The sequence below is a fragment of the Malaclemys terrapin genome, chromosome 25 (genome assembly GCF_027887155.1).
Source record: "Malaclemys terrapin pileata isolate rMalTer1 chromosome 25, rMalTer1.hap1, whole genome shotgun sequence".
NCBI classification, from domain to species: Eukaryota; Metazoa; Chordata; order Testudines; family Emydidae; genus Malaclemys; species Malaclemys terrapin.
Genome location: NC_071529.1, coordinates 7,083,694 through 7,144,641, shown reverse-complemented (window position 1 = coordinate 7,144,641; position 60,948 = coordinate 7,083,694). Strand labels below are relative to the sequence as shown.

At 47.6% G+C, this 60,948-nt stretch overlaps 2 protein-coding genes and 2 long non-coding RNA genes across 4 annotated transcripts; 1 reads left to right on the top strand and 3 right to left on the bottom strand.

Annotated features, from left to right (window-relative positions):
- The first annotated feature begins 532 nt into the window (after positions 1–532).
- LOC128829244 (uncharacterized) lies at positions 533–2,223 on the top strand. The gene is made up of 2 exons (XR_008443306.1): positions 533–827; positions 1,652–2,223. It is a non-coding gene; the product is annotated as an uncharacterized LOC128829244 (long non-coding RNA).
- A 3,976-nt stretch (positions 2,224–6,199) lies between these two features.
- On the bottom strand, positions 6,200–27,506 carry METTL2A (methyltransferase 2A, methylcytidine). The gene is made up of 9 exons (XM_054014462.1): positions 27,378–27,506; positions 26,011–26,102; positions 20,186–20,565; positions 18,039–18,088; positions 16,326–16,386; positions 14,586–14,725; positions 11,272–11,378; positions 10,984–11,049; positions 6,200–8,706 (listed from the first exon to the last, which is right to left on the bottom strand). Exons 1-9 carry the CDS (start codon positions 27,485–27,487, stop codon positions 8,534–8,536), a joined length of 1,179 nt encoding a protein of 392 aa, XP_053870437.1. The 5' UTR covers positions 27,488–27,506; the 3' UTR covers positions 6,200–8,533.
- Positions 27,507–29,010: 1,504 nt separating this feature from the next.
- On the bottom strand, positions 29,011–49,908 carry EFCAB3 (EF-hand calcium binding domain 3). Its single transcript, XM_054014695.1, has 9 exons — positions 49,847–49,908; positions 43,288–43,361; positions 40,977–41,120; positions 39,015–39,086; positions 38,169–38,295; positions 36,229–36,440; positions 34,027–34,211; positions 31,450–31,572; positions 29,011–29,417 (listed from the first exon to the last, which is right to left on the bottom strand). Exons 1-9 carry the CDS (start codon positions 49,906–49,908, stop codon positions 29,124–29,126), a joined length of 1,293 nt encoding a protein of 430 aa, XP_053870670.1. The 3' UTR covers positions 29,011–29,123.
- Positions 49,909–54,115: 4,207 nt separating this feature from the next.
- On the bottom strand, positions 54,116–59,197 carry LOC128829064 (uncharacterized). The gene is made up of 4 exons (XR_008443281.1): positions 59,171–59,197; positions 56,615–56,719; positions 55,694–55,765; positions 54,116–54,194 (listed from the first exon to the last, which is right to left on the bottom strand). It is a non-coding gene; the product is annotated as an uncharacterized LOC128829064 (long non-coding RNA).
- Positions 59,198–60,948: the final 1,751 nt, after the last annotated feature.

Here is a 60,948-nt window from a genome sequence, read left to right as displayed (position 1 = left end):
CTGGAGTGACCATGGGCTGGGATATAGGGGTACTGGGGATTCTAGGGGTTTGGCCCCATGGGTTTATCAGCCTCCCAGGGCCGGGGATGCCCCTGGGGGAGAGCTGCGGGCAGCCCAGACTCTCGGTGTCTCCCAGGAGCCGGGGGGCCCTGCCTGACATCAGGGACCATGTTTTTACAAGGATGATTTTAGCCCCCCCCCATCAGGTCCCAGCTGCTGCCCCTCCCGGCCTCCCTCTCACCCGAGGCAGCCACCACCTCAACTGCCAGGCCGGGGATCCGCAGGCCGTGCCCGGCCCCGGCCCGCCCTTTGGCCTCGCGCTTACCCCCGCCACCCCCCGACAGCGCGGCCAGGGACCCCCGGGCCGGGCCCCGCTCCCCATCCCAGCAACCGCCGGGGCCCAGGCCGCTCCCCGCCCGCCCGCAGGCCACGCTGACCCCGGCCCCCCGGGGCAGGGGCCGCGCTCCGGGCCGGGCCCCTCCAGCCGCCCCGCTCCCCGGGGCTCAGCCCGCCGCGGCTCTCACCTGCGCTGCTCCCCCGCCGCTCCTCTCCCCTCCGGCCCGGCCCAGCAGCTCCCCGGGCCCCGCTCGGATCCCGCCGCCGCCGGGGGCAGGAGGAGGGCGGGGGGAACCTGCTGCGGCCACCCGGGCGGGAGGGGGAGGCCCGGGGCGGCTCCGCGGCCTCTCCTGAGCCAGGCGCCCCGCCGCTGTGGGCAGCGGGCTCCACGCGAGCTCGGCGGCTCCGGGCGTGGGGGGGAAGCGGGGAGAGCCCCTCGCCGGGGGAGGCCGCAGATCCCCGGCCTCGCGTAGGCTCCCTTCCCGGCCAAGGTGCGTGAGGACCGGGGAGGGGGGCGGCGACGGCCTCGGAGGACAAAGGCCCCGGGGAAGGGGGGGCGGCTCCGATGTGCCGCAGGTGGGGGCACGAGAATCCGGGGCACCCCCCTCCCTGCACGGTCAGCCCGACTAGTCGGCGATTAGTGGGGGTGGGGCGGGTGTCGGTGCGGCCGGGTCCGCCCCCTGGTCCGACTCGGCCCGGCCCGATAGGGATCGATTGGTGCAAAGACACACTAGTGAAAGCGCGTGTTCTCTCGCGAGATTTGCACGGCTGTGGGGGGGGAGGGGAGGTCAGTGCTGGGAGGGGGGAGGGGAGGTCAGCGCTGGGCGGGGCTAGTGCCTGGGGTGGGGGTGAATGCAGGAAGGGGGAGGAGCTAATGGGGGGCTGGGAGGGGCCAGTGCATGGGGTTGAGGGGGGGTAGGGGTTTGTGCAGGTGGAGAGGAGTGTGCAGGGGGGGGGGCAGGGCACCTGATGGGAGAAGTGGGGTCAAGTGTGGAGGGGAGGGGCTAGATCATGGAGGAGGGGTTCGGTGGGGTGAGAGGTTAGAGCCTGCCCCCAGTGAAGGAGCTAGTGTCTGGGATGGGGGTGTCTGTGCATGCAGGGAGGAAGGGGACCCGCGTGCATTGGGAGGGCTTGGCGCTGGGGGTCAGCAGAATTGGATTAGTGCAGAAGGGAGGGGATTGGTGGAGATTTATACCCACCCAGGTTGTTTCACCCTCCAATGAACTGCAAGGCTGCTGCTGGGGGGGGCAGACCGGGTGGCTGATGTGCTTAACACTCAGGGGTAAGGGTAACTTAGGCTGTCTTACTCCCTCAGCCAAGAGGGTGCTTTCAATGAGCACTGGCAGCAACAGACCAGGCGCAGAGGGAGGAGACGGAGCTGATGCATAAGGATGATCAACATGAATCCACTTTCCCTGCTTTCCTCTTAACTCCCTGTGGCGTGAAGGGAAAATTCCTCTCCATCTCCACCCAGAGGGAATTCCTCCCTCTGCCTGAGCAACAAGAGACCTTGTTTGCAAAGACAGTCTCCTCTTCCCCAGGGAATGACTCCCTCACCCTGAGGAGCAAAGGGGCCTGTAGGGAAGGGTTCATACACAGAACATCCCCAACCTCCCAATCATTGCGCCTCTGAGGAATTGAGAAAAAGACATCAGAAAACAAGAATGCCTCCACCCCGATTTGCCGTTTCTTAAATCTTTTTGACAAGCTTCTGATTAAATATGGATATTGCACATAAAAAGCAGGCTGCGCGGTCGAAGAAAACTAAAAGTGACTTTATGTTAACTGTAGTCTTTCCTTGCACTTTTAAAGCCAGGGGCTTGTTCTTGCAATTGCCTCTTGCTAAACTCCCACATTAAAAGGACTTAGTCTGGTTACTGTGGTGGATTACCTTGTCGTTTGTTCTTATTCCCTTTTCTTCCAAAGCCTGGGAGCATCATCAGAGAGAATGTAAAGTGCCACTGAAAGGCATAGCAACTCACTTTGCTTTAAGGCTGAATCAACTTTCTGAAAAGCAAACAAAAGGGGGGGGGGGGGGGAGAAGTTGTTCAGAAAGGAAGTGGCCATGCCTGTCCAAGTGGAGGCAGGCGAGGATTAAGGACAGGAAAGGAAGTTGCTGGTGCTTTGGATAAAAGCTTGGCCTTCCAAAACTATAGTGTAATGGAAAAGGTATTCTAGTCAGTATGTCTGCATGTCAGAGGAGACTCAGTCACTGAAGTCAGACTTTGTTTTACTGCAAACAGAGTAAAGAGAAATGTACAGTCGAACAGGAATCTCTGCCAGTTTGGCAAATCTGATGATATAGAGTAGGACTGAGGGAATGAGAGATCCCATTTGAGGGCACAAGAAAAGACAGAGACCTGCAGCACTGTAAAGAAATTTCTAACATTTTATTTTAAAATTGTTAATTTAAGTTGAGGAGGGGAGGGGAGGGGGGAACTTGCTCTGCAAATCACTTTGAAAATGTCTGCCTTTTCTCGTAAACTGCATTTCCTGTGCTTTAACCTATTTCGCAGCAGGAGATCCAATCTGAGGAAGTCGCAGCAAAATTTCACCTCCCACCAAGAGATGCAGCATGGGGACATAAACAGTGACAGGGATCTCTAAAAACTATTTTGAAAGTTCTTTTTTAAAAAGAGACTTCTATAGTATTTATGTTTCTCAAGCCATCCACATTATTACAACTAATCACCACAGTTTAGAGGAATATTAGGGACGTTTGGAGTTAACATTCAATTATAGAAGTAAACTTCATTTGTACAGTTAAAATCAGCGAGAGAGAATAGTATCAAATAAGCAGGCCAACTCCAGCAGGGTCCAATAACCTCTTTATAAAGCTATTTCGTTACACCAGCAGCCGTGAGTCATGTAGTGGGATGGATTGCAGTCACTTCAGTATGGTTTTGCTCGTTCCTTTGAAGAGGTTTAGGATATTGCTCCTCTTCCACACGCTGCTTTTCCTCAATTGTGGAGCTTCTCGGGGTTCAGTCTCTTCCTATCGCTTGTTCAACGTGTGGAGCCCCTGGGGGAAGAGTGAGGGATGCTACAAGCTGCACTTTCGTTCTATACTAAGGTTACTTAGCTCTATGGGTGTGATCCACAAAGGTACTTAGATTCCTAAGTCCTATTAGGCACCACTGGGAGCCACAAAACTCCTGCTTGGCTGTCGCCCTAAACCTGTAAGCGCCTAAACTCTCTCAGTACCTAAGTTTTTGCAGCAAAAGGGCCCTAGACGCTCATGTTTCTGGCTCTGGGCATGTGCACTCCTGCTTCGCACTAATTGCCCAGACGGCTATCTCCTGCGTAAGCCCCAGTGCGATTCACAAAGCGGGAAAGATAGGCATTTTGCCACCTAAATCATATGCAGGGACCCAGTCTGGTAGGTGTGCCCAGAAGCTACCTCAGGTGAGCTCACACAAAACAAGAAGGAGCTCCTTTCTAACCTTTAGCCTAGTGTACTCACCTCATAGGTGGGAGACCCCTGGTTCAAGTCCCCCCTCCTCCTGAGAGGGAGAAGGAATTTGAACAGGCTGTGGCCCCTCTCCGGTGAGTGCTCTAACTGCTAGACCATAGAGTCATTCGAACTCTTTCTCAGCCCCAATTAATATTTAATTATTCAAATTTTCATTAAAGGGGAACAATTTCCATAGAAGGGATTGAGGAAGCCTCACGTCAGAATATCCCATTGCCTGGCAGCTAGGACGCTCACCTGAGCGGTGGAAAAGCCCTGTTCGAATTCCTTCTCCCCCTCAGAAGGAAGGGGTTTCCCACACCCTGGATGAATACCCTAGTCATAGGCTAAGGACTGCCTTCTAGCTTCGTACCTATCTCTGAGAGGTGGCATGGCTTAGCACATCCCCTCCTGGTCAGCATCTCCTGTTGGCTAGCTTAGGCAAGCTCCCTGTATAACATGCTGGCTTGTGGCTCACAGTCTAAGGTGTCGCTCTCTCCCCTGTCACTGTATAGGAGTCTGGGCGGCTGACTCAGGCTCTGTGGATTGCAGGGCTGTTCCTGTTCCAGGGGGCGTGAGCAGGTTTCAGGTGGTCCGCCAAGCAGGGCCAGCGTTAGACTCGCTGGGGCTCAGGGCAGAGAGCTGAAGCCCCACCACATGGTCCCCGAGCCCTGCCACCCGGGGCTGAAGCCGAAGCCTGAGCAACTTAGCTGCACGGGGGCCCCTGCGGCATGGGGCCCCAGGCAATTGTCCTGTTTGCTACCCCTTAACACCAGCCCTGGCTTTTATATGCAGAAAACCAGTTGTTGTGGCACAGGTGGGCCATGGAGTTTTTATAGCGTCTTGGGGGGGGCCTCAGAAAGAAAAAGGTCGAGAGCCCTCTGCTCTAAGACATTAGTGACAATAAGTTTAATGATCTTATTTCTATACATCATAAAACCATCATGTAATTCAGTCTACGCAGCGTTGTCTGCTCCAGTAGGGCCAAGACTGGAATAGCCCAAGAACTACACACAATAACCTGGTGACCCTCCCACAACTCCTTTTTGGGTCAGGACCCCTACAATTACATCACTGTGAAATTTCAAATTTAAATAGCCAAAATCATGAAATTTACCACTTTAAAAATCCTATGACCATGAAATTGACCAAAATGGACTGTGAATTTGGTAGGGCCCTATCCATTGGTCTGTAGTAGATCTGGTTCAAATAAAGGCCACTAAGCCTGTTGCTTTCAAGAACATAAGAACGGCCAGACTGGGTCAGACCAAACATCCATCTAGCCCAATATCTGGTCTTCCGACAGTGGCCAATTGCCAAGTGCTCCAGAGGGAATGAACAGAACAGGTCATCATCAAGTGATCCATCCTGTCGCTCATTCCCAGCTTCTGGCAAACAGAGGCTAGGGACACCATCCCTGTCCATCCTGGTTAATAGCCATTGATGGACCAGTAACATCTCAAACAAAATCATGTTTAACCAGTACTTTGTTTATTCCAAGTGCCTGTTTAAATGCTAAATCAGAACAAACTAGGTTAAAAAAAATATTCATGGCTGCATGCCTAAATGGTTGCAGTTTTTGCATGAAGCTTAAGTTAAAACCAGACAGATGTGATGAGAGCCTTTTAGCTAGTAGAACAATCATAAGAAACTTCATTTTAACTCTTTTAAAAGCGTGTGAACTGCTTTTACGGGATCCATCAGCTTTAAATGAATAATTTATAATGAAAGAAATAGCCTTCCTTGTGTTACAACAAACCCTTGGGTGATTAATAAGGAATTTTTCTAATTACTTTAATTCCCCCCAATTATACTGCTTGTTTACTTCAGTAAATAACTCTCCTTCAAGGGAGATAAAACTATCCCCAAAAGGGACAGCTCCTTCTGGGGATTGGGGGGGGGAAGGGACTGCAGGAAACTCTCAGGTGCCAGCAGTCTCTGGAAAGGTGACATTTAAGCAAAGGCAGGGTTGGTTAGATGAGAGGCAGAGGGATGTCATGCTGGAGAATTACAGGATTATTCTTTCCTAAACCTGATTTGATCTCCTGGGCGGGATGAGGGGAAGAGACAAGCATCACCAGGACTCAGAGAAAAGGAGTTCCTGTGAGCAATGATGCAATCATTACCTTAAAAGCAGACATTTATTCTTCCAGTCTCAGTTTCACGCAAACACTTTTGTCTAGGTAGTGTCCATTCCCCTGTAAGCTCCTCAGGGCAGAGACCTGTCTTATTCAATGGCTGTAAAGCACTAACTCTCTATGAATATTAAAACCTCTTCCAAACCCAGTATCTAATTTTTTTAACCTCTAACTGAAATACTGAGGCGTTTTCTCAGGGTTCTCAGATTTTTATCAATAAACGTTGGCAAATGATTTCACTGCGCGCGCGCACACACACACACACACACACACAAATACTTCCATCAATAATAACTGAAATTTACAGGTAGACAAAGTAAGAAAAATGCTGCGTGAGAACTTAGGGTTTTTGACTTAAGGGTGTTTATTTGGTATATTTTGATATGCGAGGTTGATAATTTGTGTTTGAACAGTTATAAAGCTTTAATTTTTTGAATCTCAACACCTATGGTCATTAAATTGCTATGGTCTTCCCCCCCATAGTTTCCCAGAACTGTGAAAATTGATAAAAATGCATAAAATTCAATATCAATATCCACCTAAATCATAAAAAATAAAAATTGAATCCTGCCAAGCCTAAATATCTGTGAAGAAAAGATGCCTTCTCCAGATGTTTTTTGCCTTAGAAATAGTAGGCATTTTGAGTCTGGTCTTTTCCTCCTCCATCCATGTGGTTTGAAAGTTCTCTCAACCCTGAACTGAAGGAGCAGGATTGTAGCACCTTTAACAAGAACTTTTCTTCCAGCTGTTCTCTCAAGCATTAATCAGGTATTCGCAAAGAACTGTTTTGGAGTCTGACTTTAAACATGAAAATAGCATCAGCATGCACGGCACTCAAAGGGAGGCTCCAAGGGACTTGCTGGGTCACCTTTGCACCTGTACACAGCCTTGGAACGCATCACCCTACGGAGTTAGGAATGACAATTGCAGAGGGACAGGCTGGCTGTGTGGTGGCAGCGTCACGAATCAACAGGGCCGGCTCCTAAACATGACAACGGTGACAGGAGATGTCACCACAATGCCTGAGGGCTCTCCCAGCACCAGTCAAGCCAATGGGCCCAGTCCTGTCTCAATGACAAAGCTCCTATTGACTTCTACTCTCAATGACAAAGCTCCCATTGATTTCTAAGGGACAGGAGCAAATTCTTCTCTCTTTACTTCCCCTTTCACCCTTCCAGGCATAGGTTCTTGTTATGTCTTTGTCAGCGAGATGAAACAGCCCCTTAGGAGCTGACATCTCCTTCCTGTGTAGGTACTCTTAGCCCATGATCATCTCACCATCAAAATATATGTGCTGTGAATGGAATGGCATGTTAGGTGCACTAGATTGCATAGGCACAGCCCTGGCCCCTCTCCCCCCAGCAATGTCAGCCAAAACAAGTCATTAGGAAGGTGTCAGGCTGGGTTCTCTCCAACATAGAGATCCTGAGAGGGGTAGGCACTAGGGGAAAAGAAGGTTGTGGTGGAAGGTAGATGGAGAGAAGGAGAGTCACAAGTCAGCAGCTACTCGGAAGCATCCCAAATCCCCTCCAGTCTCTCCCCTCCCACACCTAGCCAATCCCATTTCCCCCCACAAACCTGGTCATTTTCTTCCTATCCTGATAATTAAACATAGGCTTGATGAAATTTCCCCCACCTTCTCCACTCTATACATGTGAAAATCCACAATCAGAAATGATTGTCTATTCTGGTCTGTACTTTGACACCAATCACAACATGCTTTTTGCTCCGTGCTTGACTGACTCGAACCTGGATCTCCTCAGCGCAGATGCAGTACAGCACACTAGCTTGCTTGGAAAGACGTAAGTAGTGGTGTAAACCATGGCTGGCAAAGTTGATCGCAAATCAGTTCTGCATCCTCGCACTCTATTTAAAACAGATTCCCCAGAGTAAAAAAAAACCTGGCTCCCAAAGGTGTGGAACACAAGGATAGCTTTTGAACCTTGTGGTAGGCTTCTAGTAAGATAACTACTAGACACCGTCCACCACACTGAGTCAGTTGATTACCTTACGGAGGATGGAAGGTGATTCTCTCTCTGTGAGCTTGCACAGGCCTGGAATGAATCTGCACTCACTAGCCAGCCTGACTTTTAAAACCTGTTAGGGCAACCCACCCCTCGCTGTAGCTGATTTGCAAGTCATGTGACTTTGGTTTTCAATACCCGGAGCAGCGAGTGACAAAAAGGTGATGGGGCAGGAGGAGCTGGTGTGGGTGGAGTGGATGGCTGCAATGAACCCCACTGTCCTGCAAACTGCAAAACCTGAAGATAAGATCCAAACTCCTGTTCCTTTTCCTGCAGACACTCGGAAGACAGAGGACTCGTTACTCATTTTGCTCAGGCTCAACAAGAGACAGTGAGTGCCCGTTTCTTAGCTAAATTGTTAGTCACCCTTAATTTTAAAAACAAAGACTAGTAACTAGGTATTGTCGTGGAGTTGTCCTCAGCATAGCTCCAGCTTGCACACAAAGCAGGTGAACTGACGACTAGTCCGGTCATTGCAGGAGGCGTCAGAATTCAGCATGGTATGACAAGTCTGCTCAGTGCCACACGCTGCACAGGAGAGTCCCAGCAAGTCCGAATACAGCACATGTGATAGACACGCCTTGCTAATGAATGTGCCCATTCTCCTTATGTCCTGCAGGGAAGGGCTTGCGGTATTTACACTGGATCCACACTCGATGCATCGTCACTTGTTTCCCTCGGTTCACCTGCAGGCGCCGATCGACCAGATTCTGGACTTTTTCCAACCCGGCCGTGGTGAAAAGAGCATCCAATTCATCTAGGAGGAGTGGGGAAGAGGCGGTTAAGATAGCAGAAGCATTAATTTGATCAATGCTTGCTTGTTGTAAGCTAAACTGCTCTAAGTGGGGGCCAAAAGATTCCTGTGAAGGTTCAAGGAAGTGCTTTTGATTCCACAGTCAAATGAAAGGACCACATGATACCTAGCTTTGGATGTGTCAAGCTCTCTATAGTCTGCCAACCCTTGTGATCATCTCGTGGCAAGAGTTAACACCGACCTTGGGGTACATGTTCTGCTCTGCTCTACTGAGGGGGAAGAGAAGTGCTTGGACGATCGGCATCATAGAGAGCAAGGGGGAGGAGGAAGGGAAGACAGCAGCAACCCTAGAATGAAGGGGTGGGCATTGTCCAGCCACGAATGCCTGAGGGGACGGAATTTCCAAGATTAGGGATAGTTGAGACGGGAATGTGTTTTTCAAGGGGCTTGATAAAGATGCTAAGTACCCTCAAATCCCAAACTCCCTGGGAGTGGAGGTCACACAGCACCCTACAGGATCATGCCCATGCTGTAATGCTCTAGGGTTAAGCTTACAGTCCTGTATGTCTGATATATAGGGCCCTTCCAAATTCACAGTCCATTTTGATCAATTTCATGGTCATAGGATTTTTAAAATAGTACATGTCATGATTTCGGCTATTTAAATCTGAAATTTCACGGTGTTGTAATTGTAGGGGTCCTGACCCAAAAAGGAGTTGTGGGAGGATCACCAGGTTATTGTGGGGGGAGGGGGGTTGGTACTTCTACTCTTACTCTGTGCTAATGCTGGCTGCAGCTGCCCTCAGAGCTGGGCAGCTGGAGAGCGGCAGCTGCTGGCCGGGAGCCCAGCTCTGAAGGCAGAGCTGCCGCCAGCAGCAGCGACAAGTAAGGATGGCCTGGTATGGTATTGCCACCTTTACTTCTGCGCTGCTGCCTGCAGGGCTGGGCCCTCAGTCAGCAGCCGCCACTCTCCGGCCGCCCCGCTCTGAAGGCAGCAGCACAGAAATAAGGTTGGCATGGGATGGTATTGCCACCCATTCTTCTATGCTGCTGCAGGCGGGGCACCGCCTTCAGAGCTGGGCACCTGGCCAATAGCCACCGCTCTCCAGCCACCCAGTTCTAAAGACAGTGCCGAAGTAAGGGTGGTAATACCACGACGCCCCCTAAAATAACCTTGTGACCCACCCTGTAACTCCCTTTTGGGTCAGGACCCCTTTCTGCCCTGTGAAATCTGGTCTGCCCTGTGAAATCAGCACAGTATAGGGTAAAAGCTCCCAAAAGACCAGACTTCACGGGGGGAGGCCAGATTTCATGGTCCGTGAAGCGTATTTCATGGCCGTGAATTTGGTAGGGCTCTACTGATATGGATTGTGGTCATTAATCCAAAAACATCCCAGAAAAGCCACATCAAGGTAGGGCTGATCAAGACACCGAGTGCCCTCCAAGCCTGAACAATGCTATAGCCAAGTAGTCCAAACACAAGCGATAGGCGGCATGGTGCACGTAAAGCCAGAGACCTAGTAGTGCCGGGGAGAGACCCAGCGTAACTGCAGCTCTGGGAGCATGTGATTTTACAGTGTTTCTGTAGCAAAGGGCTAACAAGTCCCAGCTTGTGCTCTTTTATCCCATACCTGCCATGCTGAAACCTTTGCCAGACAGCCATTTTCTTCCTTTCCAGACACCCATTTTAGAATGATTGAGCTGTAACCTATACGCCCGTGCGGTGACCCGATCAGCTCATTGCAGTTGTACCACTGCCCTACATACACTGATCATTTGAGACCTGACTAATGATTACCAGCAGTAGGATAGAGGTGCCTGATATCACTAACTTGGCTGGGGGTTTGGAGGGCAGGGGGTGACAGATGGAGAAGAGAACAAGCCCCAGGTTGCAGTAGCACAGTTGTTCTGCTGAGGCTACCCCAGCCCAGTAACCAGAATAGTCTTTAGTGCCCCCACATTGGGGGAGACAGAAGACACGATCCTCAGAGTGCTGGCCCCTCTGGCTCCATCCTCACGCAACAGCATCCAGGGAATGCCCCTCCCCACACCTCCTCAGATTCTGCTCCCCTCCCCTCTTTCCCTCCCACCCTCAGTGCAGCAAGCACACTAGTTCCATTGCGAGAGGGCCCTCTGCACGTGAGGCAGATGGGGGAAAATTCTCCGCTACACGAAGGTATGTCTGAGTCCGCTGCTCGCCTCTGGGGGATTTGCAGAATTTCCCCACACATAGGAATGAGGAAGGTGAGAAGGTCGGGAATACAAGATCTAATCTCCTACCTTGTGTAAAGAAGTAAACTCTGGTCCCATCGCCTCTCACGTAGAAGTTATCGGACAGACACCGACCTGGGGGCAAGAGTTGTTCAGACAGTATTACCCGCCTAACTTATTTTAAATCAGCCAATCAGCTGCACAAGAAGCCAAATGGCAATCTCCGCCCCCTACTGCACTCTGTGCTGAAGGGGAAGTTATCAGCCTGTCTCCTAGACACGGCAGCCTCCCCTGCAGACACGCTCACATCACCCATCCCTGATGTGGCAAGGGTTCCAGTGCGGAAGGAGGAAATACCTTTCTTAAACCGAAGCTGCGCCAGATCATAACGACCATAATCTCGTAACAGAATCATTCCTCCTGGTTTCAGAAGCCGGCTCAGTCTGTTCATGACGCGCTGCATCCTGGGAAAGGAGCAAATTAGGAAAATTCAACAGCCTTCAAAGTTACACTTGCTTCCTTCATCCCTCAGATCATTAGAATGAGTTGAGCTTACCAAAGAGACAGCGTTCCTTTATGTTTAGACTTTTATTTACAACTTATGACTCGAGTGAAAAATTCTCATTTTAAACAGCTCAGTTGATTTAAGGTTCTTAAAAGGGCGGGTTTATAGTGGAGAATATGAAGATTGCTGTGGATTTGTCAGCAGCTGTCCCAATAAACTGGATTGCATCTATACACGCGGACTTGTAGGCTATAATTTTGTTTATCTGACAGTCTTTGTAAGATGGCATCACATGAGAGGAAGTGGTCACGTGATTTTAACACAGGATCTTCAAGTGCTATCCATGGTTCTGCATAGATTTCCTGTGAACGTTTGGGCAGGAATCCTAGATGCTAGACAAAAATCAGACTAGAAATAAGGCAAACATTTCTAACAGTGACGGCAGTTAACCACTGGAACAATGGACATCCAGACGTGGTGGATCCTCCATCACTTGACGTCTTAAAGGTCAAGGCTGGAGGTCTTTCTGAAGGATATGCTATACAGCTCAACCACATGTCATGGGCTTGATACAGCAATTACTGGGCGAGGCACTCTGGCCTGTGTTTTATAGGAAGTCAGACCAGGTGATAATAACGGCCCCTTCTGGCCTTAGAATCTATAAATGTATCCATGAAATTTCCGTGACTGCCTAACCTGCAGCACCTTGGGCCTGATTTTCAGACGTGCTGAGCGCCTGCGGCCACCATGGACTTCAGCGGACGCTGTTGGTGCTTAGCAGCTCTGAAACGCGAGCCTAAGCTGTAAGGCACCCATGTGTACAGCATCTTTGTTATAACCCTGCTCTCAGGGGTTTCTAGCTAGTTCAGAAAACACAGGTTGGCATGGATACTTACAGCGCAAGGCAGGATTTCCCAGTCTTTTGGGAGCAGAGCCCTCCCACTTCGGAAGAGTGAATCACACCCCCACTGAAACTGCCAGATGCCATGAGAGGCCAACCCATCTCAGTGTATTCAGCCATCCCCAGGCTTGGCTAGTCATGTCTCCATATGCTCTGGCTCGATGAGACCTCGCCAAGAGAGCCTGAACCATTCAAAGAGGTGCCATGCTAGGGGTCAGCCACCAGCGGAGAAGGTTATCCCATGGGTGCACAATTACAGACCCACTCATTGTTTGTTTGTTGTACTATCATGGCGTCTCGGAGCCCCAGTCACAGACCAGGACTCTGTTGTAGAAACACAGAACTCAAAGACAGTCCATGAGTGCCACTGAGCAGTGCCCACCAATCAGAATGGGTTTATTAACCACAAGCAGCTTCTCTGTTACATACAGACAACGTAGCTACACAGTCAGCCTCGTCTTCTTCCGTATGGCGATAGTGGAACAGTGAAAGCAAAGGCATGACTACAGTTGGCTCTTCGGGTCTCTTATTCAGCCCAGAGCAGAGGGGGTGGCGGCCATGGGCATGGCTGCAACACCTCCAGGATAAGCTTGGATTGAGCAATCGTCCAGGATGTGGCCGACAGTTTGCACCATGCCAGTCACATTTCAGCAATTCCCTCGCTTTCCACCTACGGAGTAATTATGCACATCTTCCACGTCGGGTGTGGATATGGTTTAGAGCTGTCCATATGCACCGTGGGGAGAAGCTCAGCACTTGCACAGCTGGTTTGTCGATTAGATTTTTGTTTGGTACATCTGCAGCCGCCCAGGCTTCAGACCGTCGTCTGCAAGAAGGCCGAGGCACGAGACCAAAAGGATATTCTTGATTTTAGTTGGTGGCGAGGTGGCTGTTCTAGGTCAGGGTGGAGTGGTAGGGGGGTATTTGCCATGATCTTTATGTACTCCATAACTGTGGCAGCATCTCGTTGGATATTTGCTGGCTCAATGTGTTAGCCAGTCCTGATAGCCATGGATGTGGTGTTGATGTGAGGGTGCCACTAATTACGCGAAGAGCGGCATTAATTTCCGTGTCCACTAAAATGGTGTGGGGGATTCCGCTCCAAACCGCGGCACAGTATTCCACTGCAGAATTGACCAGAGCTAATGGCGATATTTGGAGCATGCGGGCATCGCTTCCCCCAGATGGTCCTGCAAGCTTCTGTATGATGTTGACCCTGGCCTTTGTTTTCCTTTTGGTTTGTTCAAGGTGGCGACGGAAGCTGAACGCACAGTCCAGGGTTATCCCCAGGTACCATGGATGATGACTGTGCATCAATGGTAACCCACAGAAATTGATGTTTAATGTCTTCTTGGCCTGGATATAGTTCAGATGGGAAGATAAGGCCATTGTTTTCTAGGCATTTGGCTTTAACTGCTGTGCCTTGAAATAAGTTTTCTAGCGTATGCGGATGACATCGCGCTGGCTACTCGGGCTTCCTGATTAGTCACCTCAGAAAAGGTTCTTGAACGCTAGCCACACAATGGACAGTGGGTAATTATTTAAGTACATACTGGTTTGTAAACTGCATTTACCTTCACACCATGTTGCTATCTGACACTCCTACTATCACCAAGTGTCTCTCTGTCCTGCCATGAGATGCACTACATACAACTGATGTATTTTGAACACAGGTAAGATATCTTGCTCTCCACCTCAACACTCCTGTGAGATAGGTAAAATATTATGCTGCGCCCATTTTTACAGATGAGCAAAGTGAGCACAGTGTTAATGGGGACACTGCCCGGGAGCTCTGTGCTCATCTGTAGAAATGACACTGCCTGGTGAATTTTGGACCAAAATCTAGGCATGTAAATAAAATGAAGTTTTATATAGCTTAATATTAATAGAAGCCATTTCAGGAGCAAAAAAAGTCCATGGGAATAGTTTACTTGGATTCAGACGTTCCCTGGTAGCAATTGCAGCCCAGACTTTAGAGCGCTGCTCTAAGGGGGCAAATCCAAAAAGTGAAATTGACCCTACTGCTTGTTCACTGTCCAAGTGGAATGAAATGCACAAAGTATACAAAGAGCACAGGGTGAGGAGTACACTAGGTTCAATTTAGAGTTCAGTAACCCAGGTAAGGATTATTTCACTATAGAATTTTTAACCTGACAATATCACTTTAATATCCCCCATGAAGGGGCTTTGACTGCGATAGTCATGTGCAGCCTTTTCTCCTTTCATTACAGTGAATTGCTGGTGCTCTAGTGGAGGCCGACTTACTTTTCTGGGAGAAGAGCTGATAGGACAAAGATGAGAATAACGATGTCAAGACTCTCCTCTGGCATTGGGTATGGGCTTTGGTCCTTGCACAGGTCATGAACGAAGGCAAAACAGCGAGAAGAGTCATACTCTGCATTGGTCTGCAATGAAAAGAGGATACAGACTCTGTCAGACACAAATACCCACACTACCTGGCTGCACGGTCTCCATTTCACTTTCACGTGGAAAAGCTGGAAGAGCCAGGGTATGTCCACACTGCGGTTGGGTTAGTGCCTCCTAGCCCAGGAGAGACTCGCACTAGCTCCACTCAAGCTAGTGTGCTAAAAATAGCAGTGTGGACACTGTGGCATGGGCGATGGCTCGGGGTAGCCATCCAAGTCCAAGCCTGCCTGACCAGCCAGCCTGAACCACCGCCCACACCGCAATGGCCACATGTTATTTGTAAGCGCACTAGTTCGAGCGGAGTTAGCGTGAGTCTGTATATCCGGGCTGGGAGACGTGCCCTTTGCTGCAGCGTAGACATACCCCCAGAGGCCTTGGGTCCACCTCAGAATAACCCCTGTGTGTACAGCTATTATCATTAGAATATTCGAGAAAGGGAAGTGGAGGGGAACTATGGAAAATTATTAAGTCGATACGGCAGAGTTATAAGAGAGTTCTGGACTCATTCTATTCAGTCCTTCACTACTGCCAAAAAAAGCAGTGCCAGACTGTGGGATCAGCGACAGCTTTAAGGTCAAACCTCTCACAAACGATCAAGGCTAGAAATGGGTGATTTATACCATGAAGCTGGAATTCTCCCCTTTATAGCAGCACAGAGAGTCAAGGCCTAAACCTGATCCTCTGAAATCAATGGTAAAACTCCTACTGATTTCAGTAGGGTAGCACTGGGCCCTTAGGTTAAACATTTCAAACCAGGGTATCTAATGCCAGGCTCTTAAAACCATATTTAGATTCCTAAACAGAAGGGGACTGTTTTACAGAGATGTGGAACAACCCCAGCTCCCAATGACATGCAGACTCTGGTCAGTTTCACTCGGTGGCTGCTTGGGAAGGTGGGGAGCACCAATAGTCATACTGGAGCGGCTGCCCCTTGCTGCTATCCTTCTCCCCCCTCACGATCTCTCATGTCAAACGGCTTGGTAAATTTAACACTCTAGCTAAGTTTTCCAAACTCCATTCTAAACAGATTTGTTCGTTTATACCTGCTATTCCATAGCCAAAGTCAACCCTTGCCCCAAACAACAAAGTCAGCATCCACAGTGACATCGCACCAGCTGCCTGGGCAGCAGTAATTAAATGCTACTTCCAGACCTGTGGTTACATCCATGATGCAAGTGACTCAAGAATAATATTAATTGACTGAGGCTGTAAGAAAGAGTTTTAAAGATTTCAAAACTTCAGCAGTTGCCCAATTAAACAGCATCTGGTCTGGAAAAAAATGAGGCTGATAACAGGAGACGGGAAAGCAGACTTACTTCTCCAGAACCATTGTCAAACTGCCTTTTTATTTAAAAAAAATTTAATCCTGTTCCCTTCCTTCTTGCAGCCTCCCATGGCCAGATCCCCCAATCTACTTACACTGAGCGGCCGTATCCAGTTCTAGCTAAAGATCAAGCTGCCAGCAGAACTGCACTAACGAAGGCAGTGCTAATTGTAGATCTTTGCCAATGCCGCACAGGTTCAGCTGCCTCCACCTAGCTGTGACTTCATCTAGAACTTACACAATATTTAGTTTACCTGGACAAGATCTACAGCTGTGCTGGAAAAATCACAGCAATAAACGAAGAGTCCCGGATCACTGAAATAAATGCAAAAGAAACAGGAAACAGTCACGTGCCCCAATTGGTCCTCAGGGTGGATACAAATTAAACATAAAAAAACCTGGATTTTTAATCTAAATATATTTTTCTTTTTAAAAATAAGCCTATTTAAAATTAAATTTGAAATTATGACAACCTACATTAATACCTACACTTACTATAATCTATTAAAATAATTTAAGTCAAAAATATTCAGGCACTACATGTTTGCTGCCAAAGTTTTAAAGAAAATCAAAGCACTGAACTGGTAGCAGTCACTGGCTAAGCACCTATAACAGATTTTGTCGAAGTGCCAAACTATCTTTTGACAACAGCAGTTTCTTATAGATTCATAGATTCTAGGACTGGAAGGGACCTCGAGAGGTCATCGAGTCGAGTCCCCTGCCCGCATGGCAGGAGCAGAGCCATTATTTTCTTCATTTCAATTTATTCAACTATTTCAGTTCAATGACGAGTTCATTCAAAGTTGAGAAACTGATTGGAAAAATAAAACAAAATTTTCCTGCTTTTTCAACTCTCGCTCTATGAATAAAAACGAGGCGTGGGAGGATGAAAACTACCAGTACTAAAATCTTGAAAGAAATGGTGACCAGAAACAATCAGTTCAATTCACTAACTACACACAATACTTCATTTGTTTAATAAATCAGTTAGTTTTAAATACTAAACATGTGTTGTTAATCTTTTTTCTTATGAATCCACCACATTTACGGTAGTTGTATTTAAGCAATAAACGCACATTTTAAAATGCTGGTTTTGTGCATTTTAATTGAATTCCAATTTCCATCTAAATTAATCTTCATCTAGTAAAAAAGAAATGCATCATTCACAATTTTTTTAACATAATAAAAAAAGTTAAAAATTAAGAATCTGAATAATGTAAATTAAGCTATATAATTACTTAAATAAATGTGTATTGAGATAGTGTATCCTCCTGGTTAGCAACAAGCAGTACCAAATTTAGCGTAAAGGCTATATTTAGTTTAGCAAATCAACGTTTTAATGGTTACCAGCCAATCAGAAGCAACCTTTCATTAGGAAAAGAACTAAGATACAAATGCAAAACAAGATCAAAATCGTTGACTTAAATCAAGGTGCTTGCTGATTTAAATCAGGATTAAAATTGTTGATTTAAAATCAATTCAACTTGCAAAGTAAATTTTAGGGAAGAAGTGGGTCTAATGGAGAGAGCACGCAGCTGGGAATTAGGAGCACTGGGCTTCATCCACATTTCTACCAATGACTTGCTGTGTGGTCTTGGATGAGTTACTTAGCGCCTCTGTGCTTCCGTCATCCCCATCTGTACAATGATGCTTACAATGCTGGGGGAAAGGAGGGAAAACAGAGATTGAGAAGCTTGTCTGTAGAGTACTTTGAAAGCCACAGATGAGTGGATGTGCAGAATTTCATGACCACCAAATGCATCCTGTGGACTCTCAGCAACCTTTTAACCACAATTCAATCATTCAAAGGTGTGTGGACAGAACTGACAAGTGGGTGTGTTTGTGTTTAGCCTCTTTTCTATGCAATGGGTCTATGCAGTTAAAAAAAAAAAAAAAGAGCGGAGCACAACATCTTTCCAGTGCTTAATTTTGTCCTCTACAAGTAGTCAATAATCAGAGCTGCTTACTTGTTGGTTTGCAAGATTGGGAAGACCGTATTTCCAGCACCACAGCCAACCTGCAGAAACAGAGCAGCCAGTTACACACCTGTCCTGCTTTCTAGTCTGCACTTAGCAGCTGTTACAAAGCCTCACCCTCCAGCCACAAAATGATCTTCCAGCAACCTACGGGGGACCAATCCCAAACAGCAAACACCTGCAATGCCCATTAATAAGAGATGAAGATGCTCAGCACCTTTCAGGATCAGGCCCTGCAGCCGAGCATCCACAGGAAACCACCAAACTAGCTACCTAATTCTACCAACAGACTGGCAGATTGTGTGGATCACGGATATTCTTGAAAGTTATTATTGCTGGAATTGCAAGCATAACAACCAGTATGAGTCACCCAGGCAGCCTCAAAGGCCAGGGGTTAGTCAGTTTCATTTCCATACAGAGACAATGAGGAAGGGTGGGGGAGGAGGGGAGATTTGCTTTGCTCTCTTTTTCTTTCTGTTCTAGCTGCACCCTATTATTTCAGTCTCCCTTTCTAGATGGCTCTCCTACCATCCCTAGTTATAACTGGGCCTGCAGTGCTACTGCCCCTTACCCCTCACCTTCATTTGAAGAGAAGAGAAGCCATACAATTTAGTTCCGCGGCTTTTGTTCCTGAATGTTTAGGGACTTCTGTGGAAGGACTGAAGTAAGCAGAATGGAATGTACTATTGGCTGTTTGAAATGCCGGCGGGTGCAGAAAGCATACGGGTGGGGTATGAAAGCAGAGATGGTTTAATAGTACGGAAAGTTACCTCTAACGGGGTTTTAGGTGCTAGGATCCTGCAGAGAGCTGCAAAGTTGTTTATGCTGACTCACCTCTGGGAGAACAGGGCTCCAACAGAACAGGTGGCCGGCCGCTGCTATTAACGCAACTCTTCAATGGAACCAGCCACAGATATATGATGATTGATCATCCACAGTGACATTTTGTGGGGGCAAACTTGGCACAAATATTTCAGCTTTAATAGTTTATTAGCCGATGAGTTCTATAATCTGTTCTAGGAATGCTATTGATACCCCTTACGCATCACCATTTTGAGACCTCACAACTATCTGAGAATTCCTTAGCTGTACTGCGTAGGGTTTTTTTGGTCTGCAATACAGTTTTCAGAGTTTTGTGTCACTCAAGTCAGACAGACTCAGGAGCAGAACCCAGGGACAGAGGGAAGCTTCCAGAACACGGTTAACAAACCAGCTCTTTACACAACGAGAATGCATGTTGAGACCTCAGCTGTTACTTTAACATCAGATAGTAATAACTTGCCTTTTGAATCTCAGAAGGCCTCAGTGCAGGACACAGTCAGATACTGATCCCTTTGGGAACTAGTTGGTCACAAAGACCAATCTGAACCAAAACCCAACAGGCTTAATTCAGTTCAAAGTTTTCCTCTATGTTTTTAACACCCTCTACTGAGCTGCTCCAGTCCATCTCACAGCTATGGTCCTCTCTCTATCCCCCCAACACCCCGCTTGCTGTGGGGGGGAGGGTTTCGCTTTCCTCTGCAGCATGTGCGTACAAGTCATTTGTCAGGATTATCTGGGCATATCTCACTTAATCACTTCTCTGCCATCGCAGAGGTCTTGGGCAAGCCTATTCTCTGCCTGTGGCACATAATAGTTTAGTCTCCCGTGGGCTGTAATACTTTGGTCTAATTTTGGTTGTTGGGTTTATTGTAAAGGTATTGGGTAATGCTAGTGGCCTGTGAAATATTGGGGGGGTGGGTTGTCAAATGAGATGATCTAGTGGTCCCTTCTGGCCTCAAATTCTGTCAATATATCTATTCTGTCTTTGCTCAGTCTCATTACTGCTGGTACAAGGGCCTTCTCCTCTGTAGCAACCTTCCTGAATCTTTCCCTCATATCAAATTTCAGCTGAAAATGAAGCTCTCTCCTTGCCTATATTACCGCTTCCCTCCTATTATTTATTTCTGTAAAGAGCTTTGGGATAGATTTGTAAGACGGTTCGTTCTGTATATAAAGTTGCGTTGCACTGTAGGACTTGGTGAGGTTGTACATGACGACCTGTTAGTTTGAAGCCTGTCACCTTCATGAACAAAGATTCTGATGGCAAGCTTGATTCACTTGGGAAAGATGCTGTTTCTCTCATTCACTGAAGTTACCTCTAGTATACGGTAGGTGGCAGAGGATCCTGGGAAGTCACCATCACTTAGTTTCAGGTCACCCAACTTCAGTATTGCTTCTCCATCTGCGTCGCGTCTGTTGATAATATTATTACGATCTTTCATCAAGTCCAATTGATGATGCTCTTGTGTTCTGGTTTCCAATGAACAAAGACCATTTTCACAGCTCCCCAGGCCGGTGTTTATGGGTTTTCTAGTGCTACCATCTTTGTATGCAGAAGCCTCAGGTTGACTTAGGTTCTGGTTTGGTGCCAGTTCAGGAAATTCAGTGAACAGCCAGTGTCTGTCCTTGAAGAAGCCATTTTCATGGATTTTATAGAAATCATTCCAGTATTCATTAGCATTGAGCTCATATTCATCTGTAAGCAAAGACACAGAAGAAAGGTCAACAGAAGACAAGTCAAAGTTCTTAGCTTGTAATCAGTTTAATCCAACAGGGGTCACAAGCTCCATGTTGTATTTAGCAACTTATTTAAGAATTAGGGTTATTCATTGAGGAGCATCCTGATTGGAGTCCGATTGCCTCGCACGCGGAGCTATCAGCCCTCTCCCCAGCTATGACACCACGGTACCTCATTAGGAATAAAAAAGGAAGGTGTTTGTGAAAGAAGTTGTCTGCCTTTCTAGCTCGATTTCACGGCACTGAGATAGGCCTTTTCTATTTGTAGAGAACTGATAAAGAACCTCTGGGTCCTATTCCCTATCTCTTCCATTGACTCTCTCTGGGACCTGAGGAAAGTCATTTAGGGCTTCACCCCTGAGACGTACAGAGCACCTCCTATTCCCAGTGAAGTCAATGAGAGATCAAGGTGCTTAGTATATTTTGGGATCAGGCCTTTTAGCTTTCCATCTGAAAAATGGGATAGGACTTATCTACCTCACCGAGGCTATGCAAGGCTTAGCTAGTATTTGTAGCGTGCTTTGAAATTGTGTGAAATTAGAAACATCATTATAACTTAGTCTGACTACCAGTACAAGAATGCTCCTAGTATTTTATTTTCCAGCGTTTTGTGCAATTTAGGGCATCAGACATTTCTGAGATTACATTTCTGAGGAAAAGAAGACCAAGGGAAATGTCTGCTCCCCCCATGCACCCAAGAAACCTTAGTGGGGAGTGTTATCCCTAGCAGATTCTAATCCCTCAGACCTCCTGGATTGATTTCATAAGATGAACAACACAATAGTGAGCAAGAGCAGGAAGAACTCCCCTCTGTTGCGGATGTGGAATGGAGGTGATTGAGTGAGTTTCTAATGGGATCAGAAATGGCCTGAAAATTTCCATGACATGACTGCACAGATTTCAGATACCTAATACCGTTCTTGGAGCTGCTTCCTCTCTTGGGAAATGGACTCAGCATGAGGAACTGATTAGCATCTTCCAAATGTGGTGAGCCTCTCTCTCAAGTGAGGTTTTGGCATGAGCAGTCCTGGCCTATTGTGCTGGGAAGAGATAACTAATTTCAGTGCCCTTATGCTACTAATCAACTTGGAAGTGTTATGGCCGAGGGCCACAGACTCCAGCTGCATTTCAACAACATGCAAGCCCTTAAACAAGTTTGGACAGTGACTTGTTATTTATTGAACTCAGAAAATTCACCTATGATTATGATTACTCACCCTCTTCTACAGCTCTCACTCTATTTCTCTACCACCCACCAAGGACAGAAGGCTTAAGCAGGGAAAAGGGGGCATCCATTAAAATTGGAGTTACTCTTGAGCCAGCCATCGACACAGAAAATTAAGCTGGAATCTCTCTAACTGTTTAAGAGAGGTCTGAAGGAGGATAAAGAAAAAAAGGCTGGAAATGTCTGGGGAGAAATGCAGTCTCAGTCTAAAAGAAGGCTCGGGCAAGGGAGAAAAAAATAGTTTTGCCAAAGAATTGAAAAGTCAGTTCTGGGTGTATTTTTAGCAGGATTTATCCTGAAAAACTACTAAATATAAAAATAATCCCTCTAACTTTATCTCGGTTATAAGGGCCTTGTAAAGAGCCATGACCTCAGGACCAAGTCAAGAGAGATTTTAATATCTGCAGCCATAGCACCTCATGCTGTGATCCGATCAGATCTCAAGCTAAGCAGGGTCAAGCCCATTCAGTGTTTACACGGGAGACATTCAAAGACCACTCAAGTTGCAGAGGAAGTAGTAATGTTGATTCAGTAGCTGGCGGGTTTTCCTGAGCTCCATGGAACCAATGCCTTAATGTGGCGGCAAGGAAGTACAGTGCTAGTGGTGCCATCTTTCAGATGAGAAAACATGAGGTGCTAATAAAATTCCACAACATTTTCATACATGTAGGGGATGCTAACCTTGGTGTCTTGGCAAGATTTCAACTCAGCGATCTACATTCTAATTACCTAAATCAGTGGCTCTCAACCTTTCCAGACTACTGTACCCCTTTCAGGAGTCTGATTTGTCCTGCATCCCCCAAGTTTCACCTCACTTAAAAACTACTTGCTTACAAAATCAGACATAAGAATACAAAAGTGTCACAGCACACTATTACTGAAAAATTGCTGACTTTCTCCTTTTTACCATATAATTATAAAATAAATCAATTGGAATATGAATATTGTATTTACATTTCAGTGTATAGTATATAGAGCCATAAAAACAAGTCATTGTCTGGATGAAATTTTAGTCTGTATTGACTTCGCTGGTGCTTTTTATGTAGCCTGTTGTAAAACTAGGCAAATATCTAGATGAGTTGGTGTAACCCCTGTAAGACCTCTGCGTACCCCAAGGGTACGTATACGTCTGGTTGAGAACCTCTGACCTAAATGCCTCCTGTGATATCCACTACATAAGATATTATGCACTTCCTGTCCTGAAGAATGATGCAGTAGTGCTGTGCATTACTGGACAGTGGCTATTTTCTATTCCAGAGGTGTGGTGGTCCTTCTAGTAGACCTGTATAAAGCCATACCTACCTCAGAGATGTTGTGGAACTTACTGTTTGTAAAACAACAAAGACCTCACATCAGTGCAGCATAAGAACAAGAAATCAAAGACCAGCTGATAAGTATCACTCAAAAAAATAGATTTTAAGGCCAGAAAGATCCATTATAATCCTCTAATTTGACGTTTTCCCAGCGTGGCCCAATGAACTTCACCCATAATTCCTGCTTCAAGGTCAAGAATATTAAAAATATTCCTTTTAGTCAGAACTCTAGTGTGCAAGGACGTCCATGTGTGAGCTGGATTTCTGCAGAGCTCTTTCCTTGGTTGGAAGTCCAGAGAGATCAGCTCTTCCTTGTGAGGACAACCCCCAAAGTCCAGCCCATCTCACCCCTTCACACTAGAGGACTCTCTTGGATGAAATATGTCCCCAAACAAAAATTACTGGCCACAGAAGATGGGGAGGGAATCAGAGACTCCATGGACCCAATGAATTATTGTCTCCAAAGAGAAAGGGTGGAAGCCACACTGCTTTTTCCATGCCTCCAGCTAGTTAATATTCTTTCCCAAACAGCATACATAAGAGACCCTCCCCTCTCCTTCAAAATAAATTCTGAAGGCCCATCTGTTCCACAAGTACTACAGCTGTAACGACCAAGATCGTACTTTGCATTGTACTGCTCTGTGGTGTAGCTACCCGTGCTTTAGATTACTAGAGCTTCAGCAGGGATTCCATTCTGTCTAGAATATCACTACAGAGTGCCATGCACTGAATTATAGCAGTATATTAAGTCCCACAGAGGTGGCAGAGTTCCCATCTCTCCTCTACTCTGGGAGTAAGCAAAGCTAGTGGATAGCAGTATTCTCTAGTGGCCTGGTTTTCAAATGAACTCAGCATGTTGGATATCACAATGGCAGCTGCTGGGTACTGAGCACTTTTGAGAATCTAGACACAAGAGTTTAGGAGGGTCAGTCTTCGCCATAGTGAAAAGCGTGCTATTGTGAACACAATGGAACGCTACATGGCAAGGACCTGAATAGCCCCATCACAGTTCGCATTTTTGCCTTACAGATGTAATAGACTCATGCCCCTTTACTTTTCATTAAAGAAGAAGGTCCAGCTTGATACCTAGGAGCAGTCTACGGTAGAAATCCCAACATAGACTATTCCTATTTAGCTACATCCAAGCGTGAGGTGGGATATAACAAGTAACATCAACCAAATCTAGTCTAGCTCTTGAGAGAAAGATCTAGCAGAGGACAGCAGGACACTTTCGCTATCTTTTGTAATGTAGAATGAGATCTCAGAGCAGGAGAGGAAAGGGGCTGGCTGAACGTTAGGGCAGCTTTAACCAAAACATCAGCTGCAGAGCTATGCTTCTCCAGCTTGATTCAGATTTATAACTACTGAGAGTTTAAGTGATGGATACGCCAATATTTCCTGCACCGAGGTGTGAGCAAGTGAAGGGAATTTGAAAGAAACAGCTTAGAACTTTAGTACCACAGTGATTAGGCCTCAACTAGACTATTGTGTCCAGTTCTGGGTGCCACATTTCAGGAAAGATGTGGAGAATTTGGAGGAAGTCCAGAGAAGAGCAACAAAAATGATTAAAGGTCTAGAAAACATGACCTATGAGGGAAGATTGAATAAACTGGGGTTGTTTAGGCTGGAGAAGAGAAGACTGAGGGGGGACATAACAGCCTTCAAGTATGTAAAAGATTGTTACAAGGAGGAGGGAGAAAAATTGTTCTGGTTAATCTTTGAGGATAGGACAAGAAGCAATGGGCTTAAACTGAAGCAAGGGCAGTTTAGATGGGACATTAGGAATAACTTGCTAACAAGGTAATTAAGCACTGGAATAAATTGCCTAGGGAGGCTGTGAAATGTCTGTCATTGGAGATGTTTAAGAGTAGGTTGGACAGACACCTGTCAGGGATGGTCTAGATAATGCTTGGTCCTGTCTTAAGTGCAAGGGACGGGACTAGATGACCTCATGAGCAGGGCCGGCTCTGGCTTTTTGGCCGCCCCAATCAAAAAAAAAAAAAAAAAAAAAAAAAAATGGGGCGGACAGAACGGCAAAGCAAAAAACAAAACAAAAAAACCTGCGGCGCAGCTGGAGCGCAGGTGCAGGGGGACCGGTTGCGGGGGAGGGGGAGGGGGGGTAGAGGGAGCGGGCGGGAGAGAGAGAGAAGGGGGAGGCCAGGGCTACAACAGGGGTACTGCCACGTGGCCCCTCCCACCGCGAGGACTCCGCTCCGGTCGGCGGGGAGGGAAGGAAGAGGACTGCCCTGCAGGGCGCTCTGGTTCTCTGTGTCGCCACCCCCTACAGGGCGGCCGGAGCAGAACAAAAACAAACAAACAAACAAAAAAAAAGGGCCGTGCCACTCTAGGATTGGGCGGAATGCCGCCTCCAACAATCTGCCGCCCCAAGCACCAGCTTGCTCAGCTGGTGCCGGCCCTGCTCATGAGATCCCTTCCAATCCTAAGATTCTATGATTTGCTGCCAAACATTCAATGCAGGATCTTGGATAAACTCACATTTTTCTTAGTCTGTTTCAACTATTACCATTAACTTAATGCAGATAAATATGGGCACCCCTAATACTGCCTATAGCTTAACAGGCGAAAGACTGAGCTTACTTCACAAGTAGCATAACGTCACACAAGGAACTTGAAGATAAAAATGTTAGAAGTCATTAAGCTGCTAGAGAGATAGACAGCCATGAAGGCAGAACAGAATCAGCCCCTTGCCTTATACTAAACAGACCCTGAGTCTGATTAAAATCAGCAGTTTTGGAAAAAACGTTGGGGGAATAAATGAAGGCGAATCTTTGGTTTTGGCTAGAATTGTCAGCTATTGTATTGACACGTCAAGATTTGTAAGAAATACAGCGGCATCTAGAAGTACCTTGTTTGTCTTGTGGAACAAGCTGCCTGCTGTTCTCTTGAACTTTGTTCCTTGCACTGGCTTCCTGCTCTTCAGACCATTCTACATTATCCCTGTTGGGAAAAATAAAATGAGCTACTTAGCTAGGAAGGTTAAGATGGGGAAAAAATGAGAAAGCTGCTGGGCAGTGTAACAGCATTTCAGTGTCTGAAGCAAACAAAGGGAGGGAATTAGACGGCTCACTGAATTGGTAATAATAGGGGTTTCATATGTAGGTCTCCAATTCAAATCTGGGCCAGTTAGGTAGTGATCTAAAGCTGATCAACATGTGATGGCTGTTCAGAGGTGTATGTGAATGGTTTTGGATGCCCATCCAGTTTTAATGGACACAAATCCACGCCACAAGATCACTATCACATTTCACACTAATAGGCACCCTTTGTTGACAAAGCAAACGACTCACCTGCCATGTACTAAAATAGCTTTAATTCATACACAGATTTAATATTGAACAATATGCATGAATATCCTAGAGATAGCACTGGATACAGGGAAACTTTCAGATGTTAAGAACATGTTGACAGTTTCAATGTACATACACAGCTACACAGGCATTAAAGCAAATGATAATTTAAAAAGAGCGAAGCAAGATGATGCGAAGGAGACAGGACAAAGAATATAGGGGCCTAGCAGAATTTTTCAGGCCCCAAAATGGGTTAGTGTTTCATCACTATTTGATAGAGACAAAAGACATAAAGAAACAGAACCGCAGACCCCTAAGAATGCCTCATTTCTGGAAAAAGGAAATTGACCATTTACATTTATGAAGCGACTTGGAGTCATATAATCCAAAACTGGATCACCAAGTGAGGAGGATGAAGGGCTGTGCAGATGCAGAGAAGGAACAGTTCCAATCAGGGAGGCTCGGTTCCACTGGCACGGGACGGTCTGCACGGAAGGGGGGAGGCGCTCGGTTCCCCCGGGGCCTAAGGGGGAGGGCTGTGCGCAGGCGGAAAGCGGGGAGGTTCCCCCAGTTTGGCAGGGTGCCCCTCGAGGCTGGGGGGTCGGGCTGCACGTGGGGAGGTGTCAGTGTCTGCCAGACTGGGGGAGTCTGCGCGACCGCACGGAGGAGGGGGGGGGGATTAGTGCCCCCGGGGCGGGGGGAGGCTGCACGTGGGGGGCGTCGGTGACCCCCCCCCCAGGACTGGGGGAGGCAGCGCGAGCGCGCAGAGGAGGGGATCGGTGCCCCTCGGGGCTGGGGGGCTTGGTGCCGCCGGGCGGGGGGAGGCTACACGCGGGGGGGTGTCGGTGACCCCCCAGGACTGGGGGAGGCAGCGCGAGCACGCAGAAGGGGGGGGTCGTTTCCCCCGGGGCGGGGGTCGCCTCACCAGGCGTTGTGCTGGAAGAGTCGGCTCGGGTCGGTCAGGAAGCGGCTCCCGAACGGCTGCCTCCTCCCAGGGGCCGCCGCCGCCTCCTCCGGCCCACTGGGCGCCGCCATGACAGGCTGCGCGACCCGGAACCGGAACCCGCCGTCCGACCGGAGAGAGAACTCCCTTGGCTGCCCCGCGGGAGGCGGCCTGGGGCCTGTGAGGGGCGGGTTGTTGGGGGGGGCGGGGCCCGGGTCGAGCCTTCGCACGCGCCTCGCGCTGGCTGCCGCCTCCGCCGAGCCAGAGCCAGAGCCAGAGCCAGAGCCAGAGGCTGCGCAGCGCCAGAGCGGGGCGGGGATCAGCCCCAGGAGCAGCGGGGTCACCGCCCACCCGTGGCACGTGTCTCGCGGGGGGGGGGCAAGGGGTGCTGGAGCGCCCGGCCCTAGGGGTCCATCCCACCCCGCGCTGCAGTTTGGTTTCAGGGGGCAAGGGCCCAGCTGCTCCTTTTCCACCACGTGACAGAGCAGGGGACATACAACTCTCCCCCAAGGCCTTCAGTCACACATTTCATTAACGCATTATTTTTTTAATGAGCCTCATCAGCATGGACGCGTGTCCCCTGAAAGGCTGGCAGAAGCACGAAGGGACATATGAAAATTTAGCACATCTAGCATGTAAATATCTTGTAACGCCGGCTACAACCCTGCCATGCAAATGCCTGTTCTCGCTTTCTGGTGACATTGTAAACACGAAGCGGGCAGCATTATCTTCTGCAAATGTAACCAAACTTGTTTGTCTGAGCAATTGGCTGAACCAGAAGTAGGACCGAGTGGACTTGTAGGCTCTAAAGTTTTACATTGTTTTGAGTGCAGTTATGCAACAAAAGTATCAAGGGGTAGCCATGTTAGTCTGTATCTACAAAAAGTAGATAGAAGTGAGGTTTTTACCCACAAAAGCTTATGCCCAAATAAATCTGTTAGTCTTTAAGGTGGCACCAGACTCCTTGTTGTTTATGTAACAAAAAAAAAAAAAAATCTCCATTTGTAAATTGCACTTTCATGACAAAGAGTTTGTACTTCAGTACTTGTAGGAGATGAATTGAAAAATACAACTTATTTTCCCAGTGCAAATATTTGTAATAAAAAATAGTCTAAAGTGAGCCCTGTACACGTTGTATTTGTGTTGCAATTGAAATCAATATATTTGAAAATGTAGGAAAACATCCAAAAATATTTAATAAATTTCAGTGGGTATTCTATTGTTTAGCAGTGCGATCATTTCAATTAATTTTTTTAATTGCAGTTAAGTTTTTTGAGTTAATCGCATGAGTTAACTGCAATTAATCAACAGCCCTAGTAATCAGTCATTAAACTCCCTGCAGCTTCCCTCCCTCTGAGGTAAGTATAAGCCCCATTTCAGAGATGGGAAAACCAAGGAACAGAAAGTCAGTGGCAGAGCTAGGAATAGAATAGAGGAATCTTGATACCTCTCCCCCAAATTTATCCTGCTGTGAAATCCCTATAGTGATATTCCTGAATCCAGTGATTGTTATAGAGAAAGAGCGGAGACCGGTAGAAGAAAAACATGTTTCTCTTTTAATTCTCATCGTATTAGCCAGTATGCAAAGGGGAAACAGTTCTTTCCTACCCTCAGACAGTGTGACCTGTGTAAGAGCCTGAGACTGTTCTAGGGAAAAATAATGGGATGTGAAGGAGGACAGTAGTCAACAGTGATGTTAAGAAAATGGAGCAATATGGCTCTTTCTTCTCATTTCCTTTCTTTTCCTTTCCTTATCCCACCCTTGACTTCGCTGTCATCGGAGCGGGCTGAGGAATGTTCTCTGCGGTACAGTTTGTTATCGTACTGCTGAAGTTCGTTGGGTGTCACCAGCTCTTGGCGAGCGTTCCATGACCAGGAGTAGGTGGAGAAAGTGTGGTAGAAGCTGTGGTTCCCTGACTCCAGCCCAATCTGCCCACCGTGCAACCTCCGCCACAGTCTCAGCATCCTGTTCCTCTCCTTGAGTGCCATCCCCTCCTTGTACATTTCAGTTACCCTTTTCACCTATGGAGAAGAGATGGAGGTTGAAAGAGGCCGCAGTGTAGCATGGAACCAGATCTGTACCCAAATGGAAACCAGCTACTGCAGAAGTCTGACAGATGGGAGGTGTGAGGTTGTCAAAAAAAAGATCCTGGATGCCCTTTATCATGCACTGACTGCAAGTAGATGCCAGTAAATACACCTCTACCTCGATAGAACGCTGTCCTCGGGAGCCAAAAAATCTTACTGCGTTATAGGTGAAACCGCATTATATTGAACTTGCTTTGATCCACCGAGTGTGCAGCCCTGCTCCCCCGGAGCGCTGCTTTACCGCGTTATATCCAAATTCACGTTATATCGGGTCGCGTTATATCAAGGTAGGGGTGTGTCACCAATTTATGTAACGGAAAGATTAACTGACTTATTTATTATTTTCCCTTTGGTTTCATACTTCATAGTCATTTCAAGGAACTGCATGAAGTAATACAGATGCTTAGTTAAAATCCTTTCACCAGAAAGTTAATTGTATGGGTTACACCTTGTAATTACACTGGAACTTCAGTGTAACTACAGTCACTGTGTTATAAAGGGTTGTGCATATACCCTAGTTCCTTCAATATTTCTAAGGTCCCCATCCTCGTGCTACTGTATCTAAGTGGTAATATCCAATGGTATTTGTACTCGCTGCTCCTAACCCTTGCATATGCCTCTGGGAGAGGAAGAATGGTTGCCAGGTGACAATCAGGGTGGAACAGGGGTATGGAGCACCAGCAACCCACTAATTTGTACTATTTGGGTTACTGATAATCATACATTTCTGTAACATCTTTTGTCTCAAAGGGCTTCAAAGCACCACTGAAATCCAGCCACCTCTGGGGGCAGAGGGCAGCAATCAGGCTGAAAACGTGCAAACAATTTGAGGGGAGGGAAGTCTTGACCAAGTAGACTGGGTCAGCTCCTCTAACTGTTACAGAAAATAGCAGATGGAATCTTTAATGTTCATGCAGAGCAGTGAGGACCTCAGGACAAGAGTTTCCAATCTGAGTACGTAAAATGAAGTCCCTATAAAAGGGGTCTGATTTTCAGAGACGCTGAGCACTTCACACGCCCAGCAGTTTCAGTTGCATTTGCTTACATCAGATCTGAATTTGTGCCATATACTAAGCAGCTTTATGTTTCAACAAGCAAAATGGAGCAACTCCAGAGAGACATTTTACTCTCCGTCTGGAAGGGGTCAGATTGACAACACTGGGAGCTGAAGTCCTTTCTCTACAGTAGGGGCAGTGTGGCAATGCAAACGTCCGTATGCTGCCCCTCACTCCTGCCCTGATCGGATGGCTGCTAGGTGAAAGGGTAGCATTAGGTGGCCATGGCCATCTCTTTTGACCTCCAAAAAGGGGAAACAACGAGGCCAGCTGGGATGGATGCTGGTTCGTGTGACGTGGCCCCTGTTCACCAGGACTGAACTCTTTTTATAAAGACCACAAAAGAGCCATCTTTTCATCGCTAGCAACCCAGTCGGCATCCAAAGTAGTGCCCTGGAGATGAAAGGGCCCCCATAGCCCAGTGTTTCCCAAACTTGAGACACCGGTTGTGTAGGGAAAGCCCTTGGCTGGCCGGGCCAGTTTGTTTACCTGCCGTGTCCACAGGTTCGGCTGATCGTAGTTCCCACTGGCCACGGTTCGCTGCTCCAGGCCAATGGGAGCTGCTGGAAGCGGCATGGGCTGAAGGACATACTGGCTGCCACTTCCAGCAGCTCCCATTGGCCTGGAGCAGCGAACCACGGCCAGTGGGAGCCACGATCGGCCGGACCTGTGGACGGGGCAGGTACACAAACCGGCCCAGCCCGCCAGAGGCTTTCCCTACACAAGCGGCATCCCAAGTTTGGGAAACACCGCCATACCCCATTCCTAATGCCGTGAGCCAGCCAGTCCTTGGAAGAAGAGTGTGTTTGATTGGCGAGGATCTGATGGAGTGTCAAACTGGTTATCTCCTAAACTACCAGAGACAAAGGAGGGAGGAATTCTTTGGAAGGGGTGGTAGATTTTGTACTCACATCTAGTCGTATCTCACGCAGGTCTTCTATAGTCAAACGGTGTCGCCTCTCCATCAAGTGAGGGCCGAGACTAAGGGAGGTTTTCCGGTCTCTGAAGTAATCAGGAGGTTTGAACGCAGTTGCCTGATTGAAAAAGACAGAAAGAGAGGCTTTACCAATGGTCCATCAAGACAGGCCTCTTGCCTCAGGCAGTGGCTGTGACCTACTGCTTTCAGTAGGGTTACCATATTTTGTGCCTCCAAATGGAGGACACTCCCCGGGGCCCCGGCCCCGCCCCAACTCCGCCCCCTCCCAAAGTCTCCGCCCCCTCCCCTGCTTCCCGCGAACATTTGATTCACGGGAAGCCTGAAGCAGGTAAGGGGAGCGGGGGGGAGGAGGCGCGGCCCAGGCTGGCCCCCCCGGCGGCTCCAGCCTGGGTCGGCTCGGGCCCTGGGGTGCCGGCCCCGACCGACCACCCCCCGCGGGCCCGGCTCCCGGCTCCCAGCCCCACGGGCCCGGCTCCCGGCCCGGCGCACCCCCCGGCTCCCCGACCCCGGCTCCCGGCCCGGCGCACCCCCCGACCCCGGCGCACCCCCCGACCCCGGCTCCCGGCCCGGCTCACCCCCCGACCCCGGCTCACTCCCCGACCCCGGCTCCCGGCCCGGCTCACGCCCCGACCCCGGCTCCCGGCCCGGCTCACTCCCCGACCCCGGCGCACCCCCCGACCCCGGCTCCCGGCCCGGCTCACTCCCCGACCCCGGCTCCCGGCCCGGCACACCCCCCGGCTCACTCCCCGACCCCGGCTCCCGGCCCGGCGCACCCCCCGGCTCACTCCCCGACCCCGGCTCCCGACCCCGGCTCCCGGCCCGGCGCACCCCCCGACCCCGGCTCCCGGCCCGGCTCACTCCCCGACCCCGGCGCACCCCCCGACCCCGGCTCACTCCCCGACCCCGGCTCCCGGCCCGGCTCACTCCCCGACCCCGGCTCCCGGCCCGGCACACCCCCCGGCTCACTCCCCGACCCCGGCTCCCGGCCCGGCGCACCCCCCGGCTCACTCCCCGACCCTGGCTCCTGACCCCGGCTCCCGGCCCGGCGCACCCCCCGGCTCACTCCCCGGCTCCCGGGCCCGGCCCCGCGCCCAGCCCGGCCCGGCACCATGCCCCCGGCCCCGGACAAAGAGGCCCCGGCCGAGCCTCCCGATTTTCCCGGACATGCCCGGCTTTTGGGGATTTCCCCCCGGACGGGGATTTGAGCCCCCAAAAGCCGGACATGTCCGGGAAAATCCGGACGTATGGTAACCCTAGCTTTCAGGGACAACAAACCCCTCTCTAATGCACCTGGCCAGTTGTTTAGTGTCGCACATTTGGGGAAATCCCTTCCTGCAGCAGTCAGGCTGAAGCGTGAGATCTGATTAGCCCTAGCTCAGCAATGGAAGGCTACCAGAGTATATGTACAAGGCAAAATTCTGCTCTCAGTTACACCGGTGTAAATCCAGACTCACTCCATTGAAGTCAATGAAGTTACTAGTCTAGATTTACACTGCAATATACAAGAGCAGGGTTTGGCCTATCTACTTTCAGTACTGTTCTGCTCCAGGACTGTCCCCAAGAGGAGGAAACACAGCCTGCTGCTCGGAAAAGATCTTTCAGCGTTGTCACGCACAGCCATGATTTCCCATCAGGTGTCCACACATCTCAGGGTGTGTGTTGTGGAGGACAACAGAGAAAGTAGACATCCTCATTAAGTGTCTTGTGTGGTCTGGGTCACTTGGTCATATCTTGAGATTGAAAAACCAAGGCTGTTTTGTGGGACAGACAGCTGGTCTCTTCTGCTGCATTCGTGGTAGGGTTCATTCCTTTAATCATCCCACCAAGACAATCCATCAGGCTATCATGTTATCATATATTCTTTACATCTGTGTCAGCTGGGAACATGGGGGAATTCAGCCAGAATCTCCTGCCTCAAAGCTTTTAGGACAGGAATCAAACCCACACCCTTTTCAACCAGCCTAACATGTTTAAGAGAAATCAAGGCTATTTGCTTCCCTGTAAAAGTGTATCCCTGTCTTACCTGGAATAGTCACCCAGAGGTATTGGGCTTTCTGGGCTGCAAAGGGGAGAGCTATTCTATCCATTTTACCTCTGGTGAATGCCAGGTATACAAACCACCAGCATTCCCCACTTTATGTAATCTCGAACATATATACAGCCACAGTTTGCCAGCTGCACCAACTGTAGGTTAAACGATGCAGCATTCATAGATTCATTTCAAGAACATTTCTGGGAACAATTTTCCGGTGGCCACATTCAGAGATGAGTCTAAAAAGATCTAAAAGGAAGTTAAGTTTGTGTAATTTACACTTCCTTCCGTCACCCTCAATGTGTATATTACATCACCTTAGATGACTCCAGGGTTACGCAGAGTCACACCCCGTTGACATCACTGAATTTGACCCATTGAGTCCAAGGGAATGTAAGCGTTGAAGGGATGTGTGCTAACCCCACACATTTCAATGGGGAAGAATCTACAGCACAACTACTCAGACCCGCCCTTGTGTGTCATCTGTTATTACATAGATTAACTGTTTCCTTATCTTGCCTCACGGAGCCAGTTTCTTTTATGGAAAAAATGGTTTTCAAACGACGATATAGGCTCTTTCCTTCTCTGCATCTCCAGCTTCTGCAAGTCTTTTTTTGGCTTCGGTATTGTCATTCCATTCCGGTTGGGAAGCAATGGGAAGATGGGTACCTGAGCATAAGGACTGTCAGAGGGGACACTGCTTGCTAGCAAAGGGGAAAGAAAAGAAAAGAATGGATATCACTAATTGGACACAGTACCCACCATCTGTTTTCTAGCCCTTGGCTCTCCCATTCTATGACCAATCCAACAAGACAGGACTACACATTCTGAGATCTCCCCTATTCACTTTTCCTCCTTTTTTGTACCTTACTTTCCGTAAAACACATGGAAAATATGGGCCAGTAGCCTCTGATTTTGGGTGCCCAGATCTAGTACCTAATTTTCAGAAGTGTTGAGCCCCCACTATTCCAGCTGTAGGCAAAGAGTTGTGGGTGCTCAGCACCTCAGAATAATCAACCCACAAGTGTCTAAAGTTGGGAAACCATAAACGGAGACATCCAAAATTAGAGGCCACCTTTGAAAGTCTTAGCCATAGGTCTTAAGAACTAGAGATGGACTCCTTGGTAGCCCATGAGCTGTTATACACCGAGCAGCCACCAAGAAGAACCAAACAGTTATTGAAGGTTCCCTTGTGTGTTGGAATTATTATTTACGCAGGATATTATCATGACACTAATTTAATCATAAATTGCTTTATTAAATCCAGAGGCCAAAAGGTACTTATACAATTGCTCTAAACACGTCTACAAAGCCTAAATAATAAGCAATTGACTACATCCGAATGTAACAAAACATTTATAAACATTTGATCAAGATACTTACAAATGGGCTAACACCCAAGGGTGCTTAGACCCATCTTGGTTTGCTCCAATGTGGTCAGGCAGGTATTAGCAATGAACCCTTGAAGAGTTTACCTTTTTTATACACTTTAAAAAACGAGTGATGTCATTGCCAATTACTGACTTCAGGTAAAAGCCAACTGGAGACAGTTCACCCTTATTTCCAGTCTTAATCCAGATAAGATTACAACCTCCTTTCTCCCCAAGGCCTTTCCTCCTTATCTTTTCCCATCCTTCTTGCTGACACAGTTTTTCCTTTGTACCTGGGTTAACATAGGCCCTATTTTTTGAGATAACACTGGTATGTGGGGTGGGAAGGGCCATGTTGGCTCTTTTAAAAACAGATTCTTTTTGTCTTATTTAAAACCAGTCACCCGTACTGGTCAGAAGCCTTTTCAGAAACTTCCCCTTATCTCATTAGTTATTCTTTGAACCAGACGCCCTCCCTACTTCATTCCATCGGGCCTTATAACTCTTTACTTTCAAGGCCTTTCTTTACAACCCATATTTCTTTAACCAACCTTAAGCTAACTTTAATTCTCCCATTTTATATTTATTCTACATGGTGACAGTGCTGATAATATATGTGTCAACTATTTCATTCCTCATGTAAGAAAGGAGATCTACACAATTTACTGTGAGTGACTTCCCATTTTGGTGCCATCAATGGGTGGCATCTGGGAGAGATGACTCCTTTTTTTTTTTTAACCAATCAAGAAAGAAGCAAATCTAAGGAGCCTATCAGAGCCCAGAGGTATATTCAAGTCCCACTGAGGGAAGAACTAAGTTCAAGGTGCCCAATGCAGCTCAGAGAACAGATGATCATATTTTGATCATTTGAAAGGTGTCAGTCTGGTGATTCATGGGGGTGGAGCTTATTTTGTGGGTGGAGCCTGGAAGAGTACCATCCTTCCCATTTGATTACTCAAATAAGTGATCTGGAACTGGCAAATCTGGGTTCTAGTCCTGGCTTGGAGGCATCCCAAATCAGTGGCTACTTCTATAAATCTGAAGTGATTTGCCCAAGATCACCCAATGAGTCTGTGGCACAGCTGGGAAGAGAACCCAGGCGTCTTGCACTTTCACTACATGTCTTTGAGGAGTCCAAGCAGTGGGTGGGTGCAGGTAGCAAAAAAGATTTGCTAACTTCGGCCCTGATCCAAAGCCCAAAAGTCTGGTAGGGAGAGAGGACTTCTCCTTACTGGCAACGGACACAGGATGCTGTAGTGAATAGCTGTGACCCCCAAATGGGCCTTCTGCCTCTTTGGCACCTCCACTGAAATTCCCACTCAGACACACAACAGCCACGTGCAGTTCTTACCCCTGAGGGTTTCCACGTAGGCTTCCAGCTCTTTGTCATTCATCACTGAGATGCGGGCAGCACCCGCAAAGGCAGACATAGGAGTGACTCTGCCTCTCTGAGGAGTTGGGGCTTTTCGGAGCGTGTGGAGCCCCTTCCCATGGTCCATTAAGCTGCCAGCATCTATCCAGGCCCTCCTGCCAGTGGACACCAGGAACTTCTGCCGGTAGTAACTAGAAGACGAAAGATGGCGCAGTGTCACCAAACACTCTACACCCAGGACAGCTATAACCAGCGAACAGCCTTTTTCACCTTCTTTAACGGGGGCTAGCAAAGCGGGGAGGGGAATTGTGTCCTTTTCCTGCTTTATGTTGCATAGAGGAGGCTGGGGAGGATTTGAAATTTTTAATTTTTTTTAAAACTTTAGCATAAATTCAGCCCTTATGTCTCCTTGGAGACTCTGTGGACAGCTAGAGAACTGGTTGGATTATGGTACCTGCAATATCCAGAAACTGAATCCTGATTCACTTTGAGAAGGAAGGGATTTCTACTCTTTGGATCCCATTGGGATACCCTGGTGCACACTGAATAGCACTGTACCCTGTTGATTTCAGTAAGACTGCTCATGGTAGAAGCAGGGGCGGCTCCAGGCACCAGCGAAGCAAGCGCGTGCCTGGGGCGGCAAGTCGCGGGGGGCGGCCTGCCGGTCGCTGTGATGGTGGCAGTGGGGCAGCCTTTGGCAGCATGCCTGCGGGAGGTCCACTGGTCCCGCGGCTTCGGCGGTGGGGACGCTGAAGGCGCGGGACCGGAGGACCTCTCGCAGGCATGCCGCCGAATCTGCGTGACAAGCGGACCGCCCGCAGGCGTGCTGCCAAAAGCCACCTGACTGCCGTGCTTGGGGCGGCAAAAAACATAGAGCCGCCCCTGGGTGGAAGATACGGTTCATTGAGAGGAAGAGTAACCGAGTCTAGCGCCCTTGTTTTTCAAAGCATCTTAAAACACTTGGGAGAAGGGCTCTCTGTCTTAAGGATTCAGCTCCCCGCCCTGCTGATAAAGGGCAGAGAAAGCTCTGAGATCATACCTCCGAGTTCTCCAACCAGACCTGGAAAGGCAAGACTTGACAACTGTACTCCTAAGGGTGATAAAATCTTTTCCAGGCCTTCTCTACTCACCATAAGGAAGCAAACCACAGCACTTCTTTTTCTTTGCAAGTCACCTTTAAAGATAGGTTGGCAATTCTGATTTAGCCCAGAGGTCGGCCCCCACTACAGGGAGGGAGGAGGTATGAAATATATCTACAGGGCCCTGTTTTGTCCTCATTTATATGGCTGGCCTTGTCTACACAGGTACACTGCTCACTTATGTGCCTAAAGAACTGGGGCCAGATTTACAAAGGTATTTAAGTACAGAAAGATGCAGATAACCACTACTGTAAATTCCACTAGGCGCCTAAGTGAGTTAGAGGCCCAATTCCAATTGACTTCCAATCAAAGTAGGGGCCTAACTCACCTAGATGCTTTTGTTAACCCCATTAGGTGCCTATCTGCATTTTTAGGTGCTTAAATACCTTTGTAAGTCTGGCCCTGAGCCTGCTGTTTGACTCCGCCGAGCCTATGGCTAGGTCTACACTACCCGCCTGAATCGGCGGGTAGAAATCGACCTCTCGGGGATCGATTTATCGCGTCCCGTTGGGACGCAACAATCGATCCCCGAATCGGCGCTCTTACTCCACCAGCGGAGGTGGTAGTAAGCGCCGCCGACGGAAAGCCGCAGAAGTCGATTTTGCCGCCGTCCTCACAACGGGGTAAGTCGGCTGCGATACGTCGAATTCAGCTACGCTATTCACGTAGCTGAATTTGCGTATCTTAAATCGACTCCCCCCTGTAGTGTAGATGTACCCATATGAAACGGAGATCTCCTTTCCCCTCTTTGGAGACCTTGCTAGAGCTTTTAGCACTCACCTGACTATTTCAAGCATGGACTTCCGGGGCAGAGCCGACATTTCCACCAGCTTTGACAGGACCTCAAAGAGCAGGATTCCCGTGGCGTCGATGGAATCAAAGTCCTCCAGGCTGCCTTTCTCGGGGGCTGGGGAGGAGATGCACGTCAATCAGAGCGCCCACCCCACCAACCCATCTGCTTCAGAGCCCGCAGTCAGCACCAGTGACCTCCAACAAGGTTTCCTCTGGGCACAGAATGGTGTACGCGTGTGTGGGGGCATGTCTCCTGCCTGGTGCACTGGGGCAAGGGGTACTTCTCACTGCCCTCTCCCATCGCCCAAGGAAGCATAGTATCTCCAGAGAATGCTGCTCCCCCTCCGCTTTGGAAGAGGCAGATTTGGTCCCGGTGTTCCAGGCAGAGTATCTCAGCCTGAGTATGTGGAGCACAGCGTTGACTGACTTCACCCTGGCTATCTGAACGCCGCTTATATGCCCTGTGGTTCCTGGGCTCCCCGTCATCAGTCCCCTTCCATGAGCCAGGCTACCTTGGGGAGCTGTGCCAGTGCCTGCACTCTTCTCTGTGCCCCCAGGTCTCAGCCTGGCACTCTGCAGCGGCCTCCTCCCCCTGAGCTGGACTGTCAAGGCTTTGTACAGCTGTTTCGAACGGGGGCCAGCTGCTGCGCGAGCTCATTCTTTGGGGGACCCCAGATGCTGATGTCGGAGTCCACGTCATGTGAACTCCAGATCGCCCCAAGGTTCAGGTAACACCGATGCCTCTAGGTAAGTGGGGTTCTCTGGCCACACACTGACATCGCTGGGGGACACCGTGGCCAATCCCATTGGCTGAGCTGGGTTCACCGCACTCACCTACAGCCTGGATGAAGCGCTTGTTGTCGGTGACAATGGTCAGAAAATCAGAGAAGTTCACTTTCCCATCTCCTGCAAGGTAAACAGCATTTCCCACTGATCAAGCGCCTTTCACCCCAGGGACAGGGTAGTAATGGGCCTACTCCAGGCCAGGTTGGCTACAGCCGCCTTCCCCTGAGTGCTGGTGGAGAAGGGGCTTTGTTGCTAAGATCCACGCTAGACAAGTGCATAATACCTCCCCACTCCACTGGTTGTCATCAGCATGGGTCTGTCTAAGTTCCGAGGCCATGCTGCTCACGGGAGCCTGTGTCAGAGAGTGAGAGCTAGGGCCCTACCAAAAAACGTGTCATGGACCGTGAAATCTGGTGTCCCCCCATGAAATCTGGTCTTGTGTGTGCTTCTACCCTATACTGTACAGATTTCACACGGAGACCAGTGTTTCTCAAATTGCGGGTCCTGACCCAAAAGGGAGTTGCGGGGGGTGGGGGGGGTCACAAGGTTATTTTAGGGGGTTCGTGGTATTGCCACCCTTACTTCTGCGCTGCTGCCTACAGAGCTGGGCGGCCGGAGAGTGGCGGCTGCCGACTGAGGGCCCAACTCTGCAGGCAGCAGCGCAGAAGTAAGGGTGGCAATACCATATAATGCCATCCTAACTTGTGCGCTGCTGCTGGCAGCAGATCTGCCTTCAGAGCTGGGTTCCTGCCAGCAGCCGCCGCTCTCCAGCTGCCCAGCTCTGAAGGCAGCGGCGCGGCCAGCAGCGCAGAAGTAAGGGTAGCAGTACTACAACCCCCCTTACAATAACTTTGCGACCCCCCCCCCCCACACACTTCCTTTTTGGGTCAGGAGCCCTACAATTACAACACTGTGAAATTTCAGATTTAAATAGCTGAAATTATGAAATTTACAATTTTTAAAATCCCATGAAATTGACCAAAATGGACCGTGAATTTGGTAGGGCCCTAGTGATGGCTGTATGGCTGGCCTGCTTCTGACCTGTGTGCATGGGAGGGCAGGGGGGAAGGACTACAAGAGGAGAAAACCTTAGTGAATCCCAGTTTGAAACCCGGATCAACCAAAGGGACCAATACATTTTGGGCCCAAATGTGGCTTTAAGCCACTGGCTGCATTAGAAAGAGCTGAGGAGGGGTCTTGTAAGTATGAGTCAGTGTTGTCACAGAGGGACTTGCTTTGGAGACTTGCAGAAGGGCGGTTGTGGGAGCAGAAAGACTCTGCTTCTAATCCGGGCTCCTCATGTGTGTGCGAGAGATGTGTGCTAATGGTGTCTGCTGTACACCAACTGGTTAGAGTGTCAGGGCAGCCCAAGGAAGAATTCTTGTGGACTCAGCCAGGATTCCTCTTGAGAGGGCTGGCACAGCTGCTGGGCAAACTCATAGAATATCAGGGTTGGAAGGGACCTCAGGAGGTCATCGAGTCCAACCCCCTGCTCAAAGCAGGACCAATCCCCAGACAGATTTTTGCTCCAGATCCCTAAATGGCCCCCTCAAGGATTGAACTCACAACCCTGGGTTTAGGAGGCCAATGCTCAAACCACTGAGCTATCCCTCCTCTCCCATCACCCATTCACATGGTGCCCTTCACGGTGCTGCCTGATGAGGAGGCGGGGCATAGTCCCATCCCCCCTTGGCCCCTACCCCTTTAGATCAGCATGTTGCCAGCCTAGTGCACTCCCCGCCCATCCTGGAGCTAGCCCTATGCACAGCTGCCCCCCCCCCCCGCCCACCACTTTGCCCATTTCCCCTGTAAGAGCCCTGCTTTCACACTGAGCTGGTCTCTCACTTCGTAACAGACCAGGCACTCCATTGCTCCGGCTGGAGTTACCACAAACCTCTGCCAGGCAGCAAGCAGCATGGCACCAAGGGAGCACAACGCCACACACTCACAAACACAGACCCTTGGAACGTACCACTGTGGACTAAACCTGGGATGATTGTTTACACTCACCGTCCACATCAGCATATGTCAGCTCGTCGTAGGCCTCTTGTTCGGTTAAACTAATCCCCAGCTTCTTTGCAGTCGTCTCCAAGCCTTGCAGGTCAATACTGCCATCTGCGTCCTTACTGAAGAAACTGTAGGCCTGGTGGAAAGCTGTGGGCATGTAGGGAAAGTACCACCAGTTACGTCAGGTGGGATGTACGAACTTCATGTACTACGCTCTTTGGAAACCAAGGGGCATAATGCCTAGGGCTTTTTTTTTTATGCCAAAGATTCTACCCAGGTCAATGAAACAATATGGTAAGAGAATCATGGAACCAGAGGAAAGGCAAGAGGATCTTGTGGTTATGGGACTCGTGTGACTCCTAGCTCTGCCACAGGTTTCCTGTGCGAATTCACTTATTCCCTCTGTGCCTTAGTCCCCTATCTGCAAAAGAGGGAGTGACACTTCCTTTTAGGGCTGTCGATTAATCGCAGTTAACTCACACGATTAACTCAAAAAAAGTAGCCGCAATTAAAAAAATTAATCACAATTAATTGCCCTGTTAAACAATAGACATACCAATTGAAATTTATTAAATATTTTTGGATGTTTTTCTATATTTTCAAATATCTTGATTTCAATTACAACACAGAATACAAAGTATATAGTGCTCACTTTATATTTTTTTTTATTACAAATATTTGCACTGGGAAAATGACAAACAAAAGAAATTGTATTTTTCAATTCACCTCATACAAGTACTGCAGTGCAATCTCTGCAATTTACAAATGTAGATTTTTTTTGTTACATAACTGCACTCAAAAACAAAACCATGTAAAACTTTAGCGCCTACAAGTCCACTCAGTCCTACTTCTTGTTCAGCCAACTGCTAAGACAAACGAGTTTGTTTACATTTACAGGAGATAATGCTGCCCACTTCTTATTTACAATGTCACCTGAAAGTGTGAACAGGCATTTGCATGGCACTTTTGTAGCCGGCATTGCAAGATATTTATGTGCCAGATATGCTAAACATTCGTATGCCCCTTCATGCTTCGGCCACCATTCCAGAGGACATGCATCCATGCTGATGACACTTGTTAAAAAAATAATGCATTCATTAAATTTGTGACTGAACTCCGTGGGGGAGAATTGTAGGTCTCCTGCTCTGTTTTACCCGCATTCTGCCATATATTTCATGTTATAGCAGTCTCGGATGATGACCCAGCACATGTTGTTCATTTTAAAAACACTTTCACTGCAGATTTGACAAAATGCAAAGAAGGCACCAATGTGAGATTTCTAAAGGTAGCTACAGCACTCGACCCAAGGTTTAAGAATCTGAAGTGCCTTCCAAAATCTGAGAGGGACGAGGTGTGGAGCATGCTTTCAAAAGTCTTAAAAGAGCAACACTCTGATGTGGAAACTACAGATCCCGAACCACCAAAAAAGAAAATCAACCTTCTGCTGGTGGCATCTGACTCAGATGATGAAAATGAACATGCGTCAGTCCGCACTGCTTTGGATCGTTATCGAGCAGAACCCGTCATCAGCATGGACGCATGTCCTCTGGAATGGTGGTCGAAGCATGAAGAGACATATGAATCTTTAGCGCATCTGGCAAGTAAATATCTTGCAACGCCGGCCACAACAGTGCCATGCGAATGCCTGTTCTCACTTTCAGTGGGCAGCATTATCTCCTGCAAATGTAAACAAACTTGTCTGTCTAAGCAATTGGCTGAACAAGAAGTAGGACTGAGTGGACTTGTAGGCGCTAAAGTTTTACATTGTTTTGTTTTTGAATGCAGTTTTTTTGTACATAATTCTACATTTCTAAGTTGTACTTTCACGATAAAGAGATTGCACTACAGCACTTGTATGAGGTGAATTGAAAAATACTGTTTCTTTTGTTTTTTTACAGTCCAAGTGAGCACTGTACATTTTTAATCTGTGTTGTAATTGAAATCAATATATTTGAAAATGTAAAAATATTTAAATAAATGGTATTCTATTATTGTTTAACAGTGCGATTAATCATGCAATTAATCGCAATTACTTTTTAAAAATCACACGATTAATCACAATTAATTTTTTTAATCGCTTGACAGCCCTACTTCCTTTGTCTGTCTGGTCAGTTGCGATTGTAAGGTGTTCGGGGCAGGGATTGGGTCTGTACAGCGTCCAGCACAAGGGGGGCCTGACCTCAGGTGGGGGCTGTCCCCGCAGTTGCTACTGCAGTAGAAATAATAAGGATTTAACAAGCTAAAGAATAAACCTTGAACAGTCTTTTTGTCAGCCTGCCTTTCAAGGTGAAAAACATAACTGGGGCATCATTACCTTCTAGTTGGTCCCTGGTCAGATTCTTTACTGCTTTGCACTTATTCTTGTCTAGGAGGATGCCAGATAACTCCCTGCCATACAACATTCAAGAAGAAAGAAGGACAATTAAAAGATGCAAACCGACACTCCTCTGCAGATGTGCAGCTCCTGTTGATGGAACAGCAGCTGAGCGCATGGATTCAGGGCAGGATATGATGCAGGGGGCCAAACGTCTCTCAGCTACACTGGTGCAACCCTATTGACTTCAGAGGGGTTGCATTAATTTAACAGAGAAGAGTTTATTATCTGATTCTGCTCTCACATCAGTTGTACACAGATGTGAACACCACTGAGATGCTGTGGGGTCATTCTGGAGACACTTCTAGGGTCTGATTCTGCCCTCTTATGCAATCTCCTCAACTTCCTCAGGGCTGCACAATGACTTTGGCATTTACGGGCTGAGCTCCCCAAAGGGCTGAGTCTCCCATAGGAAATGTGGGTACTCAGCTCCTGGGAAAAACCAAGCCATTAACCTTTAACTCTGCCATTGCTGGGCACCCACCCCTGAGCCTGCTCCCTCTCCTCCCCTGGAAAGCAGTGGGGAGAAAGCACCGGTGGGGAGGTAGCTGATTTGGGGAGCCTCAGCTTTGCCAAGTTATAGTGTTAGAAAGAATGACATTCCAAGATCACATGATATCTGTGAGGAAGATGATCTCCTCGCATCAATTCGTCTCTAATCATTACTCTCCTAGCAAACTGGCAATAAGTTTCTGCCATAAAAGGTTAAATTCATCCCCTGGATAAACTTCAAACTGCTGAATATGGATCCCAATGAATAAATGAGAAGCAGTAAAAGACCTCAACCTGCATCACCCAAGCAGCCACACCAGAACCTAGCCCAGGATATCGCGACACTGAAAGAATTCCTCACAGGCCACCTGGATTCAATCTCCAAAGATATCCATGGCCTCTCTAAAGAGGTGTGTGATGCAAAATCCCCATATGGCTCACTTGGAAAATTAGCTGCCAAAGGCTGCCCTTGAAACCAGTGAATTTAAAGAAGAAATGGCCTCCTCAAAGCTTAGACTAGACAAACTGGAAGAAAACCAGGATGACTTAGAAAAGAGAACTTGAAGAAACAAACGTCACCTGTTGGGCATTGCTGAGGGTCTGGAGAAGGTGGATATTATCAGCTTTCTTCAGAAGCTGGTCCCTGGCATATTTAAAATCCACCCTCAGCTTCCCCCATTAGACGTTGAAAGGGCTCATCGAATGCCTGGTACTAGACGGTGGGAATCCGACAAGCCCAAGCCCATCGTCTTCAAGCCGCTGAAGTTCAATGATAAACGAACGTTAATAAATGCCGCTAGGAAAGCTGAAAACCTTATGTACAAAGGCCACAAAATCTCTTTCCCCTGACTTCTTTAACAGAAAGAGGGCTGCATTCAATGGCATAAAGCAAATCTTGAGGGGGACCAACATCGGATACAGCATCCAGTACCCATTCACCTTCCCCATGGATTCAGTACAAAGCGAACCTCAACAAGTTTAAAAATCAGTTTGTTTTTCTAGGTATCCCTGTAGACATGATAATAGTCACTTACACAAACTTGCAATTCCTAGCAAGTAACTAGGTAGGCTGAACTCTTCAGTTGGTCGCCTTTAAAACGGAGCAATAACGAACGTATAGCAACGCAATGCACAGAGTAACTGTTTAACACTAAGCTGGGGGATATAGCCCCATCTACTGCCTGAAGCATTATCTGCACAAATCATCACAGCTTGCACTGCTAGACAGAATCTCTTCACTAGCTTTGCCTCTGATGGGTCGTGTTAGGGTAACCACAAGTCCCTGGTGGAACAGTCAATATTCCTGACATGTAAAACAGACTATAACCTAACCTTAAATAGTACTAGTTATTCAATTTGTGCAGGGCATTTGACATACTATGAATATGAAACTTTTTTTATGTTGTAGTTTTCATATTTAGATTTTGTACTAATTTGTATTGGATTTACCAAACCAATTGTACATTTTCATATGATGAGTCTGTATATATATATATGCATACGTAACTATACATCAAAACTTCTGTAGGTAGGAATACATTATACATGTTCTTAGAATACCCAATGATATTGACAGGGTAAGATTTGACTTAAAATATGCATTTAGAGATGTTTAGGATATTATTAGATAATATAGGGAGGGGAGGAGAGAGAGAACTGAAGCCATCCGGATCTGAAGTTGCCCATTCTGGCTTATTTTAAGTCTTACTTTTTGTTGTTTTCTGTTCCAACGTATATTTGTAAGACACATGATAGTTAACTACAGATCTTTTTGTATACCTTACACACTTAGAGGCTCACTTGAAGGCATAAATTAATTTAAAACTAACCAGTGTCTAATATGTATAAAGATAGGGTTTTACAATATCAATGGGGAAATATGTATCTTTAGAATCAGGTTTTATATCTTAATATGTCTTTTAAATTTTGCCATGAATTTTCTTAGAGCATGCTCCTGGAATGTGAGGGGACTTAATCCACTTTCCAAAAGAAATAAAATCCTGTGACATCTCGGATCAAAAAAAGTGCCAGGTAGCATTATTGCAGGAAACTCATCTAGCAGAAACAGATGCCAACAGAATCAAGAAGATGTGGGGAGGTTGAGAGTATCATTCATCACTGAATTCTAAGAGCAGAAGCACATCCATCTTAATTCATAATAGTATTAACTTTTCAATGTATACAGTCTTGGTTTGATCCTGAAGAAAGAAATGTTCTTCCTGAAGATGGTTCAACTCAAAAAAGTTTGTTCTAGGAAGCCTTTGCAATCCAAGTGGAGGTAATTCTAAATTTTTCAAAGACATTGCAGACATTCTTTCTAATAAGAAAGACACTCCTGTAATACTGGGAGGCAATTGGAATACTATGCTAGACAGATGTCTGGACAAATCCAATTACATGAGACCCAGCCCTCAAAGCACAATAGGGCAACCCTCGTTACTAATGAATGAACTTGATTTAAAAGGGTATGGAGACTAAGACACTCCAAGGAGCATGAATATACGTATTTATCTGCAGTACATTCTTCTGACTCTAGAATTGAATTTTTCTTGTGTCTTCAGAACGGATTCCAGCATGCCTGGAAGCACTATTGATAATTTCAGATCAGGCTCCATTTATACTTACCATAGATGCTGGTTACACCTCATTAAAGTCTTCGCTGGAAGCTGAACACACTGCTACTAAAAGATGCAAAATGTAATTGCACAGCTGATTGTGTCATCTCTCACTTCATACAAGAAAATAAGCACTCGGTTACCTCAGATACATCGTTTGGGAAGCTCTGAAAGGTGCTGTAAGGGGTGAATGCCTAAGGGAGGCCTCCCAAAAGAAGAGAGAAGGACTCAAGTTACTAGACTTTTCGGCCAAGGAAATAGTTGAGTTGGAGAAAACACACAAGACGGACCCAAATAATGAAAACCTCCCACATTATCAATGCCACATATAAATATAATGAACGCTTATCCAGCCAAGTTCAAATTTACACTCAACAGGGTAAAACAAAGGTATTATGATTGGGGAGATAATGCAGGTAAGCCACTTGCCAGAAGATTTAAGATGGAACTAGCCAACAACAACATTTCTTCCTTATTACAAGAAGACGGGAGGGCCATCCTGGAACCAACAGATATAAATAATCAATGTAAGCAATTCTATCAAGCTTTATATAAATCAGACAACCAATCAGACTCTAATCAATTGGATCATTTAATTGAAGACCTGCCTTTTAATACCCTAACTTCAGAACAAGTGTTGTTTATGGGCAAAGCTTTCTCAACACCAGAAACTGAACAGGCTACAAAAAACCATGAACTCCAGCAAGGCCCCTGGGATGGATGGCTGCCTTTCTGGCAGATTTCTACAAAACATTCTGTAATCAGCTCTCTTCTATTCTTTCAAAGGTCTTCACTGAAACATTCCAAAAGAGAACCATGTTTCAGAACACGAAAACTGCTTTAATTACTTTCATATTAAAGAAGAACAAGGATGGTCACAACGGTGTCAACTTCTGTCCCATATCTCTATTCAACACAGATTGCAAACCAATTGCAAAAATTTTAGCAGCCACATCCCATCAATTACACACGCAGATCAGGGTAGTTTCCTGAAAGGAAGCCTGGCTGCTGAGAATAGATGCAGAGAAGGCCTTTGATAGGGTTGAATGGCCTCATCTAATAGCTGTCCTAAAAAAAATCGGATTTGGATCACTATTCCTGAATTGGCTGAGTGTATTATACCACTCTCCCCTCACTGCACTATCGACGAATGGAATTATTTCTCCCATATTTCAGCTAGAAAGAGGGACACAACAGGGCTGTCCCCTCTTGCCTCTCCTTTTTTATCTCTCTCTTGAGCCACTGGCAATGTCCGCAGTCACTGAAGGTGTGATTATAAACAGGAAAGAATACAAAATCAGTTTATATGCTGATGACATTTTTGTACTATTGAAGAATCCCTCCTCATTAATCTCATCATTATAGAGTGTAGCTTACATTTCTGGAGACCTCTGTTTTTTGCAATAACTGGAATAAATCACAAGCAACGAATGTATCCAAAAGACCAGATCCTTCTCAGTCTCAGCATTTTCCATTTCCAAGATGCAAGGAAATAACTTATTTAGGTGTTTTGTCCTAATCTTCCCCAAATTGTTTCTATAAATATGGACTACATATAAAAACAACTGTCCAAGGATGTAGGGAGGTGGCGTCTCCTCCCTATATCCTTACTGGGGAAAATAGAAATAGCCAGAATGAATATCTGCCATATATTGATTGTATATCATTAGCCTGTTGTCTTTCAAGGTCTCTCCCTCACTCTTTGCTCAAATAAATAGGCTTATCCTGCAATTTATACGAGATAAAAACCAGCCTCACTTGTCACACAAGACCCTTAAAAATAGCGGGCAACTGGAGGTTTGGGGTTGCCAGATCTGTAGCTATATTATCTAGCATTCCAAATGCGTCCTATTATATATGCTCTGCACACCGGCCTGGTTTGAGACAGAAAAAAGCTTAGCTGTGCCATTTGGTTCCCTCTCTTCTTTTATATACCTTAAGAGGCTACCCACGGCCTTAGGGAAAAGTCCAATCTTTGCATCTACATGGAGCATCCTGCAATGCACTACGATGATCACAGCATCCGAGCTTACTAATTCTCTTCTCGTACCACTATGGGATAACCCATGCATCAGGATCAAGGCCAACTCCATGCTTAAGACAATTTGGATAGAAAAAGGATTAACCAAAATTAAAGATATAACACAAGATGATAGACTGGCCTCCTTCGATTAAACATGTAACAAATATCCGCTTTTACTGTTCCACAGGTTCCTCTCTCAGCAGCTGTGCTCAAGGATTCATGCCAGAATAGGGGACAATTGGTCCTTTTCAACTCTTTCACCTCTAGAAGAGGATATTAAGAAATATGGAAACAAACGTCATTTTGTAGGAATTACTTAGATGGCTTAATGCTTTGCGGTACCCTCTCAATCTCAGTCTCAAAGGAAAATGGGAAAACGAACGTATCCTCCCAGGTTTCCGTTGTGAGAATAAAGGCTATCTGTATTAATGCACAAGATACTTCAAGTTCTTTATCCTTGTGATTCTTCCAGAACAAGATATTAAACAGGCAGGACTGGATTCCAGATCATGTGTTTAAGGCAACGCACAGCGAATACTGGATATGCAAACAGCCACGTGCCAACCTTTCGCACATCTTCTATATCTGTCCAGAAATGCACATGTTCTGGAACTCCATATTCAGTGCTCTCTCAAAAACTTTACATGGTCTCTTTCCTTCTCCAACCCTGTGTATTTGAGGGATGATGAATGAGTTGGTGTTACCAGTAAGAAATGGATTGCAGTCACTATTTTAGTGGCCAAAAGAGTTAATTTTGAGAAATGGAAATCTGCAATTCCTCCTTTATTTACAGACTGGCTTAGTGACCTCCCTCCTACTGCATTAATGGAAAAAATGACTCTGTCTAATAGAAACACTTGGGAAAAGTATGAGGCTGTCTGGTCACACATGAAATGATTGCATACTTTTGCAGTTGAATATATATTAGTTCCTGTTATTCATAGATTATGTTCTCATTTATCTAATTAGTCACTTTACTAACTGATGCCCTGCATGACCTGGATGAGTTCAGGGTTCCCTGCCCCCGCCAGGTTTTGCAAATAATGAAGGTTAAATTTTGTTCTGAGAGATTATTTCTATCTGGTGCGTGTATTTATATATGTTTTGTTTCGTTATGTGTTTATATTTTTGATAAAAACAAGAAGAAAAAGAAAGACAGAAACTCAGTTACACACACATGGTATTACAGCCACAGGGGGGCACGGGCGAGTCCAACGGAGCCAGCTCCTTCAGCTGGAAAAAAGGGTAATTAATGCTGATTACTGCACCAAGCGTACTGGGTGTTTTACTGGCAGGAGTGAAGGCAGGGATCCTGCTCAGAAGACCTGGCAATCCATGGCGATGGCAGCCCGGACACCTCCACACTCACCCGCTGGTCTTTTTTGGCAGGGGTTTCAACATCATCTTCTTCGGCAGGGATTTCAGAGTCATATTGGTCTCAGAGATGGGGCCAAAGGTCGTCTGAGGTTTCTCTGGGGTGTAAGACAAACATGCAGAGAGGGTCAGAGGCTCTTCTCCTCCCTCCTACTTTAAACCTCCTTTGATCCCAGAGCTTGGGACCGGAGACAGCTTTAAGGAGGAGGGTGGCAAGAGGAAGGCCACTATACAGACTCAGGAAGGAACCCCTGAGTGATGCGCTGCTATGCAAGCACTTAGCTGCTTTGTGCCTCCATTTCCCCATCTGTACAATGGGGATAATGGCACTCTCCTCCCTCACGAGGGGGGTCATGAGAGAAAATATATTAATGCCTGGGAGGTGCTCAGATTTTACGGGCAATGGGGCTAGATAAGGGGTGGGGGGGACTAAGAGCTAGTTTCCCTGTTCTTTCCCAGCTACCTCACCTCATGGATCGGGGCCATCAGCTCTGTAACTTGCATCCAGAATCATGAGGTACTCCGAGCTCTCTGGAGCCTTGACTTCCCCCCCATGAGATACCGATCTCACTGGGGCTTCTGCCAAGCAGCTAAACCTGCCGTGACACACCTGAAATATGGCCTCGGTACTGCCCCACCCTGACTGACTAGTGTCTTAAGTCCCCATTGTTGTGCAAGAGGTAGCGTAAAAAAGCACAATCAACTTCGGGATGCCCAGGAAGTAGTAATCGCCACAAGCTTCATTCAACTCACCGGCTCCCAACCCTGCTCAGCCATGGGCATTAGACCATGTGATTATGACCTCACCACAGTATGGGCCCAGACAATCCGTAACCCCCAGCAACACTTGTGAACCAGAGAGGCTTTTTGCCTGTTTTACAGCATGCCTGAGAGACAGACACCAGAAGCCATTCAAAAGACACCAACCTCTACCCACACATTACCATCTCTAAGCACGTCACTATGGGCAACTGCCGGAGAGCGATGGAACAGTGACCAGGGAGCTTAGCAGCAGACAGAGTCAGAAGGGTACCCAGAAGTCACCTACTCCAGGACTGGCCCAACAAAGAAAGTAACAGAATGCCACTAGCTGTCACCTACAGTCCCCAGCTAAAACCTCTCCAGCTCATCATCAAGGATCTACAACCTATCCTGAAGGACGATCTCTCACTCTCACAGATCTTGGGAGACAGGTCAGTCCTCGCTTACAGACAGCCCCCTAACCTGAAGCAAATACTCACCAGCAACCACACACCACACCACAGAAACACTAACCCAGGAACCAAACCCTGCAACAAACCCTGGTGCCAACTCTGTCCACGTATCTATTCAAGGGACACCATCATAGGACCTAACCACATCAGCCACACCATCAGGGGCTTGTTCACCTGCACATCTACCAAAGTGATATATGCCATCATGTGCCAGCAATGCCCCTCTGCCTGTACATTGGCCAAACCGGACAGTCTCTACGCAAAAGAATAAATGGACACAAATCAGACATCAAGAATTGTAACATTCAAAAACCAGTAGGAGAACACTTCAATCTCCCTGGACACTCAATAACAGACTTAAGAGTGGCCATTCTTCAACAAAACCCTTCAAAAACAGACTTCAGTGAGAAACTGCAGAACTGGAATTAATTTGCAAACTTGACACCATCAAATTAGGCCTGAATAAAGCCTGGGAGTGGCTGGGTCACTACAAAAAGTAATTTCCCCTCGGTTGATATTCACCCCTTCATGTCTACTGTTGGAAATGGGCCACATCCACCCTAATTGAATTGGCCTCGTTAGCACTGACCCCCCACTCAATAAGGCAACTCCCATCTTTTCATGTGCTGTGTATTTATACCTGCCCACTGTATTTTCCACTCCATGCATCGGATGAAGTGGGTTATAGCCCGCAAAAGCTTATGCCCAAATATATTTGTTAGTCTCTAAGGTGCCACAAGGACTCCTCGTTGTTGTTACTATACAGACTAACACGGCTATGCCTCGGAGACTCTTTAATAAAGCTCTTGCTCACCAGGTCTTTGGGTCATTGGCTGGGCAGCACTCACTCCTCGCATGAATTGGCTCAAATTCACCTTCCCATCGGCTGTAAGGGAAAATGCGGCTCAGGCATTCGCCCAGTTTTCTGGCACCGACGCGAACGCTACCACGGAGCGCAGGGAGACCTGAAAGACTCACCATCCACCGTCACGAATTTCAGCGCCTCCTGCAGCTCCTCATGGGTTAAGAAGATCCCCATGTGGGCCAGGATGGAGTCCAGGTGATGAGGATCAACTCTGTCCCCTTTAAGTAGATAGACGGATTAGGGGTTTTACTGTTTGCTTTCTTGTAGCTATGACAACCATTCAGAATCTTACCCATAATTTGAAATAGCAGAGTCCCCTTAGACCCTTTGACGTCACCTCTTTGAGATGTAAAAAATCTCAATTAAGGCCACTGGGGCCAAATCCTCCTCTCACAGACACTGGTGCAAATCAGAAGTCTCTCCACTGGAGCCAGATCCCATCAACCAGTTCGATGTTCAATGGCTCTGGCCCAACAGAGTTAAAATGGTGTAACACCAGTGTAACTGCACCCCAGCACCCAACCCACCCACTCTTGGGCCAAATTCTGCTCTCAGTTACGCCAGTGTGGATGTAGACATTGAGAGCAGAATTCACACCCCCGTGAGCTGGTGGTTTGCTACATTTGAATAATGAAGTGCAATATATTAAGTGAAGGATCCTTTTGGCTTTTGCTGATGGTGCTGAAGGCACTGGTGAAATTCGCCCCGGGCAGAGAAGAGAGCCAGTATAAATGCCATTTCAATGCCACAAAAGACCTCCAGCTTATATGGCGCAAGCCCTCCGCTCATGGGCGAGCTCGACCCTTTGGGTATATCGGGAAGTGAGGTTCTTGTTCAGGTGATTATTGGAGCACCTCACCATCTTTACTGTCTTTATCCTCACAACATTAAAGAGACAGGGCAGGGCTATTATCCTCATTTTACAGATAGGGAAACTGAGGTCGATTTTTTAATTTTTTTAAAAGGGCCAGATTTTTAAAAGGCATTTAGGGGCCTACAGATGTGCACCGGGGCCTCGTGGGATTTTCAATTTTTAAAAAACGGTTACTAGGTGCCTATCTACTTCTTCAGATGACTAACTACCTTTAAAAATCTGTCCCTAAGTGCCTTGTCCAAGATCTCACTGGGCCCCGCCCCTGCCCCACCTCTTCCCCGCCCCCATTCCAACCCCTTCCCCAAATCCCCGCCCCAGCCCCGCCTCCTCCCCTGAGCGCCACGTTCCCTCTCCTCCCCCTCCTCCCAGAGCGTGCTGGCGGTGGCAGGGGGGAAGCGCTGGGAGGTAGGTGGAGGAGTGGGGACACGCGCACTCACGGGGTGAGGAAGAGGTGAGGCGGCACGGGGAGGGGAGCTTGGCTGCTGGTGGGTGCAGAGCACCCACTAATTTGTCCCGATATTTCGCTCTGCCAGCAGCACTCGGCTTTTTTTTTTTTTTTTGCTCCCCCACCCGCCATGTGCCCCGATATTTTCTTCATCTCATCTGGTCACCCTAATAGAGAGTGACTCGATGCTGCTCTCCAATGATCCAGGTAAGGCCACGTCAGCAACGAATGTGAAGAGCACGTCTGTTCTCACTTACTTTCAGCCTGGGACGGTCTCCGCGTACTCATCACGCTCTTCATAAACGCCCTCAGGCCGACTGTCCCGTCCCCTGTGAAGGAAAGCACCACTCAGAGACGAGGGCCGGACACGGCCACGCACAGGGAAGCAGCAGAGCGAGCGAGGGCTGGGATTCTGGGCTCTGTTCCTCCTGCTTTACATGACAAGGCCAGCTTCCAGCTCCCTGGCAATCCCTGCGGGCAGAGGGAATTGCCACGTGGGGTAATGGCTCTATGCCACCCCCTTTGTAGCCTCCTACATTGGAATAGCTGGAGAGGAATGGTTGTGGCCAGGGAACCTGAGAGCTTCAGTTGTTCCCCGCTGCCCCCTGGAGGCCATCAGAGCTGGGTGCAAGTGAGAGCAGCCTCTGGGTCTAAGGGGGAAGGTTGGCTGAGGTGAGGGGAGGATGGGGTTAGCACCTTTGGCTTGCCGGGGCAGTAGGAGGAGGGAGCCGACTCTGCCCACCACCACATTGGCAGCAAGAGGCCTCGCCCCACACAACAGGGCGTTGACAAGATTTCTGGCTGCACAAACGGAGCCAGAGTGGGAGTGGACATGCTCACTGTCAACGGGGCTGTGCTTCAGCGCCTCCTGCAGCTCCTCCTGGGTTAAATGGATCCCCATGTTGGCCAGCACGGAGTCCAGGTTCCCCACATCCACTTTGTCCTCTGGGAACGGAGAGGAGAAGATTGGACTCTGCATAGGCTCATTAGTCGTACATTAAAGAATCACCCTGAAGAACTAAACCAGGTTTTCTTCCCTTACATGCAGACAGGCTGGGGAGTGACATTTGGCAATATAAGGATAATATTAATAATAAAAACAATAACTCTTTGTTTTTTCTCTCTCTCTTACACACAGAATAGTGAAATGAAACTTGTACCCATTCTGGGCGGAAGGGAACTATCATCAGCTATACAAGAGGGGAAACCGAGGCACAGCAATTACATTTTTATTCAAGGTCAGATACGATTAGGTGATTTGCTCAAGCGTTTTCAGCACAGGAAGAGAGATCCCAAGTGTCTTGGCCTCTAGGCCTATCCATATGTGCAAATCAGTCCTTCCCCTCTCTGCACTACCTCCTAAGGAATACTGAAACCTTAAAAATATGATTGTAAGTGCCTAGGAGCCCAGTCACGTCCCAGGACCCCACGGTGCTAGGCACTGTACAAACAAAGGGGAAAAAAGCTCACTGCTTTATGACCTAGTAGTGTAACTCCCGCAAAGTATAAGAGTTATAGCAGCGCTGAATCTAGCCCTAGGTGTTGGTTATTTATTATGTTTGAAAACTTTGGTAATGTATCTTAGACACAAGCCCCTTATCCCCTTTGATAAAAGAGGTGAAAGCTGGTTGGGCTGGCATCGAGACTCATTTGATCTGCTCCCTCTTGAGATGGGCTCGCCAGGTAATTCGAATGCCCGAGACCCATCTATGAAAACAAAGTCTTATATTCTGAATTAAGCTAAAGCAACTGTACGCATGGAGGGCAGATGAAACGCTTCAAAGACACCTTGAAACAAAACCTGCCCCAAACGAACATTTCTGATTCGAACTTTGGGCAGCTGGTGCTGGATCGTTTCACATGGCGTTATGCTGTAAGGGTGGGAGCCCATGGCTTTGAGAAGAATTGCATGGAGCAGCTGGAAGCCCAGAGCCAGCCACGGAAACAACATGCAGATCAATTAAAACAATTAGACAAATGGCTCTGTGACCATCATCATCTTTGATATCCTTTAGGATGGCACTGAAATCCTCCTGCGTCTTTGCCAATACCCAGGAAACAGGTAATACATTATTCAGTTTGAAGGGGGAAGAATCCGCTTCTAATTAGTTTTTCACAACACTTAACTGGCTTGTCTATACAGATGGTTAGTGCGCAGTAAGCTGGCATATAAATCTATAGCTCTCTAGCCTGCCATGCACTAATTGGCGGCGTGGACCCTGTTACCATTCACTAACAGCGCTATAGTTGCGCTTTCATCTACTCATTTCAGGAAAGAGGTAGGAAATGTCTGAATTAAGGTTCATGAAATAACCTTAACTCTGCCCCCTTGCGTGGGTTCATTAGGAGACAATCTTTAATTACACGGTCACATAATACTTTCTCCTGCCTCATTCAGTGTACTCTCCTTTACCAACCATAAGTGTTATTAAGTTCTCACTCACCTTCCCCTGGGGGCAATTTCTGGACAGCCCTCACCTCCTTCATAAATTCGCCCAAATTCACCTTCCCGTCCGCTGCAAGGTAAAGCACAGCTCAGAGTCAATGGAAATGACAAACGGACACTAAGGAAAAGAGGCAGAAGGGAATGGACATCACTGCTAAGTTCAGGTCAGACAAGAGACTTTATTCCTTGTAAATGAAAACTGGAGGAATCCTTGAGAGGAGGAGGCATGGAGTTAGAATCAGAAAAGGGAGGGTATGAAAGATGGAGGATGGGTTCAACAATGGCTTAGCCAAGATGGTCAGGGGTGCAACCCCATGCTCTGGGTGACCTTAGCCTCTAATTGCCAGAGGCTGGGAGAGGATGACAGAGGATGGATCACTTGATGATGACCTGTTCTGTTCATTCCCTCTGAAGAATCTGGCACTGGCCACTGTCGGAAGACAGGATACTGGGCTAGATGCACCATTGGTCTGAGCCCATCTGGCCGTTCTTGTGAAATTCAAGCGGCCATATTGTGAGCCCACTTGTACTGGTGTGAATACAGATTAACCCTGTTGGACCCGATTCTCATTTACACAATCACTTTATACTGTTCTACACGTGGCGCAAAAATATAAACGTGTTCTACTTTAAGGCCACTTTACATTGCCAGGATGGGATAAAGCGGCGTTAGTGCAAATGAGACCCAGCCAATCAATCCATTGGTGATAGTGGCGTTACCTAGATTTACACCAGTGTAAGTGGGAGCAGAATCTGGGCCTTGGATCAACTGTCCCTTGTCCCTATTGTGCACACATCACATCACTTCTTTTTACACGCACAAATCACGCACGCAGCAGGGTTTCCAACGCTCTCCATCCATCTCTGCTGATTTCACGCCCCCTGCTAGAGAACACAGAGCCAGATTTGAAATACAAACCATCAACAGTCACATGTTTCAATGCCTCTTGCAGCTCCTCATTGGTTAAATGGGCTCCCATGCTGTCCAGGATGGAGTCCAGGTTCTGGAGATCAACTTTATCCCCTGGGATACATGGGAAAAAGAGGTCTAATTTAGTCAATGGGGAGCTTTGCCTGAGTAAGGAGAGAGTAATAACATACAGTGGGCCGACAGTGAAAGAGAGAGAGAATGTCAGGAAGACGCAGGTGAGAGCTGTCAGAGGCCATGTCTACACTGCCATTTAAATTCAGGCTCAAGACTAACCCCCCTTCCGTCTACACACAATCTGTGCTAATACCAGGGCTTGGACCCAGCAGCCCATCGCGGTGGATGGTCAGAGCCTGAGCCAAGCTGGGATCCAGGGTTCAAGCCCTAGTGCTTTGCAGTATAGACGCAGCCCCAGTGAATGTGGACTCTGGGAGTTTGCCAAAAATATCCCACAATCCCCTAGGCAGACTTACTTTGTCCTCGGGACAGTTAAGTTTACCTACCCTGCACCATGAACAAAGGGCTAAAGCAGCCACGTTTTTGGAGGGTGCTAGGAAATCTGGGATGTGGGTGGGTTGGACTCGGGCCCACATAATGCAGTGTAGACACTGGAACCCAGGGTTCAACAGTTCCTAGCCTGGGGTCTCAACAAACAAAGCCAGGGGCTACTAATGTGTGTTCTACTAACAGCGCAGACAGACCCTGGGAACACAGGAGAGAAAGGAACAGCGGCAGCGAGTCGCCTGAGGAAAGCGCTGCAGGAGGGCTGAGGGAGAGCAGTAACTGGAACTGTCGGTGATACGTTCTGAGGAAAACCATTGGGAGGGCTGGCGAGAGCTGGGGATCCCGGCCAAACTGCAGGAAGGCTCATGCACAGGCCCCAAAGAATGAGGGGGAAGAATCAGCTTGGTCAGGCTATGCTGGGCCAAGAAGGGGTTGACTCTGGAGAAAGGTCCCCAGGAGCAGGGATTAGACTCGCAGGGCAGGCAGCCAGGGAGTGGAACATTGCAGGGAGACCTTTTGTGGGAGGCCTGACTTTGGGCTACCGGAGAAGACTCGTGGGAGAGAGGGGGCCTTGGGACTCTCAGGTGGATGGCCTGGAGAGCGGGGGCCTGGAATAGAGGCCAAAGGAACTGAGACTGAGTGGCTAATGATGCTCAGGTGAGAGACCTGAGGATGGGTCTGTGTTCCTGTTTCACACTGGGATTTTCGGAATAAGTGATTTTACAATGATAAGGGATCTGCAGACGCTGGCACTTGATGTGAATAAAGGACAGGAATTTTCCGCTGAGAAAAACACAACTGTGTTTGCACAGGCAGAAAAAGGGGAAACTGAGGCAGTTGCATGTGTTGCTGATGTCAGCTGCAGGTTATAAATTGGGGACACATCAGTTGGAAGTAACAGAGGAGGAGAAGGACCTCGGTGTATTGGTTGATCACAGGATGACTATGAGCCGCCAATGTGATATGGCCGTTAAAAAAGCTAATGTGGTCTTGGGATGCATCAGATTAGGTATTTCCAGTAAAGATACGGAGGTGTTAGTACCGTTATACAAGGCATTGGTGAGACCTCATCTGGAATATTGTGTGCAGTTCTGGTCTCCCATGTTTAAGAAGGATGAATTCAAACTGGAACAGGTACAGAGAAGGGCTACTAGGATGATCCGAGGAATGGAAAACCTGTCTTATGAAAGGAGACTCAAAGAGCTTGGCTTGTTTAGCCGAACCAAAAGAAGGCTGAGGGGAGATATGATTGCTCTCTATAAATATATCAGAGGGATAAATACCAGGGAGGGAGAGGAATTATTTAAGCTCAGTACCAATGTGAACACAAGAACAAATGGATATAAACTGGACATCAGGAAGTTTAAACTTGAAATTAGATGAAGGTTTCTAACCATCAGAGGAGTGAAGTTCTGGAACAGCCTTCCCAGGGGAGTAGTGGGGGCAAAAGACATATCTGGCTTCAAGACTAAGCTTGATAAGTTTATGGAGGGGATGGTATGATGGGATAGCCTAATTTTGGCAATTAATTGATCTTTGATTATTAGCAGGTAAATATGCCCAATGGTCTGTGAGGGGATGTTAGATGGGGTGGGATCAGAGTTACTCAGAGAATTCTTTCCTGGGTGTCTGGCTGGTGAGTCTTGCCCACATGCTCAGGGTTTAACTGATCACCATATTTGGGGTCAGGAAGGAATTTTCCTCCAGGGCAGATTGGCAGAGGCCCTGGGGGTTTTTCGTCTTCCTCTGCAGCGTGGGGCACGGGTCACTTGCTGCAGGATTCTCTGCACCTTGAGGTCTTTAAACCACGATTTGAGGACTTCAATACTTCAGGCATAGGTCAGGGGTTTGTTACAGGAGTGGGTGGGTGAGATTCTGTGGCCTGCGTTGTGCAGGAGGTCAGATTAAATGATCATAATGGTCCCTTCTGACCTTAAAGTCTTTGAGTCTATGAGTTTATGAGGAAGGCCCTGGCACCAGGCTTTCCCCGGAACAGGGCACACCAGGGATGGATGTGGAGAAAGAACGTCTGTTCTCACTTACTCTCAGCCTGGGAGGGTCTCCGCGTACTCATCACGCTCTTCATAAACGCGCTCAGGCCAACTCTGCCGTCGCCTGCAAGGGAAAGCAGCGCTCAGGGATGAGGGCCGGACACGGCCATGGACAGGGAAGCAGCTGAGCAAGCCGGGCCACGGATTCTGGGCTCTGTTCCTCCTGCTTTAGACCACTTTGGTGCGACAAAGGCAGCTTCCAGCCATCAGGGAACCCCTGTCCACAGAGGAAATGGCCACCTGGGGCAATGGCTTTATGTCACTGCCCCACTGCAGCCTCCTGCACAGAGGGTGTATGGGGAGAATAGCCGGAGGGGCAAAGGCCATGGCCTGAGAACCTCAATGCTGTGGTTGTTCCCAGCTACCCAGTTGAGGCCATAAGAGCTGGCTGCAAGAGAGAGCAGCCTGATGGTCTAAGGGGGAAGTCGGGTGAGGCGAGGGTGGAGTTAGCACCTTTGACATGCCCAGGCAATTCTAGGAAGGAGCAGCCACCCCCGCCACCTCTGCCCACCACCACGTTGGCAGCAGGAGCCCTTGCCCCACACAACGCGGCTCTGACAACACAAATGGAGCCAGAGTGGGAGTGGACATGCTCACTGTCAACGGGGCTGTGCTTGAGCGCCTCCTGCAGCTCCTCCTGGGTTAAATGGATCCCCATGTTGGCCAGCACGGAGTCCAGGTTCCCCACATCCACTTTGTCCTCCGGGAACGGAGACCGCACTTGGTCTTTAAAGAAACATTTCAAACAATTGAACTAGGCATTATTCTGCTACGTGCAGTTAGGATGGGGATGGAGAGTCGAGAATATAACCACGATAATAAAAAAACATTCCTTTGCCTTTCTCTAGCTACTTCCATCTGACTATCTAAAACCATGTCACACAGATGAGTGAAATACATCTTACACTTGCCCTGGGAAACAGGGAAGAATTATCTCAATTTTATAGGAGGGGAAACCGAGGCACTAAATGATTAGTTCATGACATAAAGAGTTTTGCTCCAGAGTTTGCAGCAGCGGTTGGAAGAGAACCCAAGTTCCTTGGCCTGGAGACCTATCCATATGGGCAAAACCCTTCTTTTACTCTGTACACGACCTGCTAAATACCACTGAAACCTTGGGTATTATGAGCTGGTGGTGTAATTCCCCAGAAGCCAAGGGGAGTAAGAGCAGGGCTGAATTTATCCCTACACATCCCGTATTTACTATGTTAGAAAAATTCTGCAACGTATTTAGCCCCAAACCCCTTATCCTCTTTGACATCCTTTATGATGGCATTTAAAGCATCCTGCATCTCAGCAAATACACAGAATGTATCATACGCTATGCAGCTTGTACATCTAATAAAGCAAGAACTGCTAACATCACTAAGAAAAAGCATGAAGTGGAAAGAATCCAATCCATTAAGAATCTTGCCCTTCTAATTCATTTTTCATGATAGTTAACTGAATCCTTTGGTTCAAGCAAAACATCCTAGATAAGTAGTTGTCCGTTAGTGCCGTTTCTCTTAGTTTTGTATCCTTGAGATCTTGGTCATGCACTACCAGTATTATTATTACATACAAAAATCTCTGGTAAAACAACACTAATAGGGCCCCAATCCCACAAACGCTAATGGATGGTACCCATGGGACTTCAATGAGTCTTAATATGAGAAGTCAAGTTTATGCCCATTTGCAGGATCAAGGCCTAAGGTTACAAAGTCATGTACTCAAGAGTTAGAAGTGCCATAATTAAGGTTGCTGATGTAACCTTAACTCTGCCCCATTGTG

Bases quoted from the DNA above. Each gene is read 5' to 3' on its own strand.
- METTL2A (XM_054014462.1), bottom strand. From the start codon at position 27,487: ATGGCGGCGCCCAGTGGGCCGGAGGAGGCGGCGGCGGCCCCTGGGAGG. The intron at 11,050-11,271 runs GTATTTCCTCCT...TCTTGCCCCCAG, and splicing joins GCAGCTTCGGTTTAAGAAAG to GTCGGTGTCTGTCCGATAAC. The intron at 8,707-10,983 runs GTAGGAGATTAG...CACTCCTCCTAG, and splicing joins AGTTTACTTCTTTACACAAG to ATGAATTGGATGCTCTTTTC.
- EFCAB3 (XM_054014695.1), bottom strand. From the start codon at position 49,908: ATGACTCTGAAATCCCTGCCGAAGAAGATGATGTTGAAACCCCTGCCA. The intron at 39,087-40,976 runs GTGAGTGTAAAC...TTTACCTTGCAG, and splicing joins GACATATGCTGATGTGGACG to GAGATGGGAAAGTGAACTTC. The intron at 38,296-39,014 runs GTGAGTGCGGTG...TCTCCTCCCCAG, and splicing joins GCGCTTCATCCAGGCTGTAG to CCCCCGAGAAAGGCAGCCTG.